General features: G+C 46.7%; 1 protein-coding gene across 2 annotated transcripts; it reads left to right on the plus strand.

Annotated features, from left to right (window-relative positions):
* The first annotated feature begins 6552 nt into the window (after positions 1-6552).
* On the plus strand, positions 6553-53051 carry PSMF1 (proteasome inhibitor subunit 1). 2 transcript variants are annotated; one of them, XM_045445040.1, is made up of 8 exons: positions 6553-6681; positions 11103-11246; positions 17588-17740; positions 19139-19221; positions 30197-30382; positions 50751-50804; positions 51947-52105; positions 52624-53051. In XM_045445040.1, exons 1-8 carry the CDS (start codon positions 6676-6678, stop codon positions 52673-52675), a joined length of 837 nt encoding a protein of 278 aa, XP_045300996.1. In that variant the 5' UTR covers positions 6553-6675; the 3' UTR covers positions 52676-53051. The 2 variants fall into 2 exon arrangements, with proteins under 2 accessions (XP_045300996.1, XP_045300997.1); XM_045445041.1 differs by lacking the exon at positions 6553-6681 and adding an exon at positions 10913-10995.
* Positions 53052-61196: the final 8145 nt, after the last annotated feature.

Below are 61196 nucleotides of genomic sequence, written 5' to 3' on the forward strand. Positions count from 1 at the left end.
CAAGTGAGGTATTCCAGGGAACCACCCGACAGGCCAAATAATGACAGTTCTCTGGGAATGAGATTTTGAAGGAGCTACAACCCTATTCGTCACCTCTGGTGGCAAATCCAGGCTGCTGGATTCTAAGTCTGCCATGGAGTTGGTGAGGGGCTGGGGGGTGGGAAGGGGATAACTCAAGTTAAAATGCCACAAAGGTCACTATTCTGAACAAGGTTAAGCCCTGTTCCTTAAATAAATGCTCCCTCAATTGATGCAAGCTTTTGATTAATTCCAAGAATTCTGAAAACATTGATTCTGACCATTTTTGCCCATTTTGTCATTGCTTTTCTAGAAGAAAGAATTTTCCGGGCGCCTGAGTGGCTCAGTTGGTTAAGCATCCAACTTCAGCTCGGGTCATGACCTCACGGTTCATGGGTTCGAGCCCCACATTGGGCTTTCTGCTGACAGCTCAGAGCCTGGAACCCGCTTCCAGTTCTGGGTCTCCCTCTCTCTCTGCCCCTCCCCAGCTCACACTCTGTCTCTCTCCATCCCTTAAAAATAAATAAGCATTAACAAAAAAAAATTTTTTTTAATGAAAACATTTTTTCAAAAGAAAAGAATTTTCAGAAGTCTGACACTACAATTTTTACTTTTCTAAACCTTTTGCAGATATCACCTAATATATTTTTGGCCACAACTACAAGGCAGGTATTGTTACTATCATTACTATTATCTGACAGATGAGGAATCTGAGGCGCAGAGGGGTGACGTGACTTGCTCAAGGTCACAGAGCCAAAAAACTGGAGAAGCCAGGATTCGTACTTAGAGATGAACTCCAGGGCTGGCATGCCCTCTAGGCTCTTTGGTCTCCCCAGGCTTGAAAAAGGAGCACTGGAATCAGAGAGTCTGAATCCAAGTCCCAGCTTTGCTGTTATCCCATTGTGTGACCCTGGGTGCACCAATGCCTTGCCCTCTGCCTCAGTTTCCCCATATATAAAATTGAGCAGTTGGCTGTTATCTCCTATTCCTACTCAAGATGTTGAATTTGTTCAGAACCTGGAGTGCCCACCAGACACTCCCCCATGAAGTTATGACCCTTGGATGGGGGCCAGGTCTGGGCACACCCCCCCCCCTCCCGCTATAGAGACTGTTCCTTGCACCAGAGCTCATCCTTGGTGGGTCAGCTATCACACACAGTTCTGGCCCAGCCCAGTTGCCCAGAGGCTTTAGGTGACTCCAGAGTAGGCTTTGTCTGCTGGGGCTGTCACTGATGATAGGACCCCTTATCAGCTGTATTGTGGAGCTAGGTCACTAATTCTCCTTCTGGCTCCTAGTCTGAGCCTCCCAAGGCCAAGGAGGGCCAGGCTTGGAAGGGGTGGCCCTTGCCTCACCCCACTATTCCCCTTCTTCTCCTCCCACCTCAACCACCATCCCCACCAAAGCCTGCAGGAACCAGACTCTGAGTTTCAGGCCACAGGATAAAGAGCTTTTTTTTAAAAAGATTTTTTTTTTTTTTGTCCAAGTCTTTTCCTAATATTTGGTTTCAGGTGACCCTTCTGACCTCAACTCTCAATTCTCCCTTCCCTTCCAAGACTCTGGACACACACATGTTAGGCACACCCCTACCTCAGGGCCTTTGCACCCGCTGTTCCACCTGTCTGGGACTTCCACCTGGCTCTCTCCCTCACCTCCTTCAGGTCTTGGCTCAAATGGCCCTTGTCAGTGAGACCTTCCATGTCCTCCCTAGGTAAAATATGCCTGCCTCACTCCTACAACCCCTTTCTCCTCCTCATTTCACTTGTTTCCTTAGGACAGACAATTTTGTTACATAAGCCAATAAATTGCTTTCTTTGCCCAAACCGGTTTGAGTTGGGTTTTCCTTCCTTTGCATACCAAGCATCCTAAGCATTGCATCCCCTAGGGAGACTTAAAGGCAAAACCCTCTGAAGCCAGGGGCCCCTCCCTTAGCTCCCCCAAAGGACTTAACACAGAGCTGGGTGCATGGGAGGCCCTGACCCAAAGAAGGACAACCTGCCTTGAACTGCAGTGCCGCAGGGATTCTCCAAGATGACGGCTGTGTGCAAGACGACAGCTAGGCCGTGGGCAAAGGGAAAATATTGATTCAGATGAGCTGGCCTGGGCCTCATCCTTCCCATTCTCGCCAACCTGGGTTTGACCCAGCAATTGGGAAACATCTTTTTTTCTTTTTCTTTTTTTTTTCCCCTTTGTTCAAGTCCGGCCAGGGCCGGCCCTTTCTACCAGGCTTGTGAGCAAGGTTGAAACCATGGTGGTTCTGGACAGGCTGAGGTTTGCATGCTGGAGGCTGGCCTTCAGCCCTGCCGCGTCCCTGGCAGTCAGTCTCCCCGACTGCCATACCCGCGACACCTGCTCACCAGGCCACTCACCACAGAGTTGTTCTGGCCTGGCCGGCTGGGCAGCCACGGAGCGCCCCACAGAGCAGAGGGACCAGGAGACGGCATTCAGAAGTCGGCTGACCCAACCCACCTGGGGAGATGGGCTGATGAGGCCAGAGAGGGAAGGAGACCTGCCTAAGGTCACACAGGCATTCGACAGAATCACTGGGCTTGTGAAACCAGACCGACCTGGGTCTTAACCCAGTTTAGGCTCCCTGGGCAAGCGCCACCACCTTTGTGAGCCTTGGTCTCTCATCGGAGGTTATAATGGTCTCTCCCTCTCCTGTATCGAGTTGTGGGGCAGATGATAGGAAGAGACACACAACATGGGGCCTGGTCCACACCGGGTGGGGGGCCCTCATCTACACACTTGACACCACCAGCTTGTGTCGTCTTCGCAACAACCCTGGGAGGCCAGACAGTTAGTGACCCCATTTTACAGATGAGGACACTGATCCCAGGAGAGTTGAGAAGCCCTGGACTTGCCAGGATGAGAATCTGGGCTTGGAATCTCTGGGCCAACATGGGCCGTAGAGAAAAGAACACCCTTCCGCTGTCTGATTCTGGCCCTGTTCATTGTCTTTGAGCTATTCTGTACCTCTTTGGTAAGTAACTGATAAGTATGCAAACTCCATCTTTTAGAATTCCCCCCCACCCCCCCACCCCCGCTTTTGTGGAGAAACTAGCTTTGTCTCCGTTTTTTCCAGATGAATTTGTGCTTTTTTCACTTTTTCTTCGAACCGGTCATAACATCTGTCTGATTCCCCATTTAACAAGGCAAATACAATCTTTAACACGTGTTCGCGTCTAGATTTGTAAGAGAATCATGATTTTACCTTTTTGTATGAGAATCATGATTTTGCCTTGCTCTGAAAAATGACCCTTTAACAGGGTCGTAGAAATCGATGCCAGATCCTTCTGGCAGTGGTCCTGTAACTCAGCCTCCCCATCGCCCCTTGCTTACCTCCAGTGCTCAGGACTCAGCAATTCTATGTGTATTTTCTAGATGGTCCTCATACGGGATGCCACGTATCACCGTTCAGTTTACACATGAGGAAACGAGGGTTTAGAGGCTGAGCAACTTAGCCCAGGTGACACAGCTAAAGCCAGCACTCTCTTCCTCTGAAGCTGTGCGTGGATGTGTGTGTCCTGCCTCCTTGACTAGGTTGTGAATCTGGCTGTAGGTGGCGTCCAAAGAATGCATTTGGAAATGGCCTAGTGGGGGAGGGGTGTCCAGGTGGTGCTGTGGTTAACGAGCAGGTTCCAGAGGCCCTGGTAGGTTGCTCAACCTCAACGGAGTGAAGCTACATTGTTAACAGTTGGTGGTGTCTTTGACCCCTCCAAATCCTGAAGAATGATCCAGGCCTATGGAGTGACCCGCCCATTTCCACCCCTTCTCATATCTCCCCACCGAGAAACGTGCCCAAAGTCAAACCACTTGTAAGTGATAGAAAGGCCTTGAACTTCAGAAGGCTGACGTTGCAATGCTGCAGTCTTCAACACCTGGACATACACCCAAGTTTGTGCTTCTCAGCCGTGTGACCCTGGGCCACATTTAACCCCTGTGAGCTCCTCAACCTCTCACGAAGTTGTTCAGAAAATGGAACCCTGAGGGGCGCCTGGGTGGCGCAGTCGGTTAAGCGTCCGACTTCAGCCAGGTCACGATCTCGCAGTCCGTGAGTTCGAGCCCCGCGTCGGGCTCTGGGCTGATGGCTCGGAGCCTGGAGCCTGTTTCCGATTCTGTGTCTCCCTCTCTCTCTGCCCCTCCCCCGTTCATGCTCTGTCTCTCTCTGTCCCAAAAATAAATAAACGTTGAAAAAAAAAAAATTAGAAAATGGAACCCTGAGAACGTAAGCCCAGTGCCAGACACATGGTAAATCCTCCGTAAATAGAAGCTGCTTTCCAAGGCCCCATTAGCTCAAATAAGGAGCCACTGCTTGGGAGCCCCTTCCATGTGCCAAGCGCTGTGGGAGGCACTTAAGCGACATCATCTCCAGGAATCTTCTTGACAACCCTGCCGGACACACCATTATAATCCTTATTTAACAATTTGATAAGTCACCTGCCCCAAGTTGCACAGAGACTAAGCGCTGGATGGAGACGTAAACCCAGGTTGCCTGCCTCCAAGCCCTAGACGCTTTTCCACTCTAGGCATGTGTTCGTTTTTGAAATGTTTATTCGTTTTTGTAGAGAGCGCGCGATGCGCGACTGAGTCCAAGCATGGGAGAGGCAGGGAGAGAGAGGGGGAGACCCCGAATCCAAAGCAGGCTCCAGGCTCTGAGCTGTCAGCACGGGGCCTGATGCGCGGCTCGAACTCACGAACCATGTGATCATGACCTGAGCTGAAGTCAGATGCTTAACTGACTGAGCCACCCAGGCACCCCTTGTTCATTCATTCAATAATTCAACAAGTATTTATCGGGAACCTACAATATATACCAGGCACTGTTGTAGTAGCTAGAGGGGCAGCAATGAACCGAACAGACACAACCCCAGTGCTCACGAAGCTGATGTCCTAGTTAGGGGAGCAACAGGCAAAACGTTTGGCTTTTCAAGGTGAGGCTGGTCACCCATGCCACCTGCCAGGCCAGGTGGGGCAAGTGTCTGATGCAATTTTGGGGCCAGGGCTAGACTTGGCTGAGGTGGGGGGCAGGGGAAAGGATCAGGACTAAGTCATTGAAAAGATGGGTATATGAAGATGTCTGCTGAGGGAAGCGGAGGATTCTGGAAGGAGAATGGTCTCAGAAGGGGTAGAGCAGACCCTCTGGGACCACTGGGACTGGAGTTTCCTGAGGACTGTCTCCCCTTGGGGTCAACAACACACAGAGTTACAAGCAGGTATTTCCATGAGTGATGATTCTGACTGCACTGAGGACACAGCCTGCTGTGGGGTCCCCAGTCTAGGGCTTCCCCGAACCTTCCAGTACAGGACAAGGGAGATCTGCACCTCACCCTGCACGGCTGCCCTGGGTGGGCACTTGGGTGGGCCCGGGCGCCCTCTTGTGGCTTCTCCTGTCTCTGCAGGGACCCCTTGCGTCCCTGCGTTTGGAGGGGCTTCCCATGCTTAGACCATTTCTCTGTCCCCAGCTTATACCTTTTTCCCTATTCCCAGCCTTACCAGCCTCCAGCCAAACTCTGAAAAACTCAGTCACGGCTCTCTCACCTTTTCCTGCATAGATATCAGAACCTAGAGTTTGGGTGCCTGCAAGCTCCTTCGATCCTATCCTGGGACACAGCCACGTGGTGATGTATAGACATACCATCTGGTTCAAATCCTGACCGCATCACTTAGGAGCAGTTGTACAACCTGTGTGTGCCATAGCTTTCTCACTTTAAAAATGAGATTAATGGGGCGCCTGGGTGGCTCAGTCAGTTGGGCGTCCGACTTTGGCTCAGGGCATGATCTCGCGGTTCGTGAGTTCGAGCCCCGCATCGAGTTCTGCGCTGACAGCTTGGACCCTGGAGCCTGCTTCGGATTCGTGTCTCCCTCTCCCTCTGCCCCTTCCCCGCTCATGCTCTGTCTCTCAAAAATGAATAAACGTTAAAAATTTTTTTTAAATGAGATTAAATAAGACAATACTGGACAATTTGTCTGTTAAAGCCTCACTCCTGTCCCCATCCTGCCTGCCATTTTTCAGAATGACTTGCCAGCAGGATTCTGGGTCAGATTCAGCCAACGGGAGGCAGCAGAAGCACCTTTTTGCTTCTCCAGTAGCAGCGGATTCAGTTTCAGTTCAGTTTTGCAGCCACCTTTGCAGATTTTTCTCTGAATACTGCCTCAGGACAAGAGGCAGCTGTGATCATTGCTGGTGCTCTCCTGCACTTCCTGCAACTTCCAGACTCTCTGAAAGCTGGAGGCAACTTTCCCTAATCTTTATATTCCAACCCATCCAGCGGGTTCCAATACTGAATATTATTAATCTGGGAGGGCTTCTGGGAGGAGGTGAGGGTGTTGGAATGATGCTAGGCCACAAAAGCAGGCTTCCAGTGTTGAATAATTCCACCTCAGTGCCCATTTGGGCCCTGCCCTTCAGCTCACCTCTTCACAGTTTCCAGGGAGACAGTTTCCAGGGAGCTTGGAATCCTCATATTGATGTCACTTGGTAACCAGGAGCTGGTGGCTGCAGCCACCTCTCACGTTCTTTCCATCATCCTGGGCCCTCATCTCTGGCATGGGCTCTGCACGGCCCAGGTAGCGGGGGCCCAGCTGGGGAAGCACCTTCTCCCTGCTTCCCTTCTCAGCCAATCACAGGCCTCACAGGGACCACCGAGACTCTTGTTGATGGCGGTAAGTCCACAGAAAGTGCCAGATGGACCAGGGGCGGGGCACCCTCAACCTCCAGACCCAGAGGATCCTCCCGTTTGTTCTCATCCATGGAGTACCCTGGGGTTCAGCGTGGATGGAACATAGTCCTGGCCCGAAGGGCTCCCAGCCTAGTGCAAGAGAGAGAGCGTACCTCATTGTTGCAACACGCAGATATTAGCATCTGTTACATGCTGCCGGCCGGGCCGCAGGCTAGCAAAGGTGTGGCTCATCCTTGCGTGGGGAGGATAGCAGATGCCGTGGTATCCAACTCACTCCTTAGCAGTCACCTCTAAGCACCAAAGGCTACTTCCTCTAAACTCTGCAGTTCTCTACCTGAAGGCTTTTCATGCCCCCAGAAGCAGCCCTCAACCGCAGGGAGTGAGTGAAAAAAAATCAACCTAATTCTCTCACCCTCCGTTGGGACAAGTCTAGGATGTGTGTCTCCCAGAGAGGCTGGACGGGACGGAGCTCAGGTGCCCAGAGATAAAGGGCTCCAACACCTAACACCTCCTGGCCACTTCCCAGCCTCTTATCCCCACCCTTTCGCTGCTATTTCCTGGAAGCAGCTCCCAAATAAGCCATTCAAATCCCTGTCTCAGGTTGGCTTCTGAGGGAACCCAGACTGGCACAGGGAGGATGATTTATTACAGGGAAACAAAGTTCTGCGAAACTCGCGTTATACCTAATCGTATGCAAAGCAGTGGCTGACCCAAGGGATGGGTAGGGGAGCTGTCTGCCCGGGTACAAGCAATGAGGGGGGCTGTTGTCTGTAAAAAAGTTAAAAGCAGTAATTTAGCTGACCAAAGGCCCGTCTGCCTTTTATTATCACTATACCGGCCATTATAATAAGCTTCAATGATAAAATTCTCCTTCCCCATGAGACTGATGGCTCTTGCTGTCCCATGTCCCCTCCTTGGCACCCCACTGATGCCAACTGCACTGAGGACAGAGAAACTGATTGTGGGCAGAGGAGATGGGGGAAGGCCTCATGCAGGAGGCAGCATCGATGCCCTAAGCACACAGCACTACCTGCATTTCACACCTCCACGCTTTGCATATGCCATTCCCTTTTACTGGGACGCCTTTTGTGCCTCAGTTCTCTCCCAATCGTCCTTTATGATGCAGTGTAGTTGGGTATCTCCTCCTCCAAGAAGCCCTCCCTGATCCCCAGCCTGAATTAGATTGCCTCCTCTGGGCTTGCACAGACCTCCAAGTGCCCCTATGTCATGGCAGTCTTCACACTGGGTTACCTTTGTGAGTTTTTTGGTTTTTTTTTTTTTTTTTTTTTTTTAATCACCAGACCGTGGGCTCCAAAGTGTGAGGAACTACAGCCTGTTCGTCTGGGGCCTGGCTCACAGTTGACACTTAGGAATGGGTCTGCCCCTGGGGCACCTCTGTGCAGTCCGCGGTCTGCATCCCCATCCATGGCAACACAGCCTATGGAGGTTTAGTGAACGAATGAATGGGTGCATGGGTGGAATTTTCAATAACCGGGGAAGACATTTATTTTTTTTTTATTTAAAAAAAAATTTTTTTTTTAACATTTATTTATTTTTGAGACAGAGAGAGACACAGCATGAACGGGGGAGGGGCAGAGAGAGAGGGAGACACAGAATCGGAGGCAGGCTCCAGGCTCTGAGCCATCAGCCTGGAGCCCGACGCGGGGCTCGAACTCACGGACCGCAAGATCGTGACCTGAGCTGAAGTCGGATGCTTAACCGACTGAGCCACCCAGGCATCCCCTGGGGAAGACATTTAAAGCAGAAGAGACAGAGCAAGTAAAAGCAGGGAGACTTGAAAAGTGCCGAGCTTCTCAGTGGAAGGGGTAAATGGTCTTAGGCCGCAGGCAGCATAGCTCAGGAGTCCACCAGCTTTAGCATCACCCACGGTGCGGTCAACATACCTGCAATCTACCTCAGACACTTGGCTGGAATCTCTGCCGATGGGGTTCGAGAATCTGGGTGTCCCAGAGAAATCCTGGGAACAAAAAAATGTGGAGTGGCATGGGGCCAGCTAACAAAGTGAGGGGTGAACTGCAAAAAGGTGAGACCGGCCCCATTAAGTTGAGCCCACAACCAATAATTCATTCACGTAGCATTCATTCATCCATTCATTCATTAAATTAGTGTGTATTGAGCCAGGAAGGCACTCAGATATACCTGTGCACAAGACAGATATGATCTCTGCTCCCTTTTCATGGTCTAGTGGGAAGAGAGTCATGAAATTAACAAGCAAGCAAATAAATACCTGATATAAGGTCAGGTTATGATTAATGCTTTGAAGGAAAGAAAGCAGGGTAAGGAAGGGATTAAAGAATAGAAGACATGGGGTGCCTGGGTGGTTCAGTCTGTGAAGTGTCTGACTCTAGATTTTGGCTCAGGTCATGATCTCATGGTTCGTGGGATTGAGCCCTGCGTGGGGCTCGGCACGGACAATGCGCAGCCTGCTTGGGGTTCTCTGTCTCCCTCTCTCTCTGCCCCTCCCTCACTCGCATGCACACGTGCACCCTCCTGCTGTCTCTCTCAAAATAAACAAAGGTAAAAAAAAAAAAAATAGAAGAGGTTATCTTGGATGTAGCGTCAGGGAAGCCAGGGAAGTGAGAGAAAGAGTCATTTAAAATGAAGGAGCAAACCACGCAGATGTTTGAGGAAAGAACATTCCGGGCAGAGAGAGCAGCACATGCAAAGACCTGGAGAACAGAACGTGTGGGAGAGGAAACCTGGTTAGGTAGCTACTGCAGTAGTCCAAGTATGGGATGCTAGAAGATCAGATCAGGGTGGAGACCGTGGAGGCGGTAGGAAGTGGTCAGATTCAGAATACATTTTGAGGGTAAAGTTGACTAGCTTTGCTTTTGAATCAGATGTGGGTGTGAGAGGATGGAAGTCAATGTTATTGCAGCCAAGAGTGCAGGGGATGAGAAGAGAGTTGGAGGGGATGATGTCAGAGAGAGGTAAGGGGTGTGTGTGTGTGGGGGGGGGGGCGCAGACCATATGCAGGTTTCCAGAGACCATAAGGAGGACATGACTCTCCCTGAGTGTGTTAGGAGCCCTGGGAGAGGTTTAAGCAGAGGAGGAATGTGACTTGGCGTGTGTCCTAACAGAATCTCCAGTTGCAGAGTGTAGAACAGACTTTGGGAGACAAGAGATGAACTCGGGCAGTTCAGAGGTTGGTGCAGACATCCAAGTCAGAGGTGATGGTGGCTTGCTATAGGGTGCTGACTGGAATGGGAAAACTGAATTTACTTGAGCAAAAACAGTAAGCGGATTTCGAGAATCTTGTTGAAGAAATAGCAGGTGGCAAAAATCATAGAGGCGCAACTGCATCTTCTTGGAGGAAGCGACTTCAATTCTCTGGGCTGGTTTTGTCATCTGCAAAACGGGGACAATAATGGAACACACCTCGCAGAGTTGTCGATAGGGTGATGTAGAGGTTTGGGCACAGGATCCAGCACACCATAAACATTTAATAAACTTTATCCTGGGAGCCAGACTGCTGGGTTCCGGTACCATCTCTGCCCCTCATTGTCTGGCTGAGGCATCTCAGGTCAAAATCACCCTTCTGTAAAACGGGGCTACCGTTAACGCTAACTGTATAGGGTTGGGTCGTGACGCTTAAATTAATGAATACACGTAAGGCATTTAGAATAATGGGGCACGTAGCAAGCATTGCATAAGTGCCAACTATTATTATTAATATATTATAGTCATATTTCATAAACTCTTCCTCCACCAGCACATGCCCACCCTATTCTGAGGATGGGAAGTCTGTGGCTCAGAACAAGGTAGCCTCGGGGCGCCTGGGTGGCGCAGTCGGTTAAGCGTCCGACTTCAGCCAGGTCACGATCTCGCGGTCCGTGAGTTCGAGCCCCGCGTCGGGCTCTGGGCTGATGGCTCAGAGCCTGGAGCCTGTTTCCGATTCTGTGTCTCCCTCTCTCTCTGCCCCTCCCCCGTTCATGCTCTGTCTCTCTCTGTCCCAAAAATAAAAAAATAAAAAAACGTTGAAAAAAAAAAAAAAAAAAAAAAAAAAAAAGAACAAGGTAGCCTCTCCTCGAGGACCTAACCTAGGATCCTGCGTGTGTGGCGATCTCTCCAACTCCCTGGAAAAAGGAGATTCCTGTTTTAAAGGACCCCGCCCCGCCCCGCCCCGCCCCGCCCCGCCCCGCCTGCGAGCTGCGTGGCGGAACGTTTAAGCGCTGCGCTCGGGTTTCCAGTCGGCGCGCTGGCGCAACGGGTCAGGCGCTTGGAGTTACTTCCGGCGGCCGTGTTCGGCCCTCGGGCGTCTCCATTTTGGCCGCAGGTGGGGCTAGGCCTGGGCGGGCGGAGCAGTGGAGCCGAGCCCTCCGCGCTCTCAGGGCCGAGTCGGCTCACGGCACTCCCTCCCTTCCTTCCTCCCTCCGCCTGCAGAAGCCGGGGGAGCGCATGGCGGGCTTGGAGGTACTGTTCGCGTCGGCGGCGCCGGCCATCACTTGCGCGCAGGACGCCATCGTCTGTTTCCTGCACTGGGAGGTGGTGACGCACGGCTACTACGGCTTGGGAGTCGGCGACCAGGTACTCCAGAGAGGCAGCCCGGGGTCAGGGTGGTGGTGGTATGGTGGTGGATCCAAGGTCCGGAGTTCTGGTCCAGAGCGCCTGGCCCTCCCCCCGCCGGAGTCCGGGCCTTGGGGCTCCTGGAACCTTCGGTATAGACAGCGGGTCGAGGAGCTCCTCTGCTATCCCAGCCCAGCGCCCCTCAACACAGCTGGGACAACATGATTTTGGAACCCAAGGACCAGAAGCTCGCTTCAGCATAGCCTGGCAGTCTCCCAGGCCAGGATCGTGTGGACCTGACGCCGAGACAGGGGCGTAGCTCCCCTGAGCACTCCTCACCTGCCTGAACTCCGCCAAGCTCCTTCCCGCATAGCGGCGGGGGTGGGGGGGGGGTGCTGTTCCCAATATTGCACTCGAACCTCCACCAGATATCTGAGTCCGAACACGTTTATGGGGGCCCAGAGAACATACACACCCTTATCGTTTTACTGAAGGGTCCCGTGCTGTCTGCTCACCGCTGTCATCCCCAGCTCAGGTTCTGGGAAACAGCCCCCCCACACAGGTACACACCTGCACCCTGCATGTGAGGGCCAGGTAAGGTTACCTCCTCAACAGCTGCCCTACAGGGTCAGCCCCTCCTGCTCGCAGGTCCTCTGACTGCCTCTCCGAGCTGGGGGCCTTGCCCTCACACCCAAAGAGCCCCGGGATTGCTGGGCCCAAGCTCCTGCATAATTCTTTGCTGGAGCCTTTGTTCATCTTCTCTGCCCCTGCTTTGTGGCTTTCACCCTCCACATCAGCTTCCTGGTGAGAACTGGGCTTGGCCCCCTTCCTGCCCCTTCAGTTCTCTTCTACTTCGGCAGAGAAAATATCCTCCCAGCCTCACTCCCCACATACACGTAGGATTCCAAGCCTGCCCCTTCCTGTCACCGTTCTTCTCACCCTCGGAACCTGCATCAGCTCTGGGGAGCGGGACACCTCACCCCTTGCATCTCTTATGGTGAGGTTTTTAACCTTCTTCTCATTTTTCACTGCTTCAGTTCTCAAACGCCCTAATCCTGAGTGTCTCAGGTATACACTTAGCATCTCGGGTTTTCCTGTCCTGACACAGAGCTTCAGGGATCCCTCCTTAAATGCAGTTTGCACATCCTGAGCACCGAGAGGCAGGCACTCCCTTCCACTCCCTGCTGCCCCATTCTACCGTCCTGAGCAGTGAGCCAGACCGCTGCCCCATCTCACACTTCACACCCACCACCGGGAGTCAGATTAGAAGTACAAGAACTGTCATGGATGTCTGGCTTTTCTTATCCTCCTAGACTTCAAGTATCCCACGGGGACCCCAGATACACACTTAGCAGCTCCATCCCTACCCCCTTCCAGGCTCACACATACTTCGTCCCTCATGTGGCATCTAGGACAGGAGATACGGCTGGAAAAGAAGGGGCAGCCTCACACACACACACACACACACACACACACACACACACTTGGAAGCAGAAACCATGTTTTCCTCCCAGATAGCTCAGTTCTGGGCCTTTCGGTCCATCTTGTACTTCACTTCCCTTGCCTTTCAGCATTCAGGCCTTGGGACCGGGTAGAGATGGCTCCCCGAAGTGTCAGTCTCCCCCCTTCTGGTGCATAGCGGCCCCAAGAGAAGCTGTTGCCTCACTTGCCTCACGTCACCTTTCTGATCTTGAATGGCTCTTCCACTTGCCCAGTCATGTCACCTCAGCGTGGCCTGGGAAGTCCAGGCAGCTGCTGTACAGGATGGTGCCGAATGCAGTGGGATTGGAGAGCGGAGGGGGAGGAACACTTATTTGGTCTGGTCCTGTCCTTGGGGCTCCTCTGTGGGCCTTCTGTTTCCCTGACCCCTTGCCCTGTCCTTCAGCTCTAACAGGTCTGCCCTGCTCTCTGCCCCTCCTCATGGACCTCACCTGGTTTACTTCCAGCTAGCTACTTCTGGTCTGACAGTCAGAATCTGTCCCCCCAGAACAGGAACTTGTTACAGAGGGCCTGTGCGACTCCCTTCTCCCCATTTCACAGGGCCGTATCAACACAGCAGATCTGCTCCCAGCATCGTCCCTTCACACACCCGCCCACAGCTCTGAGTTGCTTTGACAGCTTAGGGACATCAGTTCCTATAGGTCATTGCCTCCTTCAGCATCCTCCCCTTGCCGAATTTTCAGGTGAAGTGTGCAGAAAGAATGTGATCTCATTCTAATACTGGTTTAAAGAACAGAAAAGGTCCTTCACTGATTCCTAAAGGTCCATCTAATTCCACTGTGTTCATGGTGCCACGTGTTGAGTTCATACAGGCCAGAAAAAGCTGCCAGCCCCAGATATCTTATGGAAGGCCAGGGAGGGTGGGGATGAAGGTTTGAAAGGCACTGCCCACTGTCCATGTGTCCCCCACCCCAGTGCTAAGTCCTGCGTGCCCTCTGGGGATGGGTGTTTGTATTGCACACTGCTGTGTCTGCTTCTGTGCCCTTTGTCACAAGTGCTGCTAAAGCTTCACTTCCCCTTCTCTAACTGCTGCTTGAGTCAGCGTCCCCTGGAGCAGAAGGCCTGTAGAGAGGCATCTTTCCTATCAGTTTATTTAAAAGAGGGTTTAACTGTCTGCCTTGAGACCAGCAGACTCAGCTGAGACCAACAGTGTTTGCCATGCCTGGAGGATGTTCATGTTGCCTCTCCAGCCACCTCCTGCTCCCCACCCTTCTAAGGGTGATAAGAGAGAGGAAGGTCCTGGAAGTATGTGCCTGATCGTTTAGCATATTGACAGTTAAATACAAAGTTGTCTGCTTTTCTCTTTGGTTTTATCTCTTCTTCAGGGAAATTGCACATGTAAAACTTGGTTAGAGGAGCAGTGAGGCCATTGGCTTCAATAAAAATTGACTGCTTGAATTTGGAGCACTTCCTCAAAGTGAGTGCCGCTCCTCCTAAGAGCTTTACAGAGGTGTCAGGTGGGTCAGGTAGCAAGGGGTTAGAGATGGCCATAGGTAGAAGTCAGAGAATCTTGTTTCCTGTTGGAGGAATCTAAAGATTTTGACCATAGAGAGAAAATGCCCAAGATGATGTTTGTGTTTCTTTGGGTGGATTTTAGCCCAGAGACCCTGGGATGAACTCATGGTCACTGAAGAATGCTTAGGATTCTGCCTAAGTGGACAACTATCTTTACTTTCTAGGGGCCAGTCTGATGGACCTGGCTGGGAAAAATCTCCAGCCATAGACCAAGCAACCAGGAGCACTGAAGCCCAAACCCAGCTGTGCACCTGACTTACTGTGACCTTGGGCCCTTCCCAGCCCCTCTCAGCCCTTAAATTTTTCACCTGAGGGTGTTAAACTGTATAACCATATACTTTGGCTACTTTCCAGCTGCAGCTTTCTGGGGGGCCCGATACTGATGTCAGTGCCTAGAAGACAGTTGAATGCCATGTTTGGCCTGATTATCACCAGGGCCAGTCCCTCTTGGTCCCACCTGTTTTTCCCATTATCAGGGCAGCCCTTGGGCTGGTACCATCAGTTCCCTGGCAGTGAGAGACATAGGAGAGTGAGCCTAATGAATTATCTATACTCCGAGGAAGAATTCTGGTGGGTTAAACGCCGTATGTGGTGGATATAAACATAAATTCAGAGGCCTCTGACAGAACAAAAACGAGGCATGTTGTCAAATTCTTGGCTTCCAAAGTAAACCTTAAATCCACAGCACTAAACCTATTAACAGGAAATCTACCCGGTTGGATGTGGGGGATTGTTTCTCTTCATCACTTAGTGGACTGTTTTGATTCGTTTCACTTGCGGTTTTTGTCACTCTCGTTTCTTTGCTTCAGGCCTGTGAGTTTCCTTGTCATCCAGCCAGCTTTTAAACCATGCTAGTTGCAACATCTTAAATTGTATTGGGGACCACTTCCCCCTTTGGATTCCTGAGCACTAAGGGTGACCAAAGAGGAGAGGCCCACAATTCTCTGCCTTTGACCTCCCATTGTCCTTGGTGTGTATAAGGGCTGCGGTGCCCATTTTTGTGTTTTGCTGTTGTTTTTCATCTTTGGTCCAGCTTCTCCCAACGTACTCTCCTGAGTACAGAGCTTCCCAGTCAGTCCACTTGCTTGTGTTTAGCCACATAAATAGGTATCCATGAAAAAAGTATATAGAGTGTTTTTGTGTGTTTTAAAAATTTTTTACATGAGTGATACCTAGCTGTAAATCACATTTTTTTCTTAATTTTTAAGAAAAGTTTAAGTTGTATTTTTGACTAATATCTGTATGATGCTACAATTTGATCTAGTTTGTTTTTTGTAACTCCTATATAGTATTCCACTGTGAGCATATCTTTTCATTTCACCTCCACTTTGGTGCTCATGACAAGGTTGTGACGAAGATCCCTTGTCATGACCCCTGTGCTTTTGTGCACAGGGTTTCTTCCAGGAAGAGAGGTTTGGGGTCATAGGGTGTCAGCTTACCTAATCGCACCACATACTGCCAGATTGCTTTCCAGAGGGGTTGTAGGAATGTAAAGGGCCACCAGCGGTGTCTGAAGGTTCACATTCTCCCCACACCCACGTGAACACCCGGCCAAAAAAAAAAAAAAGAAAAAAAGAAAAAGAAAAATGGATAATACCCGTCTGATGGTTGTAACCTGGAATCTCATTATTTCCACCTGTCCTTCTCTGGATGCTAGTCCAGTTTTTAACAGTCCTTTATGTACTGTTATCTGCCGTTATCTTTTGCTTGTTCATATCTTTGGCCAAGTTTTCAAGTGGGTTCCTAATTTTTATTGTTCATTTTCCAGGCATTCCCTTAACGTGCTAGTTACTAATCCTTTTTCATTTGTAGCCATGGCAGAGTGGCTGCCTGTTAGTGTTGCAGTGTCTGTTGTTGAGCAGAAGCTTTAAATTTGGAACAGTCTCAAAGACAGTACTTTTTCTCATTTATGGATCTCAAGAAATCTTTCCCCACCTGTAAATCACTCTATTACTGTAGAAATAGTTTAGGGGTGCCTGAGTGGCTCAGTTTGGTTAAGTGTCTGACTTTTGATTTTGGCTCAGGTCCTGATTTCACGGTTTCTGAGATCGAGCCCCGGGTCGGGCTCTGCACTGACAGTATGGAGCCTGCTTGGGATTCTCTCTCTCTCAGCCCCTTCCCGCTGCTCGCCATGTGCATATATATATGAGTGAGCACTCTCTTCCTCTCGAAATAAACATTTAAGGAAAAAGAAAGCTTGGGGACACCTGGGTGGTTCAGTAGGTTAGGCATCCAACTCTTGATTTCAGCTCAGGTCATGATCTCACAACTCATGAGTTCGAGCCCCATGTTGGGCTCTGTGCTGACAGTGCGGGGCCTGCTTAGGGTTCTCTGTCTCCCTCTCTCTGTCTGCCCCTCCCCTGCTTGTGCTGTCTTTGTCTCAAAAATAAGTAAACTTAAAAAAAAAGAAAAACTTATCTTTAAAAAAATAGTGTAGAAACTGCTTCTCAAACTTGAATGTGTAAAAGGAAAGTCCTAGAGTTATTTAAAAAGAAAAAGAAGACATCACAACTCACAGTGATGCATTTTTACACACACCAGCTTGGCAAAAATTTTTAAATTGGGCAGTGACGGGGTTGCTGACCACGTGGAATACAAGAACTCCTATGTTGTTGGTGGAAGTGTAAAATCAGTACCTCTTTATGTCATGAATTAGAAGTTCTTTCCTCGTACACACTCTGTGGAAGTTCACTACGTGCGTGCTAGGACGTGTGTACACAGATGTTCACAGCAGCCTCATTTATAACAGCCAGCCTGTACACAGTCCAAATATGCATCCCCACCGAATGCGTACCTTGTGGCGTGTTCACGCAGCGCCACACTGTATGTAGCTGTGAACTTCACGGCAGCAGGGTGCTGTATAATGGATCGTATGTGGTTAAACACTCTGAAACAGATGAACCTCAGCAGTATCAAACGACCACCACAGTAGCCTGGACGAGAGTGCACTAGAATCTTTATTTTTAGGTAACGTTTTGGTGCTCCTGTTACAGATGGTCCAGGTTCTGAGCTTTGAAAACTGCTGCCTTAGAATTTCATAGTATCCCTTCAGGAGATTGGCCCGATTCTTGGGGAGGGAGGTGGAGAGGACATTATTAGTAAACCCGAGGCGACGGATTCTGGACAGGTTCCAGTACTGTGTCACAAAGGCAGGCAGCTACAGGGCAGAAAGCACTAGAGCAGGAGCCCAGAGATAGATCCCAGACCTCTGACTTGGGCCTTTTGTTTCTGTTGACCTCCATGTCCTTAACCTGTGAAATGAGGGAGTGGGATTAGATTATCTGTGAAGTCCTTCCTCCTCTGTGCTCTGAGGTCGTCATCTCCTCTCAACCCTGGTGTCTTCTCAGCCGGGTCCCAATGATAAGAAATCAGAACTGCTCCCAGCCGAATGGAACAGCAATAAAGACCTGTATGTCCTCCGGTATGAGTCGAAGGATGGGTCCAGAAAGCTCCTTGTGAAGGCCGTCACCGTGGAGAACAGCGTGATCATCAATGTGCTGGTGAGTCTCGGGGACATGTTGGTATCTGCTGGTGGGAGCACACGTTGTGATCACCTTTGTGTAGCTCATTTAACAGTACAGATCAAAGGCCTTAAATGTTTGTGAGGCCTTTATCCAAGGGATCCTACTTTTGGAACTGAGGCAAGAATCCTCAATATAAAAAAGCTTTCTGTTCAAAGATACTCACCTTCCGGTTTTATCAAGGGAGGGACTTTTCCATCACTGGGGAATGATTATGTAAATTAGGATAAATCCTTTCACTGACAACAGAGGAGGAAAAATGCTTATTGTAGGCCCAGAGGACTACTTTTCTTTGGTTAAGCCTAGCTCTCTGCTATCCTGGAGCCCTTACGTTTCTTATTTCCAGGAATGGAAAAAACTTCCCCTCCACTGTGGGCCACCTCACCTGCACCCTCCTCTCTGCCTTTAGCCCCTGCTAACTCCCTCCCGTTTTTCACTTCCTCAAAAAGTGCAGTCCTGACTACCTACTCTCACCTGCCAGAAAAATCTAAATTATGCCTCTCTACTTCATCATTTTATTTCCTTGCCTGGTACCTACCACAGTTTGTAATTAGGTATTTAGTGTTTGTATTCTGCCACTGGACTGTGCACCACAGGGGCAGTGAACTCTTGTTAAGTTTGTCCTGGTTGTCTCTGCGTGCTCATAGAAAAGTACCATGCAGTCTACATACATTCCCATGTAAAGATATACTTTGTTTTAACTACGAGGTAGTCTCTAATAACCATAATGTATTTATCCCTTTCTGTTTTGATGAACATTTAGATCTTGTATCAGACAGAGTTCTTAGTAAAAAAATAACAAAATTGCCTTAGGTTAGTTTAAACAGATTGGGTTTATTAAAAGAGGTGGAATAGTTCACTGAATGAATTATTGGAAAGGCTAGAGAAACAGGTTCAAGGCTGGGCTTTCAAGACAGTCCTTCAAAACCAGGCTGTAGAAACCACTGCTGCTGCTGCCGCCCCAGGCATTAGGTGCCGGCTGATGCTACAGGCCCTCGGCACCTTCTCGTGAGCCACTGGTGTGTCTGCGCCTCCCCTCTTTAGCAAGATGTCTGCCCCTGGCTTTTCCGTGTTGCTGCCTCCAAGTCAGAGACGTGCATCCATTTGGCACCTCAATTACATGCCTGTGCCCAAGCTACAAAAGAGCCTGGGAAGTAGGTTTATTGGGCTCTGCCTAGAAAGGCAATATTCCTAAATCAGAGAAGCCCCCTCTGCATTGGAAGTATTTCGCGTATTACAGACATTCCTGGTATGTTTCTTTGCTCATGTATATTTCCTTAAACTGAGTATTTAATTGTTGTTCTCCACCCACCCACCCACTCACCCATTAGCCCAGAAATCTCCCCAGTCTTTCGTTTTCTGTTTTCATTTTTCTAGGAATGTGGCTCACAGCAGGTATCAGATTTGACACTGAACTTGGATGATTATGTCGATTCAGAACACCTGGGTGACTTCCACAGGTACTTCTAAGTGATGGCTTTTCCCTGGGAAAAAGACGAGAGAAACAATGGAATAGGGCAGAGAAGTCGAGAGAGTCAAGAAAGGTTAATAGAATGGTCTTTGTCTCTTGGGCACAGTCACTTCTCAGTTCTCTTTTCTGTTTTTAATTTATTTTAAGAGAAGATTCACATGGGAAGTGCCACGTGAAGTAAAGTGATGTAATCAAGCGTCCACAAGTGCTATAGTGGCCACAGGGGAGCGGTGGGGTCAGTCAGAAGAGGCTCCTGGAGAAAAGGTGTACCTAATTGGATCTCCGCTTCCAACTTTGTTTTCTTTTGAATGGACTTTATTTTTTAGCACAGTTTTAGGCTCACAGTGAACGAGTGCAAAGAGTTGCCATGAACACCTCCCCCTCCAACCACCCCCACACGGCCTCCTTCACCGTCAGCATCCTGCACCAGAGTGCTCCATTTGTTATAGTGGAAGAACCTCCATCGATACACATCCTCACCCGGACTCCCTAGTTGACCTGCAGGTTCACTACGGGGAATGTCGGAGTATGTTTGCTTCTCTAAGAAACTGCCGTGCTGTCTTCCATGGTGGCAGTACCGTTTTGTATTCCCACCAGCAACGTATGAGAATCCCTGTTGCTCCACAGCCTTGTAAGCGTTTGGTGGTGTCGGTTTTGCAGATTTGGCCATTCTGATAAGTGTACGGTGGTATCTTGTTGTAATTTACAGTTCCCAAGTGACACGTGATGCCGAGCATCTTTCCATATGCTTTCTTGCCATCTGCACATCTTCTTTGGTGAGGTGTTCATTTGGGTCTTTGGCCCATTTTTTCATTGGTCTGTTCTCTTACTGTTGAGTTGTAAGAGTGCTTTGTATATTTGGGGTACAGTCTTTTATCATATGTGAGCTTTGCAAATATCTTCTCCCGGTCTGGCTCATTTTCTCATCCTCCTAACGTTTTATTTTGAAATTTGCTACCCCACAGAAAGGATGGTTTGTAAAAATATTACAGTGAACGCTCGCATACCTGTCATCTCTGTTGACCAGTTTTTAACGTGTCGCCACATTTGCTTAGTTTTTCTGTGTGCCGTTCTGTCCTTGAACCACCTGAGAATTATTTCCACACTTTGTGAACCTTCACCCCTAAGCTCAAGCAGTATCTCCGTATTCATCAAGGGCACCTCCTATATAACCTTAACACAGTTATCACGCTCAGGAAATGAAACGTAGATAATATGACTGTCCTTTAATGCACAGTCTGTTGATATTTCTCCGGTCATCCTGGCGGTATCCTTTTTAACTAGTCTTTTGGCTCTTTGGGGTTTTTTTCTTACCCAACCAAACATCACATATTGCATTTATTTTCCTGGCTCTTTAATTACTTTTAATCCAGAACAGTTTCCTAGATGTTTATTTTCCATGGTTTTGGTATTTTTGAAGACTTGAGGTCAGTTGTTGTGTAGGAGGTTCAGATTGTTTCCTCGTGATCAGGTTTATTAGGTTATTTCCTCCTCATTTGATTCCGGTTGAACATTTTTGACAAGAGCACCGCATAGGTGAGGCTGTGCTCTCAGGGTGTTTGCATCAGGCATAGACGTCTGTCTTGTTGACTTGGTTCATTTTGATGACTTGGTTAGGACAGCGTCTGCCAGCTCTTTCTATAGTGAAGGCATCTGTTTTCCTTTGTGTTTCATAAGCAATCTGCAGGATTATGCTAGCAGACCATACTGTCCTGCCTTCTAACGGTCTTTTACCCGGTAATTTTGGCATCTGTGGATGATTCTCGCCTGAGTCAGTTACTACAGTGATGTTTGGAAGGCAGTAATTTTCTACTCTAATCATTCTAACTACATTTATCAGCATTTTTTATAAAAAAGAGTTTTCTATTCTCCCTGTCCCCTTTATTTTTATTTCTTTTAAATACCAGTGTAGACAATGGATTCTTTTTTATTCTAAGTTATGGTCCATTTCTATCATTCTTTGGATGCTTCAGTTGTTCCAGAGTTGACCAGTGGGAACCCTTTCAAGCTGCCTCTTTGTCCTTTTGACATGTCCCCATCATTCTTAGAGCGTTTCACACTTTCTGGCACAATAAAGTATTCCCGCCTTCCCTTGTAATTTCCTTGCCCCTGCCTTGTAATCAGCCGGTTTTCTAGGGAGCCATGATTTCTGTTAGTGGGGAATCATATTTAACAACCAAAATCTGGGCCCTGAATGTGCTCATTAATACAAGGATACTATTGCTTCCAGGCCCTGTAGATGAATAGAGCTTGAAAGCTTTTTCCTTAAAGTCTTTTCTTAAATTTTAAACTGATGCTTTCATTTTTAATCTAACACCAAGGGATTCTTAACTCTCTATTCCGTATTTGTATCTCCTTCTGTGGCGTGGACCCTGATTTCCAACAGCATCAGCATATTTACTCATTTGTTTGATCCTGAAGTACACACATAGTTTCTGAACTGCGACGTCAGTGCCAACGAAGAACAAATCAACCAAGTGAAGTTCCAAGTATAATTTCTTTCCAATTCTTTTGTCCTTCAACTGTGTCCCACTGAGGATGTTATAGTCAGAGTATTATGTTCAAAATGTACTTAGATTAATGCTGCTTTCTCCATAAGTGTAATGACATTGTCTGTTACATAGGCCCAATTATTTCCACTTTATTCCATTTTAGGGACTTTGTTGCCATCCTCATCAGCCTCCTTGGTTAGAGGAAGCCCGGCATCACCGTAAATTCACAGTCACCAGAACTGCCTAGAAACCCTGTTGTGTTTTTTTTTAGTGTTTATTTATTTTTGAGACACACACACACACACACACACACACACACACACACACTGACCAGGGGAGGGGCAGAGAGACAGAGGGAGACACAGAATCAGAAGCAGGCTCCAGGCCCTGAGCTGTCAGCACAGAGCCCAACACGAGCTGTCATGAACTGTGAGATCATGACCTGAGCCGAAGTCGGACGCTTAACCAAGCCACCCAGGCATTCCTGTGTTGTATTTTATTATATCTAACCCCCTCCACTCCTCTCAGACTTCCACATCACCTGCCTCCATCATTGTCTCTGCCCCCTTCCATGTGGCCTTTACGTGAGGAGATGCCTACTTCTGTTCCTGCTTACCACCTTTCAGTTGATTTCCCACCCAGTAGTCGGACCAGCCTTTTAAAACAGATAATAAGATTATGGCTAAAACACTTGCTTGAAATCCTTCAGTGGTACCATTTCACTCATGTTAGGATGGCTACTGTCAAAAAAAAAAACAAAAACAACAGAACACAAGTGTTGGCCAGGATGTGGAGCAATTGGAATGCTTGTGCACCATTGGTGGAAACATAAAATGGTGCAGCCACTATGGAAAACACTATTGTGGTTCCTCACAAAATAAAGTTACCATCGGGTCCAGCAATTCTTCTGGGTATAACCAGTAACATTGAAGGCAGGGTCCAGAATAGATATTTGCACACACATGTTCATAGAAGCATTTATCGTACCAGCAGAAGTTGGAAGCCATGTAGGTATCCGTGAATACCTAGAACAGATGCATGGATAAATAAAATGTAGTGTATACATACAATGTGGTCGGTGACTACATTTGTTCAGCTTTAAGAAGGAAGGAGAAGCTGGACACATGTTGCAACGTGGAATAACCTCGAGGGCCTTATGCTGAGCAAAATAAGCCACCCACAAGCAGACAGACACTTAGTATGATTCCGCTTAGATGAGGTGCCTATAGTAGTCAAATTCATAGAGACAGAAAGTCAAATCGTGGCTGCCAGGGGCTGGGAACGTGGAGAATGGGGAGTTACTGTTTAATGGGGACAGAGTTTCAGTTTTGCAAGATTTCTGAAGACGGACAGTGGAGGCGATTGCACAATAACGTGAATACACCACTGAACTGTATGCTTAAAGATGGTTACGAGGGTAAATTTTGTATGTATTTTCTCGCAGTTAAAAATTCTTGTTAATCTGAAAGATACCTGAAACCCTTCAGCGAATGTCGGTTGCTCTTAGAATAAAGAACGAACTCCTTGAGGAGGCCTAAAGCGTAACCCCGTCCTGGACCACTTCGCCCCTAGTTCCTGTGTCTCAGCCTCCATGCCCTGCTTCCTCTCCCTTCTGCAGAGCTCTTCCCTGTGCCTAGAATACTCTCCCCAGCTCCCCATGCAGCCAACTCCTGTTCTCCCTTCAGTTCCCGTTGAAGAGTTCTTCAGAGAAGCCTGTCCTGCCCCCCACCACGTTTGAGCTTTCGAAACACCCTTTTCAGCATTTACTAAGTGGGTGTTCTATGATCAGGGTCGCTCTCCCCCGCCGGCTGTGATCCCCTTGAGGGCAGGGCCCGGGTCTGTTTCGCGTATAGTGGACTGTGGCATGGAAGAGAGAGGCGAGGCCAGCCCAGAGCTGCTGTTGTGGGCGCTGCCCGCTCCGTGACCCCCACGCCCCTAACGTGGGTAAGGGAAGGACTGGGAGTCTTCCTCTTGATTCTTCAATCTGGAATTCTATCGTAGGAGAAGGTGGAAGAACCCAGGTACCGTATGAGGCTGCGCATGCTCATTGCAGCTTTTACCCTGAGCGGTGCTGAGAGAAAAAGTGACCGTGTCTCCATTTCTTTTTTGTGAATACGTTTTTGTTGTTGGGGCTTTGTGTTGGGGGAGTATTTTGTTTTTTGTTTACTGTGAAATGAGGGACCAACAGTACTACCTCACGGCATTGTGAGAACAAAACAAGATGTCGGCACAGAGTGTTAGGTGCTGGGTGCAGCAGCTCTTAGACATGCAAAGGGGAAAAATCTGATCACTGGGAATCATCTCCATGGAAACTGAGGCTCTGTGAGCTGGCGTGTGGATCTGCCTCTTAATCATAAGGCTCTCTCCCTCTCTGCTCTGTCTTATTGCCGGCGACACTGAAGTGCCTGCTTCTAGTCACCTTCCCCCACCAGGCCCTCCTCTTTCGGTCTTCATGACATGTCTTGTCCACTCTGGGTGGGGACTTGTGCCCCTTGGTGAGCGATCTCTGATTTGCTAAGGGGTCCGAACTTGTTCCTTACTGCCAAGCCTCTTCTCTTTCCACTCCTTCAGGATGACAGGCCACAGGCTGTCTTTTGCTGCTACCAAAATGGCAGTGCTACTAAGGCTTAGAAATTGTGCAGAACTTCTTCAGTACTTGGCAGTTTTTAAATCAGACCTGAGCTCTACAGGTAAACACACACCCTCCAGAGGGAGATCGTAGGCCTTCCGGCCGGCCGTATCACGCACAACCTCATCTGATTGAAAGGAAAGGGGACTTAGATTTATCCCTTCCACCCAGCTTGCTCAGGGAAGCAGCAAGGTCCCCATAATTCTAGGTTTTGAGCAAAACCCTGATCTTTATAGGGATGTAGAGACCACAGGCCCACAGATCTCCCAAGGCCTTGTAGGTGTTAAGACTTGTGAGCCACGGAACTCTTCTTCAAGCACAGTGTTCTTTAGGATTGACATATTAAACTAGTTAAAGTAAAATTACTCCGATGGAAAGGGTAGGGGCAGGAAATGAAGATCCCTGGGTCCCATCCACTTGGCTTTCTCTCTTGCTCTCCTTGGGCCCCCTTCTGTGCGAGAGAAAACTCGAAATTGCTGGTCTAGTTTAATATTCTCTGTTCTTCTTATGGTTATAAATATTAATTAAACCTTTTATTTTGAGATAATTATAGTCTTGTTGTAAGAAATAATACGTTTTTTCATATCCTTTATACGTTTTACCTCAGTGATAACATTGTATAAAACCTTACTGGATACTACAGCCAGGATGTTGACATTGATATAATGATACAAAGCCTTTCTATCACCGTAATGATCCCTTTTGATGCCCTTATGTGGCCACCCCACTCCCTCCCCATCCCTAACTCCCTGGCAACCGCCATTTATTCTCCGTTTCTAAAATTTTCTCATTTTCAAAAATGTCCTATACATGGAATCATACAGTATGTAAGCTTATGGGATTGGCTGTTCTCAGCGTAGTGCTCTTGTCATCCCTCTGAATTGTTGCATGCATTGATAGCGTGTTCCTGTGTAAAGCTGAGTGGCACTTCACCGCATGGGCGTGCAACAGTTTGTGTAACTATTCACTCCTTGAAGGATATCTCATTGTTTCCATTGTTGCACTATTACAAATGAAGGTACTAAGGATGTTCCCGTGCAGGCTTCTGTGTGGACGTGATTCTCCCTTCTCTGTGATAAATGCTCAAGAGCACGATAGTAGTTGCATGTTTAGTTTTTTAAGAAACTGCCGAATGATTTTCTACGGTATCTGTACCATTTTATGTGTCCACTGCCGGTGTGTGAGTAATATGGTTTCTCTGCACCTTCACCAGCATCTGGTGTGGTCACTCTTTCATTTTAGTTATTCTGACACGTAGTGATATCTCATCGTGGTTTTACTTTATATTTCCCTAATGGTTAACAATGAGCATCTTTCCGTGTGTATCTGCCATCTGTGTGTCTTCTTTGGCAAAATGTCTGTTCGTGTCTTTTGCCCATTTTGTTTGGATTGGTTGGGTGGGGTTTTTTTGTTTTGGTTTTTTTAACTGTTGCTCATTTGAGAGTTTTTGTATTTTTTAGATGCAAGTCCTTTCCGAGATGGTAGCTTATAAATGTTTTCTACCAGCCTGTAGTTTGTTTCTTCATTCTTTTAACAGGGCCTTTCACAAAGCGGACCTTTTTAATTTTGATAATATTTATTTTATCAATTTTATGGGTCGTGTTTTTGGTGTCGAGAACACTTTGCAAACTACCTCTAGCTCCCCAAGATATTCTATGGTTTTTTTTTTTAATGATTTTATAACAACATCTTTGATTTGTTTTTTTAATTTTTTTTTCATGTTTTATTTATTTATTTTTTTTGAGAGACAGAGGGAGGCAGATCGTGAGTCAGGGAGAAGCAGAGAGAGAGAGGGAGACGCAGAATCCGAAGCAGGCTCCAGGCTCCGAGCTGTCAGCACAGAGCCCGACGCAGGGCTCAAACTCACGGACCGTGAGATCATGACCTGAGCCGAAGTCGGACGCTCAACCGACTGAGCCACCCAGGCATCCCTCCTATGTTTTTTTCTAAACATTTTATAGTTTCATGTTTTAGAATTAAGTCTGCGGTCGGTTTTAAGTTAATTTTTGTATAAGGTATGAAGTTCAGACAGGGGCTCATTTTCTTGCCTGTGGATGTCCAGTTACTCCAGCACCATTTGTTCTTCCTTCACTGGATTTGCTTTTACAGCTTTTTCGAGAAGCGATTGTCTCTGTTTATGTGGGTCTATTTTGGGGTTTTCTATTTTTTCCCATTGATCTTTGTGTGTGTCCCTCTGCCAGTATCAAACAGTTTGGATTAATGTAGCTACATAGTAGACCTTAACATTGAGTAGAACTGATTTCTCTCACCGACTTTTTCTTGTCAAGACAGTCTTAGCTATTCTGGGGTCTGTGCCTTTCTGTACAGACTTTAGAATAAGCTTGTTTATGTCTATAGAAACCTTGCTGGGATTTGGATAGGGGTGGCATTAAACCTATAATGAGGAAAATCGACATTTTTACCATGAACATGGTGTATCTCCATTATTTAGGTCCTACTTGATTTCTTTCATCATCATTTTGTAATTTTCAGCAGATAGATCTTATTAAACATGCTTTTGCTATTTCTTCTCTGCAGGAGAGGAGTGATTGTAAATGATGTTCTGCTCTTAGTTTGATTTTCAAATATTTATTATTGGTGTATAGAAATGCAGTTTATTTTTGTAGATCATTTATATGCAGTCACCTTGGTGAACTCAGTGTTCTTGGAGTTTTTTTTGAGGATTTCTTGGTAACGTCAAGATAGACTATCATGTCATGTGCAAATAGGGGCAGTTTTATTCTTTGCTTTATTCTGTGCTTTTTCTTTCCTTTTTCTTATTTATTTATTGCCTTGTTGCAATATGTTATTTAAGAGTGGTGAGAGAGAACATCCTTGCCATATTCCCAGTCTCGGAGGCAAAGTGTTCAGTCTTTCATTATTATTATTATTATTTTTAATTCTACCTTTATTTACTAGATCTGTAATAAATACTTCTGAAAACTCATGTAGTTAATGTATATAAAGGACTTAGAACAGTACCTACCACATAGTAAATGATCGGTAAATATTAGTTGTTACATCATTATTACTCCACTCATATGACCAGCCTTCTTCCAAAACTCAGTATTTAAGGTCCAGAGAACATACTGCCTAGGGATATATACCTATAGGTGTATATCCATATAGGAATGGAATCCATATCTGCCTATTCAGTGGCTTCCCAGTAAAAAAGAAACTTAATTTGTAAGACTTTTTTTTTTTTTTTTTTTTTTTTTTACCTCTATTCCCATTCCAGTAAGCCAAAAGGGGATAGAAAGCCATAGTGTAGCTTTTCTTCCCTCCTTCCCTAAGTCTCTCCCTCCCACTTAGCTTCAGAAATACCCTCCAATCAACTCAAGTCTAGTATGTTGTTAACTGTAGGTTTTCGTAGGTATTTAAAAAAAATTTTTTTTAATGTTTATTTATTTTTGAGAGAGAGAGAGCGTGAGCAGGGAAGATGCAGAGAGAGAGACAAAATGTGAGGGTGGGGGGGCAGAGAGAGAGAGGGAGACACAGAAACCAATGCAGGCTTCCTGCTCTGAGCTGTCAGCACAGTGCCCAGCGTGGGGCTTGAACTCACGAACCATGACATCAAGACCTGAGCCAAAGTCGGATGCTTAACCGACTGAGCCACCCAGGCGCCCCGTAGGTATTTTTTATGAAGCTCAAGAGGTTCCTCTCTTTTCCTAGTTTGTTGAAAGTTTTTCTCATGAGTGGATTTACATGTTGGATTTTGTCCAATGCATTTTCTGCTTCAATTGATAGGATCGTGCGATTTGTCTTAGCTTACTGATATGGTAGGGATTCGTGAATACTGAACCATCCTTGCATACCAACAGTAAATCCTTGGCATATGATTCTTTTTATATATTTTTAATTCAACTTGTTAGTGTTTTCTTGAGCATTTGTGCATCCCAGTTCATGGGAAATACAGGTCTGTAGTTTCTGTTTTTTGTACTCTCTTTGGTTTTGACATGAGGCAATACTGGCCTCATAAAATGAGTTGGGAAATATTTCTTCATCTTATGTTTTCTGGAAATAACTGTAAATTGGTGTTAATTCTTCTTTAAACGTTTGGTGGCGTTCTCCACTGAAATCATCTGGGTCTGGAGATTTGTTTTGGGTGCTTAAGTATGAATTTTGTTACTAGAATAGAACTATTTAGATTATCTATTTTATTTTGGCGGAGTGGTTAGATGGTGGTTTTTGAAGACTTGGTCTGCTCTGAGTTGTTGAAGTAAGTTGTTTTTAGTTCTCTTATGATCCTTTCAGTGGCAACAGATGTGTTTTAATAGCCCATGTCGCTCTCGATATTGGTGATTTGTGTCTTCTCTCTTTTTGTGTTTGCCAATTTTGCTAGAAGTTTGTCAATTTTATTCATTCTTTGGATGAACTAGTTTTTTTTATTGATTTTTCTCTATCATTTTCCTGTTTTCTCTTTCATTGATTTTTATTCTTTATTATTTCCTTACTTCGGCTTGCTTCAGGCTTAATTTGCCCTTTTTCTGTGTTCTTGAGGTCAGAATTCTGATTATCAATTTCTTTCCTCTTTTCCAGTGTTAAGTTTTTAGTGCTAAGAAGTTTTTTTTTTTTTTAATTTTTTGTTAATGTTTATTTACTTTTTGAGAGAGAGACACACACACACACACACACACACACACACACACAGAGCGTGAGCAGGGGAGGGGCAGAGAGAGAGGGAGACACAGAATCTGAAGCAGGCTCCAGGCTCCAAGCTGGGGCTCAAATTCACAAACCGCAAACTCGTGACCTGAGCTCAAGTTGGATGCTTAACTGACTGAGCCACCCAGGCGCCCCCCTTTTTTTTTTAAGTTTATTTTTTTATTTTGAGAGAGAGCAAGAACACACGTGAGCAGAAGAGGGTCAGAGAGAGGGGGGAAGAGAAAATCCCTAGCAGCCTCTACGCTGTCAGTGTGGAGCCCAACATGAGGGGCTCGATCTCACGAACCCTGAGTTCATGACCAGAGCAAAATCAAGAGTAGGACACTTAACCAACTGAGCCACCCAACTGCCCCTAATAGGTTGTATTTTTATTTTTATTAAGTGCTTTATATTTTTTTTTCATGTCTTCCTCTTTGATCTGTGGATTATCTAGAATCATATTGCTTAATTTCCATGTATTACAGGTTTCTTTCCGTTTTGATGTTTAGTGTGAATCTGTATGGTCAGAGAACATACTCTTTATGCCTTTAGTTTTTTAAAGTTTATAAGATTTTTTTTTTTGATCCAGGATATGGCTCATTTTAAAACATCAAATTTTTAGAAACTCTGGAGCACTGCCCACTCGTCACTACCTCTGTCTGCCTCAGCACCTCAGCTACAACTTACAATTCTTGTCTATCACAGGCAGAGAAAAGAGACCCAGAGCAGTCTTCCAAGAACCCCTGAGTTAATGACAGGACTGGACCTTGAGCCCTCAGAGCCCTCCCTACCTAGACCAGGAGCCTGGTTCATACTCCCCGAGGAGGCTTGGTCGTCCGTGACCCTTCCCATGACACATGATGAACACACAATGAGGCTGAGGGTGGGGTTGGGCAGGTAAAGAGGAGTAGCCAGTCCAGGCCCTGCGCCCTTACACCCTCACCTTTCTAATGGGGTGGTAAACGAGGAGGGGCAACTCAGATGCCTGAGAAGCTTAGGCCGAAACCTCGGAAACAACACCGGGCTGTTGCCCCCCTCACACAGGTCCGCCGGGCGGCCCATTCCCACCCTTATAAACAGCCCAAGCGCAAAGCTAAGAGCCGTCGGGGCCGCCATTGCCGCCGTCGCCGCTGCCAGAATAGTGTGTGTGGGGTTGCCGGCCAGGTGCAAGCAGCTGATAGCTCGTCTCCTTCCTGCAGGACCTACAAGAACAGCGAGGAACTTCGGTCTCGCATCGTGTCTGGGATCATCACACCTATCCATGAGCACTGGGACAAGGCTAGTGTGAGCAGTCCCCACCGGGAGTTTCCCCCTGCCACTGCCAGAGAGGTGGACCCCCTTCGGATTCACCCACAGCACCCACACACGAGCCGGCAGCCTCCCTGGTAAGTACAGAGCCCCCATCGGGCAGCCCATGCTTCTGCAGGGCTTTGGCCATTAACCCTCCTGCCACCTGAATCCCTCTCTGACCTCCATGCATCTTCAACAAATTGTCAGAGTCTTGGCAGATGGAGAAAGAAAGTGGAGACGTCAATGGAGCGGTGACTTCTTGTACTGCTCCTAGTCACCCTAACTCCTCAGGTTCTCCAGGCTGCAGTGACCTGGGCCAGGTGTTTCAGGGAATGTAGGGATGCAGAAGTACTTGCCCAGAGGGGATGTAAGCCCAGTGTCTTGCTTGTTTCATTTCATCCATTGTAGTTGCCTAAACCTCTTTGACAACTTCAGAAGTTTTCCAAAATGGCATGGGGTATGAGCATGTCATATCCAAGATCTTAGCAGGTTAGGGTGGCAGCATTTAGGACAGGAGACTTGTTGGGCACCTGGGTGACTCGGTTAAGTGTCCAACTTCAGCTCAGGTCATGATCTCGCGGTTCATGGGTTTGGGCCCCTTGTCAGGCTCTGTGCTGACAGCTCGAAGCCTGGAGCCTGCTTTGGATTCTGTGTCTCCCTCTCTCTCTGCCCCTCCCCTGCTCACAGTCTGCCTCAAGATACCTCTCTCTCTCTCTCTCTCTCAAAAAAAAAAAAAAAAAAAAAAAGACAGGAGACTTGTGCTCTGAGGTAGGAGACAGGAACCAGGGGGAGACCTTAGTCTCTGGCTGAGACAGCACTTGCCAATTTAGGCTCCACAGTGTGGTAGTAATGGGGGGTTGGGGAGTTCACTGTGGAGCCAATAGTAAGCACTCAGTAAGTGTTAACTGCCATTGATATTTTATCCTATTTTGCAGTTCTGTGTCTTTCATTAATTAAAAAATGGGAAAGTGAATCGTTAGGATAAGTAATAATTGGTACATCCCTTAGGCACTCTTCAGAAATCCTGGGGAAGGGTGAATAATAAAAAGTAGTTGAAGGGTTTGGCAGCTTGTCTGATCTAACCTCCTTATTTTATAGATAGGAACAGAGATAAGATGGCCTGCCTAAGGTCACCAGCCACTAATAAAGAGGCAGGGCCAGGACTACGGCTCAGATATCATCCCAGTGCAGTGCTCTGTCTGTGATGCTCCCAGAAAACAGTGACAAGATTTCAGAACAAGCCCTGGACAACAATCAAGGGCAGAGAGGGCAGGAATTTTTACAACTTAAGTAGGTAGTAATTCTCAGGTCTCTCAGACTCACTGCCCATTTCAAACAAATATTCTGTGAAATCTCCTTTACTTCTCTTGAACTGAAATTCATAGGTAAAAATGGCGCCTGGGCAGCTCAGTCGGTTAAGCATCTGACTCTTACTCTCGGCTCAGGTCGTGATCTCACGGTTTGTGGGTTTGAGCTCCATGTTGAGCTCTGCCCTGACATCGTGGAGCCTGCTTGGGATTCTGTTTCTCCTCTCTGCCACTCCCCTGCTCGCTCGCTCTCTCCCTCTCTCTCAAAGTAAATAAACTTTAAAAAAAAAAAAAAAAAAAAAAGATTCTTGGGGCACGTGGTTAAGCATCCGACTCTTGCTTTCAGTTCAGGTCATGATCTCTTAGTTCGTGAGTTCAAGCCCTGCATTGGGCTCTGTGCTGACAGTGCAGAGCCTACTTGGGGTTCTCTCTCCCTCTCTGCCCCTTCCCTGCTCATGAGTGCACGCCCTCTCTCTCTCCCTCTCTCTCTCTCTCTCTCTTTCAAAAGTAAATAAACTTAAAAAAAAAGATTCTAAAATAAAAAAATTCATAGCTAATCTAACTGAATGCATACTTCAAAAGGAATCAGTATAAAGTTCTAACTGTAATATAAATGAGAAGCAAAAAGAAAGTAATTAATAATAAGGTAATGTATATTTGATCATGTAGATGCCTGAACACCATTACAGTGGAAAATGTAGTCAGACATTTGCACTTGTGTGTGGAGTTATCTTGAATTTGACAGTAACAGAAGCTGACATATACAGATGCATTGTAGCAAAACTCAGACTGTATTGCTGTATTGCTATTACAGACTATTGCTGTTACATGATTTTTCTGAAATGCTGCACAGCTCTTAGGAGAATGGCAAACAGAATAGTAGATGGACAGTGTCTCCTATATAAAATGGTCTCAGACTCCGGTGATTTGTAACAAGACTTTCAAAAGTTGTGTGGGATGCAGGTGATTCTTACAATGTAGAATTCGTTATGTAGAATGCGCAGTCTGCCTTAAGTACCATAAGGCCCCTCCAACCACTACAGCAAACAGAAATTCTCCCAAGGCTTCTGCAACAGCACCTGGAGGCTCCCCCACCCTAACTGGGAGTCAGACCTCGAATTTATAATTGTGAAGATAAAATTTCCTAGCCTTGGAAGAACCGAAGGAATCCAAAATCACCATGTTGCAACTTCTCCTGAAATAATGTACGTAGGCCCAAATGGTCAATGTTTGCTAAAACCCTCAGTAAAAGGTTGATAGGGAACTTTACAATGAATAGATCAGGCTGGGGGCACCTGAGCCCGTAGATGAGTCTTAGCACTAAAAGTGGGATAGCCAGACATGAAGTGTCTTCTAATATGATGCAGTAGTAAGTGCATCGCAGCCTGTACCCGGATCTAACTCCCAGTTTAATTGAAGCCTGTTGGATAGAAGAACAAGTTAAACAGGCCAGACACATGAGGATACGTGTGTTGCAGCCCAAACTGGAACATGAAAATTTTTTACAAGATAAAAAATTGTCAAATAAATGAATAGCATGGAAAAGGGAGAGTGAGGCTGTTACTAAAAGAGTTATATCAACTAAATACAGTGTTGGACCTTGTTTGGATCTTGATTCAGACAAACTAATTCTGTGAGGCCCTGATACCAAAACCAAAGACCACAAGAAAACTACAAACCAGTATCCCTTTTGAATATAGATTTTAAAATCCTCCACAAAATACTAGCAAAACAAATCTAGCAACATAAAAAAGGAGGATTATATACCGTGACCAAATGAAATTTATCCCAGAAATGGTTGGTTTAACATATGAAAATAAGTTTGTGTAATATACCATATTAATAGAACAAAGGCTAAAAACCACACGTTCATCTCAATAGACAGAAAAAAGCATTTGACAAAATCCAACACCCTTTCTTGATAAAAGCATTGAGCAGTTGAAGGAGTTTCTTAACTCAATAAATGGCATCTGCAAAAAGCCCACGGCTAACATATTACTTAATGGAGAAAGATTGTATGCTTTCCCCCTAAGATTAGGAACAAGACAAGAATGTCTACTCTTGTTACTTTTATACCCTTGTTACTTTTATATAACATCATATTTGAGATTCTAGCCAGGACAGTCACTCAATAAAAAGAAAAAGTATCTAGATTAGAAAGGAAGAGGTGAAGCAAACTTTGTTTGCCAATGATATGAGATCTCATATATAGAAAATTCTAAGGAATTGTCTAAAAAAACTTTTTTGAGAGAGAGAAAGTGTGTACAAGTGAGTGGGGGAGGGGCAGAGGGGGAGAGAGAATCCTAAGCAGTCTCCATGCCTAGCACAGAGCTTGCTCTCAGGACTGTGAGATCGTGACCTGAGCTGAAATCAAGAGTTGGATGCTTAACCGACTGAGCCACCCAGGCACCCCTAAAAACACTTTTTTTTTCAACGTTTTTTAATTTATTTTTGGGACAGAGAGAGACAGAGCATGAACGGGGGAGGGGCAGAGAGAGAGGGAGACACAGAATTGGAAACAGGCTCCAGGCTCTGAGCCATCGGCCCAGAGCCTGACGCGGGGTTCGAACTCACGGACCGCGAGATCGTGACCTGGCTGAAGTCGGACGCTTAACCGACTGCGCCACCCAGGCGCCCCAAAACACTTTTAAAATAAGCAAGTTCAGCAGTGTGACAGGATACACAGTCAAAAAACAAAATCAGTTGTATTTCTGTATATTAGCAATGAACAATCTGAAAATTAAGGAAATCCCATTTATAATAGCCCCCAAAAGAAAAAATACTTAATAAATTTAACGGGGCGCTTGGATGGCTCCATCAGTTAAGCGTCCAACTTTGGCTCAGGTCATGATCTCATGGTCTGTGGGTTGGAGCCCCGCGTTGGGCTCTGTGCTGACAGCTCAGAGCCTGGAGCCTGCTTCAGATTCTGTGTCTCCCTCTCTCTCTGCTCCTCCCCTGCTCGTGCTCTGTCTCTCTCTGTCTCAAAAACAAATAAATGAATGAATGAATGAATGAATGAATGAATGAATGAACAAATAAATAAAATAAGATAAAATATAAAATAAAATAAAAAATAAAATTAGCTGCCAAGTGCTTTCCCCCTTAGAAACAAGACAAAGAGACCCTGTCTCACCACTCTTACTCAGCATAGTACTGAAAGTTTTGCCACCACATTAAGAATTAAAAGGATGCAGATAAGACAGGAAGAAATAAAACAGTTTATATTTGCAGGTGACATAATAGTCTACATGGAAAAATCGTACAGAATCTACCTAATCATAATCATAATGATAGTGTTCAGCAAGGATACCAGCTCAGGGCTCAGAATGAATGTGTGCTGGTAATTCTAATTGGATCACAGATTTAAATGTGAAGCTTAATACTACAACACTTTTAGAAGAACTCACAGGAGAAAATCTTTAGGATCTGGGGCTTGTTGATGAGTTCTTAGGGCACTAAAAGCATAGTCTGTAACAGAAAAAAATTGACAAATTGGACTTCATTAACATTAAAAACTTTTGCTCTGGGAAAGACCCTGTTAAGAGAATGAGAACGTAAACTACAGGCTGGGGGAAAATGTTTGCAAACCACACATGTGACAGAGCAGTCCTATCTCTAAGGATCCAGAACACTCAAGACTCGACAGAGTAAAAAACCATCCAATTAGAAAATGGGACGAGGATATGAAAACATACCACACTGAGAAGGATAAACAGATAGATGGCAGATAGCACATGAAGAGGTGTTCGCCATCATTAGCCATTAGGGAAATGCAAATTAAACAACATGATCCTTCACACCTAGAATAGCTAAAATTAGAAATAGCAGTGATACCAAATGCTGGAGAGGGTGCAGAGAAACTGAATCTCTTCTGCATTGCTGGTGGGAATGTAAAATGGTACGGCCACTCGAGAACATTGTTTGGCCGTTTCTTTAAGAACTAAACAAACACTAGTAAGATCTAGGAATTGCATTCCTGGGTGTTTATCTTAGAGGACCGAAAATTATGCCCACGCAAAAGCCTGTACGCAGATGTTCATAGCAGCTTTGTTTGTAATAGCCAAAAACAGAAACAGCCCAAACGTCCCTCAGTTGGTGAGTGGTTAAGCACCCTGTGGCACTGCTCGTGGAATACTATCTGCAATATAAAGGAGCGAACTGTTGATGCACATAATATTTAGGGTGGAGCTCAGGGTCATTGTGCTGGGTGGAAAAAAAAATTCCAAAAGGTCACACACTGTATGATTTCATTTATAGAACATTTTCGAAACGATAGTATTCTAGACATTCTAAACAGATTAGTGGTTGCCAGAGATTAGGAATGGGGGCTGAGGCAGGCTGTTGGGTATGATTAGAAAGGCAGGGGAGGTAGCATGAGGGAGCTTTGTGGTGGTATAACTTGGAGAAAACTGGGTGAAGGTACCCAGGATTCCTCCGCACTATTTTTCCAACTTCCTGTGACTCTTTAATTATTTAAAGATAAAAAATATTTAAAAATTTACAGCGTGCCTAGGTGGCTCAGTCAGTTAAGCACCTGATTTTGGCTCAGGTCATGATTTCATGGTTCATGGGTTCAAGCCCTGCGTCGGACTCTGTGCTGACAGCTCAGAGCCTAGAGCTTGCTCCAGATTCTGTGTCTCCCTCTCTCTGCCCCTCCCCTGCTCATGCTCTGTCTCAAATAAATAAATGTTTAAAAAAATGTTTTTAATTAAGAAGTATTTAAAACTTTAGATGCTGAGGGGCCACTTAGGTTCTTAAATCCCGGTATTTCTTGAGCTCACTAGGTGGGGAGCTCTAGATCTAGCCCCAGGTGCTTCATGAAGACCAGTGATGCCATCTGTGCCTGCTGTCATCACAGGGAGGGACAGGGTGCTAGGGAGCACATAGGTAGAGGAGCCGGAACCACTCTTGGTGTTCAGGGAAGGCTTCCCCTAAGGCAGGTTCCTAAAGAATGAGGAGGGTAGGAAGGTGTTCCAGCAAGAAGGCTTGTCCTGTGCAGAGCCCTGGAAGGATCGGAAGTGATTAGAGACAGGTGCGATGGGGGTGGAGGTGACAGGGCAGAAGGCTGACCCTCATTGTTCCTGCATACCACTCTTAGCGCCTGCCACTGGGTTCCCTCTTTTCCACCCTTCCCCCCCCCCCCCCCCCCCCCATATCAAGGAGAGAGTATTAAATGGCAGGCAGGAGCAGAGGCCTTGGAGGTGGGTCTAACTCTGCTTCTGCTTTCCCCACTACACCCTTCGGTTTCAGTGCATGTAATCAGTTTGTACCAATTCAGTGTAGTCAGCGCACCCTGAGTATGGAGGAAAACCCATTCCCTTTCCCTCCCTCCATTAGGTCTTTCTCAAGCAAACCTGTCTCCCAGGACTAGCACACTGAACTGGATGAGATGGTTGGAGAGGAGGTGGAGTGTTTAGGGAGGCTTTTTGCCGGTCACGCACCCCCCTCTACCCCCGATCCTCACCAGCCCCCTTCCTCTATCAGCACAGATGTCTGTAATGACACCGATTCCTTCGTTGAGCCCCCATTGAGCCCCTGTCGACTCCAGGTTGCCGGGCAACCAGCACTCACACTTTCACCTTTTTGTTTTTCCCTCAGATGCTGGATTTGGGGGTGGGGCCTTAGGGCAGGAAGGCCTGAAAGAGCCCCGGAGCCTCCCATCTGGCTGCTGCGGGGTGTTAATTAGCCCATCAGTGAACAGCGCGGCTCCTGCTCTGAGCAGGAAATGGCAGCCTCTGCCCCCTTCCCACAGGACACAGTCCTGTGTCTCACTGCTTGCCTTCCACACCCCCATCTAAGTCTGTCCCATCCCTGGAAACTTCTAGGCCAAACCAAAATAGGGTGTCTGTCCTAGCGTGGAAGGAGATTTGAGTGTGTGGGGACGTGTAGCTAGCGCTTGTCAAAGGATGCTGAGTCTGCCAGTTTGGTGCTGGCTGCTTCTAGGCCAGGGATGTACGTGGCAGGGACATTCCCTTGTGATGGAGACTCAATAGCAGAAAGTAGGTCTGTCCTACTCCTGACATCTCTAGGGAAGAGTTACTGAAAACAGCCCATCTGTAAGGGAAGGGTTTTGTGTGTGTGTGTGTGTGTGTGTGTGTGTGTGTGTGTGTGTGTGTTTATCTAAGCCTAACTTTTGTTGTTGTTGTCTTACAATTCTAACCCATTTCCCTTTGCCCCATCTGTCCTCAGTCAGACCGTATGCCCCAAATCCTACTCGCTGTTTTGAAAAACCAGTTTTCCCTATGCTTATCTGGCTTCACTAAAAATAAATCCTCAGATCTAAAGCTCTTGTCTTCCAAAATTCATTTTCAGTCCCAGTCTGTGTCTTTGCATATTTTTAATGTTTCTGATATTTTGTGTCGTGCATTTCCTTTTTAAAGTTTCATAATCTGTTTACTAAAGTGCCAAACATCTCTTTTTTAGTATCTGATATTATATTTTGCAGATATGCTGTAGTCTTGCCTAACCTCCATGGAGTATTTTAAGCATGTTCAGTTTTTCATCTTAAATAGTAAAGTTCTGTGCATCTGCATAGAGTTTTTTCCTTTTACTTCGTTGAGTTATATTTTCCATGCTGGCAGAGCTCAACATTTTTTAGTCTCAGAAACCCTCTTGAACTCTGAATTATTGAGAAAGAATTATTAAATTCTGAATTATTAAAGAGTTCTTATTTATCAATCAATATTTACCATATTAGAAATTAAAACTGAAATTTTACAAATACATATTTATTCATTCACTTAAAAAATAACAGTGGACACCTAGGTGGCTCAGTCAGTTAAGCATCCAACTTCGACTTGGGTCATGATCTCGTGGGTTCGAGCCCCACGTCGGGCTCTGTGCTGACTGACATCTCAGAGCCTGGAGCCTGCTTTGGATTCTGTCTCTCTCTCTCTCTCTCTTAAATATAAAAAAATTAAAAGTTTTTAAAAAACAATAATAAACCCATTATATATTAACACAAATAACACATTTTTACAAAAATACTATTTTCCCCCAAACACAGAAATTGCATGAGAAGAATGATTTGTTTCACTTTGCTGCAGACCTATTTATCGTTAGGTATGGAAGATAACTAGGTTCTCACTTCTGCTTCTGCATTTAGTCTGCAGGCAGTAATGTTTTTGTTGAGCCTTACCCTAATAGTTATAAGAAAAGAGAAGACTGGCTTAATAATGTTTTCAAATAATTGTGGATATTCTTATTTGCATTACACCAAAACTTGACAAGTGATAGTTTCTTGAAGGGTTAATTGTAGTGTGGAATCTGAATACCTAACAGCGAAGGTACGTTCTTGTACATTATTACGTTAAAATCCACTGGTCTGTCATGTCCTTTGGGTGGATCTTTTACCCATGTATGATATTGGAAGATCATGTATCGATCATTTGGAAAATATTGGTTCACTGAGTTAATGCAGATCTGCTAAATGCTGACTCATTATCCAGTATCAAAAAAGTCACATTCATCAATATTACTATTCTCATCACCATCAGGACTAGGAAGCCATCAAGCTACTGATGAATACAAATTTTCAAATCGTTAATTTTCACCCAAAAGCTTCAATTTTATCATTGGCAACAGTGTCAGTTGTTTGTCTTGTAGTAACAGGCCCACATTGTTTTGAGAAAATGTCTACTAGGTAGCCCAAGTCTGAATAATCATGGTTTGTCTGTCAGTCATTCTTTCAAGTTAAAATGGTTTTCCATGAAAAAATGGCTAGTTGAGCTAGCAACTTAACTGTGAAAGTATTGGTAAGTGCCATTGTACTTCTTTATGCAGAAGTGCTCTATGCCTGTTTTCCCATTTCATCACAGAGAATACCAAGAAGAGGTATATTCAAAGATGGGAATTTTAGAACACTGGGTAATTTTTTACTGCTTCATCAAGGACATTCTAAAGTGACACGAGAGTTATGCAGCAGGTGACTGGTGAGGGAGGGTACACCCGACTGCTAGTTTAGTGTCCCTGCTTTGATTCATACTAAGGAATCAGTGATTTCTCTCACCGCTGCTTTTGTACCGTCAGTGCAAATGTCAACATGGTGAAGAAAGCAAATAGCTTCTAAGATGAAATAGCTTTGATCTCATGGACCCCCTGAAATGAAAGAGTTTCAGGGACCCCTAGAGTTCTGTGGAGAACATTTTGAATCCTTTCTTTTTCTTTTTTTAAAATGTTTACAAGCCCTTTTAGATATTCCCTTTTGTTGAAGAGTCTTTCAGATCTCTTACCCATTTTTATATTCGGTTGTCTTACCTTTTTATGATTTGTAGGCATTGTTTGTGTATTCTGGATTTAAGTCCTTGGTCAGATACATGTATTGCAAATATTTTCCCTCTGTGGTTTGTCTTTGCACTCTATCAGCGGTGTTTTTTAAATTAAAGTATTCTTAATTTTTATGTAATCTAGCTTATCAATGCTGTCCCTTTATGTTTGATGTTCTTTTTGATGTTTGAGAAATCTTTGCCCTACCCCACAGTCGTGGAAGATTTCTCATATATTTTTTCTAGGAGCTCTGTTGTTTTACCTTTTATATTTAGATCTATAACCCATTTGAAATTAATTTTATGCGTGGTACAAGATAGATTGATGTCTTACTATATTGAATCCAGTTGGTACAGCACCATATTCCAAAAAGATTTATCCTCTACCTATGTCACCTTAATAATTAAATTTTCAATTTTTATTAGTCATGAAACTATTTCCTTTTTTTTTTTTTTTTTAGTGTACATATTTAGTTTGAGAGAGAGCAGAAGCAGGAGAGGGGCAGAGAAAGAGGGAGAGAGAATCCCCATGCAGGGCTCAAACTCACCAACTATGAGATCATGACCTGAGCTGAAATCAAGAGTCAGATGCTTAATCGACTGAGCCACCCAGGCAGCGCCCGTTATTCCGTATTCTTAAAATTTGCCCTCATTGTCTTTCTTCTTAGAGGCAAATGATCTTGATCTCTTTGGTTTTTCTCATGTATGGCAAAGCTAGTTCAATAATAATTATTCAGTCACTGCTTGTTGAGTGCCAATTATTGTAAGTCACAAGCTAGGCATTTCATCCATATGCGCGTATTTTATTCTCTCAACCCCATGAGATGGGCAAGGGCTCTCCTCATTTTACAAGTAAGGAAACTGAGGTTCATGTATAAGTAATTTGATCACAACCAGTAAAAAGCAGTTGTGATATAATAATAGAATATTGGCTACCACTTCTTGAACTTTTTATTATGTACCAGGTGTTACACTCTTGTAAACATCCTCGTGTGATACCTACAACAACCTCGAGAAATACTGTTGTCGTACTTTACAGGAGAGAAAGCTAAGGTGTAGGGATTTCATGACCTACCCCAAGTCACACAGCCATTAGATGGTGAAGCCAGAATTTGAACGTGGGTCTAACTCTAAAGCCTTTGCTTTTGCCTTCTTACAATTTCTCGTTCCCAAGTAAGTCTGTTTAAGTGTTGCTTATGTGTCAAGCACTGTACTGGGCACTAGGAATACATGATGGGGTGTGGACCCAGCCTTGAAGGAGTTCGCAGTTGATCCCCCACTGATTGCCCTGTTCATTCCAGATCATAAGTCCTTTAAAAACAATGACAACTATTTTCTGAGGTCTGCTAAAGCACAGAGAAGGGTGATTATTCTGAATAATATTCTGAAGGATTGAGTGGCACAAGATAGAAGGAAAGGCTTCACAGAGATAATGCCTGATGAGCTAAATTCTTTAGGACTAATAAAAATTCTGTGAGATTGAAAGTAATTGGCATGTATGGCTGAGGGGACAGTGGGTTTAAATGAGGCTCTGAAATCATCTCATGCGTGTGTATGTTGGGTCAAGGGAGAGAGTGAGGGCATTATATTTGTACTGGCATGTGAAAGGAGAGTAGGTGAATGTGAGGACCACATCACAAGGGGCCCCATGTGCTAAGGAGCTAGATTTGATCCTGGGTAATGGGAACCATCAAAACATTTGGGACAGAAAGCAGTCTGGTTGGGACCCCATGAACCACTGACTTTTTTCTGTGGAGGAATCCCGGTTAGGTTCTGACAACTAATGTGGTTAATATTTAGCAAGTCTTTACTGTGTGCCAAGCAGTTACATTAAGTGTAAAATATAATCTCTTAATCCTAACGAAAATGAGATAGATGCTTCTATTCCCATTTTATAGAAAAGAAAACTGATGCACAGAGAGGTTAATTAACTTAGCCAAACCAACATAGCTCATAAACATTGGAGCAAGATTCAGCCCTTAGTATTTCCTTCTTTTTTTTTTTTTTTTAATGTTTTTTAATGTTTATTCGTTATTGAGAGATAGAGACTGAGCATGAGCAGGGGAGGGGCAGAGAGAGGGGGAGACACAGAATCCGAAGCAGGCCGAGCCGTCAGCACAGAGCCCGACGCGGGGTTCAAACTCACAGACCATGAGATCATGAGCCGAGCCGAAGTTGGATGCCCGACTGACTGAGCCACCCAGGCGCCCCTAGTATTGCCTCCTTGTAACACATGTATCAGCAGTCGTTTCAAAAGAAATGATCGTTTTGGATTGTTCCGAGAATAAAGAGAAAGTGGTATGGTTGGAACTCAGTAAACTTGGGGGTGGAGAATAGAGAGATCGGTGATGACACTGGGGGTGAGCAAAGGCCAGGGCATGCGGAGTCTTGGGGGCAAGATCAAAAGCAGTAGGGATCCCTGGGAGGGACTTCATACTGTTTATGGTTTATTTTTGAATCACTCTGGCTCCTTTGTGGAGAATGGAGTATAAAGGTCCAAGAGCAGAAACAGGAAGGTGGCGCCAGGCGCTGACCCGGGCACCCAGGGAACAAACAACGGTGGTGGGGGGGTGAATGGTGGCAGAGACGAGGCAGATGATCTGGGGTATGTTTGGAAGTATACCTGATAGGACTTGCTGATGGGTTGGTTTAATGAAGGAGAGACAGATCCAGGATGATGCAACGCTTTTGTGTTTCTTAGCCTAAGTCATCCCTAACTTGGGGCTACCATAGCTAACACCTCAGTGAACATACTTTGAAACTTAGAGCACATCTCTGAATGTTTCCTTAGCATCTGTCGCTGGAAGTAGAACCAAACAATTGTATTCGTTGGCATTCCCACCGTGTTTTGATGCTGTTTCCCTATCCTTGCCATGTTGCTGGAGTTGGTCTCCTTTTTCTTTTAAATTGTTTAGAAAAGCATCACCCCCGTAACATTTGTGAGCTAACTGAACCCAAAATTAGTTCCTTGTTTTTGTAGGACTTGAGCTCCCCATTCCTCATTGGCTGTTGGCTGAGGGCCTCTCAGCTCCTTAAGATTCCCTACGTCTCTTCTCACACGGCCCCCTCCGTCTTCAAAGCCAGCGATAGTATGTCAAGTCCTTCGCATGTTTTGACTCTCCCCTTCCACCTTCTCTTCTGCTGCCAGCTAGAGAAAGTTTTCTGCTTTTTAGGGCCCATGTAAGTAGATTAGCCCATTCATATAATCTCCCCTTTTTGAAGTCAACTGTGCAGTATTACCTAAAACAATCGCAGGAGTGATTTGTCATCACATCACAGGTTCTGGGGAGTAGACAGTGTGGAATATTGAGAGGGGGCCATTTCTAGAAATGTTACCTACCATAGTCTACCGTCTGGCCTCCCAAATGCAAAATACATTTCCCCTCCCCTCCCCATCACCTTCGGGGTAACGTGTACCCATTACTACATCAGCTGAGTGTAAAATCTTACCTGAATTTCATCAGCTTGCAGAACTCCAATCTCACCTTCTGAATCCTCCAAGTCAGGTGCAGTTGAGGCTTCTGAGCACAACTCCTGTCTGTTGATCAGAGAAGCAGGTTGTCCCCATCATACAGTGGTAGGACAAGCAGAGGATAACATTTTCCGATTTCTTTCTTTTTTTTAAGTTTATTATTTTTTGAGAGAGCGCATGCAGGAGTGGGGGAGGGGCAGAGAGAGAGAGAAAGAGAGAATCCCAAGCAGGCTCCGCGCTGTTAGTGAACTGTGAGCTCATGACCTGAATGGAAATCAAGAGTAGAATGCTTAACCAAGTGAGCCCCCGGGCGCCCCCCCAGTTAACTGATTTCTGACAGAAAAAAAACATGTGCACAAAAGTCACCAATTACACCATCATTTATAGTTACACCTACCAGAAGCAATACCAATACATACAGTAGAAGGTCAAGTAAATTTTAAAAATTTGCTTCACTTGAGTGATTACTTGGTCATTAAAAATGTCAATAGCAAAGACAGACAACTTGGGAAATACAGGACATAAGTGGAGGAAAACAGTGGGATCTAAATTGATAGCATTGTAATTTTATAAAAGCATGCTTATGAAAATAGACAAGAAAAGAATAGCAAAAAGAATCATGTTAGATTATGGTGACATCTTTCTTACGATTTTTAAATTTATGCATATCTGTTTCTTTTTTTCTTCTAAAAATATTTGTTTTCCTAGCCCAAATGCGATACTTCCCACCCACCCTCCATTCCCAGTTCACCTTTGAACTCACAGGGTATCCTCAGCAGGGGGAAAAGAGAAGGTTCAGGGCTCTGCTTGCTCAGAGCACTGTAACTGCTGCCATACGTGTATATGCACACACACTCTTGTCTACTGTCCTCAGCATCTCCACGTTCCCAGTCCTAAATTTCTACGCTTAGCAGAACAGAGTAAATAATCCTAGGCTACCAGAATTTCCCAGCGGAACTTGTACCCTGGCAGTCTTAGTCATTGGTGTTCTCCAGACTAGCAGAGTCCAGTCACGTTTCACTCAGCTTGTGAAATATACCGAATCTCAAGTCCCACTCGTGATCTTCTGGATTAAAACCTGCCCTTTTCTTGCACTGCTGGTGGGAATGCAAGCTGGTGCAGCCACTCCAGAAAACAGTGTGGAGGTTCCTCAAAAAATTAAAAGTAGAACTGCTCTACGACCCAGTAATAGCACTACTAGGAATTCATCCAAAAGGTACAGGAGTGCTGATTCATAGGGGCACATGTACCCCAGTGTTTATTGCAGCACTTTCAACAATAGCCAAATTTTGGAAAGAGCCTAAATGCCCACCCACTGATGAATGATAAAGATGTGTTTATATATACAATGGAATACTACTTGACAATGAGAAAGAATGAAATCTTGCCATTTGCAACAACGTGGATGGAACTGGAGAGTATTATGCTGAGTGAAATAAGTCAGAGAAAGACAGATATCATATGTTTTCACTCATATGTGGAATTTGAGAAAGTTAACAGAAGATCATGGGGGAAGGGAAAGGAAAAGAATAGTTTCAAACAGAGATGGAGGCAAACCATAAGATGCTCTTAAATACAGAGAACAAACTGAGGGTTGATGGGGGGGCACGAGAGAGGGGAAAATGGGTGATGGGCATTGAGGAGGGCACTTGCTGGGATGAACATTGGGTGTTGTATGTCAGTGAGAATCACGGGAATCTACTCCCGAAACCAAGAGTATACTGTATATGCTGTATGTTAGCTAACTTGACAATAAAGTATATTTAAAAAAAAGAAAAGAAAAGAAAAGAAACCTGCCCTTAGCCAGATCCCCCACTGATGCATCTGCACATCACAGTTTGAGTAGAACTGGGTGGTCCAAACAATGCTTGGCAGCACATACGTGGTACAGCACTGGACAGCACTGCAAAGGCTTTGAAAACAACTGACATTGAAACCAGAACTTGGATCCTGAAGCCAGCTATGTTGATTGCCTGCTAAAACAGAAATATCAGGATTCTTCAGAGCCTCCAGGATACAATTCTAAATTACTGGGCATACAAAGAACCAAGAAAACTTCAACTCACACAACTCACAAAAAGGTAACAGGTGCCAGCACCGAGATGACACAGATGTTGGGATTATCTTGACAAAGACAGAAAGCAGCTATTATAAAAATGCTGCAAGAAGTGAGGGCAGACTGTCTTGAACTGAACAGAGCAGCAGGTCTCAGCAAAGAAATAGCAGGTACGAAGAAGAACCAAATGGAAATTTTAGAATTGAAAAGTAAAATAATCAAAACAAGCTCACTGGATGAAGGCATATCAGAATGGAAATAACAGAAGAAAGAGTAAACTTGAAGACCAAGCAATAGAAATTATCTTGTCTGAACACAGATTGAAAAATAAAGTTTCAGGGATTTGTGGGACAATTATAAAAGGTCTAACATAGGGGCAATCAGAGTCTTAGGAGAAAGAAGACAGTACAGAAAAATTATTCGAAGAAAATAAGGCTGAAAACTCCCCAGATTTGGCAAAAGACATTTTGGGCAAAAAACCCACAAATTCAAAAAGCTCAGCAAACCCTAAATGGATAAACCCAAGAAAGTCCATGTGCAAACTTATAATCAAACTGCCAAGAACTAAAAATGAAGAAAAAAAAAATCATGAAAGCAGCTAGGGAAAAACAATGACTTGCCTATAGAAGAATAAGAACGTGAACAATTGTGGATTTCTCATTAGAAATCATGGAGACCAGGAAGAGGTGGACAGATGTTCTCAAAGTATGGAGAAAAAAGAATTGTCAACCCAGAATTCTGTATCCAGCAAATATTTCACTTTATTTCTGAAGGATATTAAGAGTTCTTAGTGAAAGGAAACTAAGAATTCATAGTCAACAGCTTTTCTCAAAAGGAATTGCTAAAGGAAGTTCTTCAGACCGAAGGGAAATGATACCAGATGGAAACTTGGAACATCAGGAATGAAGGAAGAGCAATAGAAATGGTAAATGTCTAGGTAAATAGAACTGTTCTCTTGAATTCTCTAAAATGTGTTTTACAGTTGAAAGCAAAAATTACACATTTCACTTTATGTCAGTATAATAGGGAGCAACTGTAACATAGAGGAGAATGAATGGACCTGTATATGCCTTCTATGGTCTCTGCCTTCTACTTGAAATGGTAAAATACTGTTTCAAAGTAGACTGAAGAGGTTCAGTCTGTATATTTGATCCCTCAAGCAACCACTTGGAAAAAACTCTTAAGAAGAGATCGAGTAAAAAATACTAAAATTGAATAAAAAGAAAGGAAACAGAGGAATGAAAAACAGAGGGAACATTTGGAAAATGAATAATAAATGGTAGTAGCTATAAATCTAAACCTATCACATAAAATCACATTAAATGTAAATGGTCTCAACACATCAATTTGAGCATGGATGGGTTTTGATGTTGGGCAGACCCAGGATGAATACTGTATTGGCCACTTACTACCTATGTGGCTTTGTTTAAGAAACCTTGCTTCTGAGCCTGTTTCCTCACCTGTAAAATAAGAATAAAAATCATATGTACTCAGAGGGCTGCTGCAAAGGTGAAATATGATAATGTATATAAGGCGCTCAGTGCATTCAGCTGTTAAAAAAGGAGAGACACATATTTGCTCTCTATGCATAGTATTTTTGGAAGGACATACAAGAAGCTGGTATCTTAGTTGTCTGTAGGAAGACCTGGTAGGCTGGGGAACTAGGGTGAAAGGGAGAATTTTTGCTTTTGTGGGCCCACAGTCTTTTATGTACAATTCTGGTATCAAAGGAGCTCTGAGGGGCACCTGGGTGGCTCAGTCCGTTGAGCGTCCAGCTCTTGATTTCGGCTCAGATCATGATCCCAGGGATCGAGTGGGATTGAGTCCCGTGTTGGACTCTGTGCTGAGCATGGACCTTGAGATATATTCTCTCTCTCTCTGTCTCTCTCTGTCTCTCTCTCTCTCTCTCTCTCTCTCTCTCTCTCTCTGTCTCTCTCTCTCTCCCTCCCTCCCTCTCTCCTCTCTCTCCCTCTCTCTCCGTCCTTCCCTCCCTCCCTTCCCCTCCCTCCCCCTCCCTCCCTCTCCCTCCCTCTCCCTTCCTCTCCCCCTTCTTCTCCCCCTTCCTCTCCCTTCCTCTCCCCCCGCTCCCCCTTCCTCTCCCATAAGATTGGTGCCAAACCCTGTCCTGAAGTGGCATGAAGCTCCTCATACATTCATTTATCCCACTTACATATGAATAGGCATTCGTTTTGCAGAAACATTAGGGTATTTGTTACAGCCCGGGTGCTGCTTGGGAGTGTTACACAATGTAAGTTAGGTACACCCATCTGACCTTTCTAAATCTGAAGAATTCTGAGTTCCAGGACACATCTAGCCTAAGATGATGGACCTGTGGGTCTTTTATCAGTCTTTTGAAACGGGTAGATGCATTACCTGTTGAGGAGATTACATTTTCAAAATTAGTTTTTTTAAAACTAAATTAGTACAGGGCAGGCTCTTGGTAAATAGCGGCGGTGGCTGTTACCCACTTCTTCCAGGCCTTGCCTGGCAGCATGTCTGTCTGTGCCCGCTGCGGCTGTGTCATCGTCAACAGCAGGCCCTGTGAGTGTTACTTCTTAGATTCCAGTCTTCTTAAAAGACTGAGGTGCAGAGGTTTGTGACAGACCCCTGCCAACCACCTAGATCATCCTCCACCCAGAGCACAGGGCCCGTCTTCTGCTCTCCAGTCCCGAGGCCTTTCCACATCGCCAGACCGTGTAGCTGTTAGAGTGGTGTCAGCGGGATTTGTGTGCCCAAGAGAGGAGTGGGTGTCGTTTTTATCCAAGAGGAGAGGGAAGCACAGAAGGAGGAAATCGTGTGTGTTCGGGATCACCTTCAAATCCTTTCGGGGGGCCCTGTTGGAGCCGGGATCATATGGTCATGTGGGCCCAGGCAGGCACTTTGGCCTACAGCGTTAGTGTATAACACTCTACTTCAGCTGATTATCAGTTGAAGGAGGGGCTTGATTTCAGAGACCTTATACAAAAATCAGCTTTATTTTAATCCCTGTAGCCTCATTCAACATATTCTGGACTGAGACTTTTTTTTTTTTTTTTTTTTTTTTTTTTTGAGACATTCCCCTCAAAAGAACGGTCAAGAAGAAATTACAGCCAGGGGGACTTGCTGGACTGAGACTAAATTTTTTTTTTTTTTTTTTTTTTTTAATGTTTAAGAGAGAGAAAGAGTGCAAGCAGAGGAGGGGCAGAGAAAGGGGGAGAGAACATCTTAAGCAGGCTCCACGCCTAGCATGGAGCCCAACATACGGCTTGATCCCACAACCCTGGGATCATGACCTCAGCTGAAATCAAGAGTCAGTCACTTAACCAACTGAGCCACCCAGGGGACCCAGGACTGAGACTATTTTAAAATGGGTTCTGAGCATGTGCATAATAAATTCGCAGAAGTGTGCGTGCAGGTGTTGCAGCGAGATTGTGGTAAGTGTTGAGTCAAGGGATAGGCTGTGACAATTTCAAGTACACAAATGGTTGCCACGGGCCTGGCAGCTGCCTTTTCCAGTTTCTCTTCTCTGTTCCTTCTCCCTGCCCTGTCCCGTGCTCTGTGGCCCAGGAGAGAAAAGGTGAAAAGGCTATGTGTTTCAGGAGCTATAAGGTGCTGTTCTCCTAGGCATTTTTATGGCCATTAGAAGCCCCTTCTGTTTGCTGACCTATAGTGGACCATTTCATGGAGATACACTCGGTGCTCTTCAGCATCCCTGTCCATCCACAGTGTGGCATGATGTTAACAGAGGCCACCAGCAAATTTGAACTAGGACTTGGGAACAGTCATCTACATCAGGAAAAATTCCTTCCCTTGGAAACCTAGCCACATCCACCTAAAACACAGTATCCTTTCCAGCATAATAGGTAGAACTGACTGAAGAAGCATCTCCTTTTGGATTTTTTCCCAGTTCTTTAATTAATGGCTTCTTACCTGTAAGTGTATATTAGCTGCTATTTACAAGGCTCTCCTGAGGTCTGGCAGGAACCCCCACCCCCTCCAGAACTGCAAGGTTTGTATTGCTTGCCAGGTCTCCAAGCAGGTTCCAAAGCACACTTTTGCAAATTTTAAGTATTTTTTGTTTTGTAGGAAAAAACCAGAAAAGCATAAAGAAAATCATCCCAGGAGTAACTGTCACTCTGTGCTCCTTTCAATTTTTATTTATACATACACGCCCCTGCACACATTTTTCACAGTTGATTCCCTGGGCTATTCCTAGGCTATCTCTTCCCCCCCCCTCCCCCCCCCACAGTTAGCACTAGAGCATAAGCATTTTTTCACATCATTTTATTTATTTTATTTTATTTTATTTTTAAACGTTTGTTTATTTTTGAGGGAGAGAGAGCAGAGAGAGGGGGGGACAGAGGATCCAAAGCAGGCTCTGCGCTGACAGCTGCAAGCCTGATGAGGGGCTCAAACCCATAAACCGTGAGATATGACCTGAGCTGAAGTCAGACACTTAACCGACTGAGCCACCCAAGGCTCCCCTTTCCATATCATTTTGAAACCTCTGAGAACATTGTCTCCACAATTGCATTTAGGGATCCACCATAAAGTGCCTAACTGGTCCCTACTTAGGCCAATTCCAGTTCCCTTGATTAAAGTCTTTATGGTGATATTTTAATTTGAATTATGTATTGTTTAAGATAAATGCCTAGATAAGGAACTATTGGACCAAAGAGTATAAAGATATGTTAAGACTTTTCTTGAAAGACACAGGTGGTTTGTATATATTAGACAGTACAGAATTGCTTTCCAGAAAGGATGCTCTCATTTATGCTCCTAGCTCATGCATTCCCAGTGAGAACAAAAGTGGATTCTTGGTGTAGAGGTGAAAAAAATCTTACAGGTTACAGTGGTTTGTGGCCCTCCAGTGGGCAGCGCATAAACAGATACACGGTGTCTGTGGGATCGAAATGTCGTGGAGAGGCCATACTGTTCTGGCTGTGTGTAGACACCCATCTTATTCCATCCCCGGAAGCTTTTAAGTCTTAGTCTTGGAGTTTGGGTTTTGTTTTTAGGATATTTTCTAATCTGAAAGTTCTTGGTTCGTGATACAAAGTTTAGAAACTTGAGAAAAGTGTAAATAAAATAAAATTTATCTTGAGGTTACTAACCACTGTCAGTACGTTTATTTTCTACAGTATTGAGGTCTTCTTGTTTTTAGCTTTGTGTTCAACTCTTTTCAATATTGCCCTTGTAATATATTAGTCTGTGCCAAAGACCACTTTGAAATATCCCTCGTGTTATGGTCTCGTGCAGGGATTTCCCCTGTCCTCCATACCTGGGAGTGCATTTGTGACCCCACGGGCATTGGGTTCAAGCCCTCGGGAGCCCAGGTACCTGGCTGCTATGGGACTTGTGGTAATTGTCCCTTGTTTGTTTCAGGTGTGATCCCCTGGGCCCGTTTGCTGTCGGGGGAGAGGATCTGGACCCCTTTGGGTGAGTCCTGCCAGGGAGGGGGCAGCAACACAACTTACTCTTGTGACTTTTCAGCCTCAGCTCACCTTCTAATCTTAGAGCTTTTCGTCAGCCTTGTTTTGGGGTGAAGGAGGCTGCTGGGGCTGAGCGGCTGAGAAGTCACCGCCGCTGTTTCACTCTGCCGTGCCTGCAGCAGTGAGGGAGAGCTCTGCTGGCGGGGTGGGGGAGGCGCCGAGCAAGCCAGCAGACAACTCCCCTGTCATTAGCTGACCCCGCTGGCCCTGGCGGAGGACAGCAGCCTTCCTTGGATGGAAGGGTTTCTCAGGTGCAGGCTGAGGAGCACGTGGTGGGCGACAGACTGAAGGGCAGTTCAGGGCTCCTCAGCAGTCACCTCACTTGCTCAGGGGAGTCTCTGATCCCCAGTAGACTGTGTGTGTGGTTTCTGTCGTGCACCCAACAAAGTCACTACAGCCTAGCCAGGCCCTGTCTTCTCTGAGTGCTTCCGGGTAGATTTCAACCTGTGCTGCAAAGCGACCCCAACATGAACACCTCATTTTTAGACAGTGGGAAATCGCATGAGCCTGCAGTTAAGCTTGCACAGTGGCCGCAAAGTTTGGGGAACATCAGCTCACACATCCTGCTTTGAGCACAGGAGGTCAGGTGCATGGAACTCCATGAGGGACAGATGCTGTCAGGAGCCAGATTTGGGCAGTCCACATGCAGTCCTAGATCACCCTGAGGCGCTCTCAGGAAACTGCAAGAAAGCCATCATCCGGAATTGTCCCAATGCCATTACTAGTCCTTAGACCTAAAATAGTGCCCTCCAGAACCTTATGATGGTTCTCCGTTGACCTTGGCAAGTCCTGGCACCTGTTCTTGATCAAGTTGTCCCCCTTGGATGTAGAACATGGCAGGGATCTCAGTTTTGTGGGTTCGGGCAGCCTGGAAAGCTGAAAGGGCAGGCCGTACATGCCGGGAAAGGTGTGCTCTTGGGGTTCCTGTTCTTGCCCACTTCCTGCTGACTCTCAGGCAGCCGTCCATCAGTGTCTGCTTGAGCTCTCCAGAGTACATATCCCAGGCATTTTTAGTCCACTCACCTCCTTCGCCTCTCCTCCAGCAGCTCCTTGCCCCACCTGCTTACCCACCTTTTCTTCTTGCCTCAGGTGTCGGAGAGGTGGCATGATCGTGGATCCCCTGAGATCTGGCTTCCCGAGAGCACTCATTGACCCATCCTCGGGCCTCCCAAACCGTCTTCCTCCAGGCGCTGTGCCCCCAGGAGCACGCTTTGACCCCTTTGGACCCATTGGGACCAGCCCGTCTGGGTAGGTACTCACTCAGGCCCGCTGAGAAATAGGGCCTGATGGCAGCTCAGCTCAGCTCAGCGTTGCAGGAGCAAGCAGTCTGACTCTAGGTGCGGAGTCACCACTGGCTCCATCATCCCCCACTGCCGAGGGAGTGGAGCCTCCTCCGGGCCCCATGCTTGATGCCTCCCCAGAGCTCCCCAGCCCTCGGTGCCTCCCTTCCTCCAGCCCCCTCAGGGAGCACTCAGAGGAGGAGCTGAAGTTTTAAGTCCGTGTCAGGATGCTGGATTCTAATAGCAACACTTAGGGGTACATATTACTGTCCATATTGCATAGATGCAGAAATCAAGACCCTGGAAGATGAATTAACTTACCCAGGGTGGGAGAGTCAGGATCATGGCTGTAGAGCGTGTGCGTTTCAACCCCACAGAGCACCACGTCGTTCTGGAGGGCAGGCTCCCTCTGCTGAGGCCCCATCTGCCTGTGCGCCCCTGGCCTCGCCATCACTCCCAACTCACCAGCTCCTCTTTCCATTCCAGACCTAACCCAGACCATCTCCCCCCGCCGGGCTACGATGATATGTACCTGTGAAGGCCTCAAGAATGTAACATCCCAGCCTTCCCTCCACTCTCCTGGAGCTGCTGCCGCTGGCCCCGTCAGCAGCCGTGTTCTTGCGGTCTGGGGGCGAGGGACTCTGCCCATGTGTTTGCAGGCTGGCTGGGATTGCCTCCCCACCCCCTGTCAGAGCCAAGGCACCTGCTGCAGCTCTCCACCCGGCTGCGTATAGGTCCCAAAGAGCAGTCTATGTGTCTCTCTCACCACCAGCTCCCGCACACTTCTCAAGGGACACTCCGGCAACATATACCCTCGGCCCGATGCAGTCGCAGCTGCAGCGCTATAAGAACAGAACGCATTTTGGATGTTATTATAAGAACCAAATGTCAATACAAAAATCATGTTGCCAGGCTCCCACTCTTCTTTTCTGCGCAGCTCCTTCCATTTCTGAGACTTTAGAGTTGAAATCTTTCTGGGGCCAAATGACTCTTTTCCTACCCAGGGCCTGTTCTTGCTTCTCAGACACCTTCTCTTCATAAATTGCTTTTGCAGTGTGGCTACACAGACAAAAATGAGAGACTAGAAAGCCCCATAGGCCACAAGGAAGACTTTCACAGGGGCAGGCACATTGCAGAGAGACTGCATCATGCGGAGAAGAGCAGAATCCTCCAGTTCTGCGTGCCCGCACAGACCTGAAGGCTGATCTCATTTTTGCCACTAACTTACCGAGTTGACCCTAAGCAGGGCTCTCCCTTCCCAGGGCTTTCCTGCTGCCCTGGGAGGTGCCCTTCCTACTCTACAACATTCTGATGCCTGCCTCTGTGTGTGGCCACCTCTCAGAACTGGGCAAAGGAAAAGAATGAATTTTTGACGCTTTGTGTGGTGCTTACCTACAGGGTAACTCCGTGCCCCTTGGGGCCCACACAAGAAAAGCACAGGAGCACGGGCTCCATGAGTGTGGTATTGAACCCCCGTGGGAGCAGGGAGCCCAGCCTCTGGAAGCCAGTGGCTGGGGTGGATGGAGGAGCTAGTGAAGCAGGAAACAAGCCAGGAGGGCCTTTCACCCCCAGGGAGCCTCAGCCTCCAGAAGCCTGTGTCCTCTGTCCAGGCCCACCTGACCTCTGGTGTTCTCCGGATTCTTTTCAGCCCGAGGCCTGACAGACACAGTCAGTGATGAGCCCCCCCTGTGCTGGAGTGGAGAGAGCACCATAGAGCACCAGGCCCAGAGGCAAGAGATCAAGGCACTAGGCACTTTCCCTCCACAGCTAGCATTGCATCCATGGATGGGCCTTTCTGCTTCTCAGATCCTTGGGTTCTTTCTCCTAAATGAGGACACATTATTTATCTGTGGGCACAGGGTAGGCTACCAGAGCCTTCCTGAGGTGTCTGCTAATATGCTGTAGCCTGGAACTGCCTGAGAGGGGGTTAAGGGTACCCTCAGCTGGGGCTTGGGTGGGGAGGCCAGCATGAGCAGGCGCCCTGGCCATTTCTGGGAGACCCCATCTCAAGCACTGATTTAGTGAAGACCACCTTGAAGCCTTTAGCCTTCTTCCTTAAGGGCCTACAAATGGGTGGAGTGTTTTTGTTTTCGAATTGGGTCATGCTGGCTACGGAAAGGACTTGGGGCGGTTTGGTCACATAAGCATCCTTCATTATAAAAGGAAGCATTAAAGGAACATCACACTAGAAACCATCAGACGAGCAGGGAAGCAGATCACTTTTAGATCTGTGATTTAAGGAAAAGAGGATTCAAACAATAAATTTGGCACTTGGTTTTTCTAGTAGCACAGGTTGAAAGGATAGTCCTATACATAATTGTTTTCTGAAAACAGAAACTTCAGTGATTCTCATCTGCAGAATCAGTCATTTTTTGCGTGGGTCTCCTTGTATCAAGGACACTGAGGAACATCGTGTCTTAGTTCTGTGGGGGGAAGTGAATGGGGCCTTCAGGAACTTCCACGTCACGCTGTCAGTGTTTGTTGTAGTCTAGGCCACTTCCTCCTTCCAGCCAGGAGTAATCACCAGGCCGAGCGGGAACGGTTCCAGGGTATGCCTTGTGGAAAGGTGGGATCCTTAACAATAAATATCAGCACTTAATAACCTGTTCCTTTTTTTTAAATTAAAAAAAAAAACAGCTTTATTGAGATATACCCACATGTACCCATGAATTTTACCTTTTTCTTTTTTTTAATCTTTATTTTTGAGAGAGAGAGAGAGAGCATGAGCAGGGGAGGGGCAGGGAGAGAGGGAGACACAGAATCCGAAGCGGGCTCCAGGCTCTGAGCTGTCAGTACAGAAACGTGGGGCTCGAACCCACGAACCGTGAGATCATGACCTGAGCCGAAGTCGGCTGCTTAACCGACGGAGCCACCCGGGCGCCCCACAGTTTACCTTTTAAAAGTGTGCAATTCAGTGGTTTTTACTATATTCACAGTGTTGTGCATCCATCACCACATCTAACTCCTGAACATTTTCGCCACCTCAAAAAAAAAAAAAAAAAGGAACCCTGTACCTATTAACAGTCCCTCCCATTGCCCCGCTCCTGGCCTCAGGCAACCACTAGTCTGTTTTCTCTCTAAAGATTTGCCTGTTCTGGACACTTCTCATAGGGACAGTCACACGGCACGTGGCCTTTTGTGTCTGGCTTCTTTTCACTGACATCTTCAAGGTTCCTCCACGTTGTAGCGTGTGTCACTGCTGCATTCCTTTTTCTGGCTGAAGATTACCGCTGTGTGGACAGAAACCCCCATTCTCTTTTTTTCTTTCTTTTTTTTTAAATATAGTTTATTGTCAAGTTCACGCACATACAGTGCGCGAAGTGTGCTCTGGTTTTGGGGGTAGATTCCCGTGGTTCATCGCTCCCATACAACACCCAGTGCATATCCCAACAAGTGCCCTCCTCACTGCCCATCACCCGTTTTCCCCCCTCCCCCCATCAACCCTCGGTTTGTGCTATATTGAAGAGTCTCTTATGTATATCCCTCTTTCCGTATCCACTTCTCAGTTAACGGACAGGTGTTGGGTTGTTGGCACTTTTTGTGCTGCCGTGGACGTTTGTGTACAGGTCTTTGCGTAGACCTAGGGTTTCATTCCTCCTGGGTATATGCCTAGGAGTGGGATTGCTGGATCGCATCATACTCGTGTAACTTTTTGAAGAACTGCTAGACTTTTCCAAACTGGCCGCACCACTTTACGTTCCCACCAGCAGGGTGCGAAGCTTCTCGTTTTTTCCACATCCTCGCCAGTGCCTGTCAGTCTTCCTGCATGTAGCCATCCTAGTAGGTGTGAGATGTTTTTGGCTTAGCTTTAAGAAAAAGAACTTGACCTGGGCTGAGCGAGAGAGACCAGAACCAGTCACCTCAGGGGAGCAGACGACGGCTTTGGTCATCGCCACCTTGGGGTGACCATGGCTGGTGAGCCACAAAGGGATTGGGTTTGAGTTGGGAAGTTCTGGTCAGGATGCGGTACAGGATGGGTCCGGCCTAGAGGGGAGTTTCCAAGTCTGGTGCAGTTCATGGCACCACTCTTGCTTGGTTTGAAATTTCTGTGTTTGCCCGATGGCTTACAAGGAGAATAAAAGTTGGATTCCAAATCCTCATCTTCTGGTGGCAGGCCATAGACCACTTGTACTGTCTTTCGCAACCCCCACAGCCCCATCTTCTCTTCCTTGCCTTGTTTCCTTCCCAGTTCCTGGAGCTGGCTGTGATTCTCTTTGCTTCTGTCTACTCCATGTCCTGTGTCTGCGTTGTTGGCCAGGGTACAGAGGAGTACCACAGCCACCCTTCCCCAGCTTGCTCGAGCCTCACGGTCTCCTGAGGCTCAAAGTACCTCCTTGCTCAAAGTACACAGTATGTCCTGGCCCCAACCCATACCTTTATCCAGATCTCCAGGGTCGGGCTTTTAAATCTGTTGGTCATGGGTTCCTCAGATTCATATGATCACGTAAGTTTGAGAACTCTCCAGGAGGGAAGACTAGATCCTTGCTACTCAAACCAGCTGCACCAGCAGCATCACGTGGGAACTTGTGAGAAATGCAGAGTCCTGGGCCCTACCCCAGACTTGGTAAATGAGGGTAAATGCATTTTAACAAATTCACCGGGTGATTCACGTGCACATTAAACGTTTGAGACGCTCTTTGTATGCTCTTTGTGTCTTTTCCTTTTACCTGGCCGTCAGGTGCAAAGAATTCAGCCAGTCTTCTTGGTTCGTGACACACTATGACTAAGGCACGCAAGAATTCCCTCGTTTTGTTTGTCAGGTTTTACCCCCGATACCCACTCCGTTCCCTTGCTCCCTTGGGTCACTCACATGTGTTTCACATATGTTTCTAAAACTGCATGTACCCTTGTAAAATGGCATATGTCTTCAAGCCATACTAACCACAGTAAGGTAGTATCCTCATTGTCTAGGCCAGAAAAAGAGGGTTTGGAAAGGTCCAGTAAGCTTGGCTTCCTCAAAGCCAAGCAGGAGTCTAAGAATCAGGCTGGCATGGATGTGAGTCACAGACTTCCCTCTGCCGGTGCGTGGCTTTATCTGCAAAATGCACATTACCTGCACCTCCAGGACTGTTACAAGGTCCGACCAAATAGTGTGTCTTAACAAACACACAGTTGGAGCTCAGGAGGCCATGTGGATAGATAAGGCCTCATGAGGGCTCAAGGATGAGGCGGTCCTCCAGTGCACGCAATAAGCACTTATCTGGTGCCCATGGCGTGCTTGGCTTTTCCTAGCCACCACTCTAGCCACCCCCAAGGTAAACACTGTTGGCACTGGTTGAGGTGCTAGGCTTGCCCCTCTAGGGATGGCAGAACCATGATGGGAACCTGGGTCCGCCTGGTTCTAAAGCCAGTGCTCTTCTCGTAGAACTGCCTTCCCCATGCCTCCATGCCCTCTCTAGGGAAAGAGCATGGGTCTTTGTGCAAAACCCATTCCTGAAGCTGGAAAATCAAGTCAGGACTTGTATGAGAAAGGAATAATGCAGCACAATCCTGGGGATGTTCTAAGACTCCCAAGTCTGCGATGTGTATCTCGTGTTCCTGAGCACGTCCACCTACAGGCCACAGGGCCCAGAGCGCCCAGGTTAGGAGCGTCAGAATTCTGTTACCCAACCCGACCCCCATTTCAGAGGAAGAAACAAGCCTGTGAAGCCCCTCTGTGAGCGTGAGCTCCTGAGATGGGCTTGGAATCTGCACAGGGCTGTCACCTGGCCCCAAGTGATGCTCACCTCTACCTTCCAAGTTGAGTAGGATAGAAGCTACTCTCCTCATTAAGCAGTTGAAAAAGCAGGTCTGGAGCAGTTGAGTGACTTTCCCAAGGCCTCACAGTCCACAGAAATCGTAGCGCCACTAAAAACTGCCCAAAACAGTCATGTTGGTCCCCGAGACAAAAGATGAATCTCCTTCCCTTTCACCCTCTCCCCTCAGCTGGTCTGAGCGATGGAGGAAGGTACGGTCCAGGTTCAGCACCCTGGTCAGCACCGACCTTCTCTGCCGCTGCCTTTGGGCCAGGGTAGCCCGCATCGTGTCTGCTACTCTCCAATCCAGGATGGCCCACTCTTGGGGCAGGCAGGCAGGCATCCCTAAGAGAAAAGGACCTGGACTTGGGTGTCCTGCCTCCAAGACACAGCCCCGCCCTGCCCCTCTTCTTCAGTTAGAATCACAGGACCGCAGTTTCATCCTGTAGGCTGCTTGGTTCCCAGGACATCAATTCAAGTGAGAAGCCTGTGCCTATGACGAAGAGAAAGACAAGCAGGGGCCCTGAGCCATGATGATCCTGGGCAAGTCCTACCCCCCTGTGGCTTTCCCCACCTGTAAAATGGGGCTAAAGGTGGAGCTATCTCCAAGATCTTGTCCAGCTGTGAGATTCCATGATTCTAAGTGGGCCATGGGCCTGGCCGAGTTCAGTACTCCCCCACCTGCCCTCTGCCTCCTCCCCACAGAGCTCCCCAACACATTTAAACCACAGGCCTCGAAGTGGCAGCCCACGGCCCAGATCTGCCCCCACAGAAGCTCTGGCCTGCATGTTATTAAACTTAATACGAGGCATGATGGCATACTACTAAATCTGAGTCTTGACTCTGCTGTGTACCAGCCTGTGTGGCAGCGGACAAGTCACTTAACCTCAGCTTCCCCATCTGTAAAACGGAAGTAATGATAGCACCTACTCTGCAAGGTGTCGTGAGGTTTAAATGAGCTACTAGTTGTAAATGCTTAGAAGAGCACCTGGCAGAGAGACCATCATGAGATGTCACTTACAAACGGAATGACCCGTGTGTGTAATGCGTAACTGGTTCATTGACACGTACAGACACAAAGAGTTTTCTCTCATTCAGCTGACCTCTGTCAGTGCCCCCTTTCTCATCTGTGCGTCATGGCCCAAGCAAGAACTCATCCCTTTGATTCTCCAGCTTGGTCCAGTCCCAGCTAGAACTTTCCAACTCACATCCAGTTCCAGGAGGTCTCCGCTGACCTCTTTTGGACCTTTTGCTGCTCCTCTGTGGCAGGGCAAAGGAGAAGGAAAACAGCAAAGTATCTCTTCGCTGGCAGTGATGGGGATGGGGATGGGGTGGGGGGAGGTACTCTTGCTCTGATTCACACTGGCTGGCTTGGGCGGGCTTTTTGATGCCGGGGTCCCCAGTAGACAGCAGGTGTAATTTTGTGGGGTGCCAGGAGTTTTGTCCTGGACCCTCAGAGAGAGTGGGGCCTTATCTAGTCCACCAGAGGCTCACAGCCCAGTTGCTTCTTGAGTTACCATTCGGGCCGCACAGCCACCTGTGCCCCAGCAGCTTCAGCCTCCTCTCACTTCCGTGCACCAACACTTGGGGCCCCTCGAGCCACGGGGTCCTCCATGTGCCTAGAGTTCAGGGCCTCGGAACACCAGGAGGGAAGGCAGCACTGCCCTTCATCCTCCCTGATCCCCAGCACCGCTGTCCCTTCAAGCCAGCACAGGCCACGTCTGTGGCCTCCCACATCAGAAATTCTCCAGTCAGAAACAGACCTCATCCCCTTGTTCACAAATACCCCAGAGTTCCAGGGGACGCATTTCGAGCCCTCTCAAGAGTACTCTCCTTAGGTTTTTCATCTATTCGGTGCCGTATCTCCAAACCCTAGCAGAGAATTGGGGCGCAAATCTGTTGAAAGACTGAACGAAGGATCCTCGGATGGCCAGCACTCAGGTGGTCTGCAGGCCTTGCCCTTCAAACCTCCAGCCAAGAGGCAGAGGTCTGTCCACTTCTGGAGGACGCAGCCATCTGAGTGACTGGGCAGGGGCGAGGGGCGGATATCTGGGCCCCGCAGTCGGCATCTTACCAGACACTTCCATGGCCTCAGTTTTGGCCTGTGACAGAAATGTGACATTTCCCAGGCCGTGGGATAATCCCCATCGGCATCCTTTTACCCACAATGTCCAGATGTCCAGCTGCTCGTGGAAAATCAGGAGCTCTGGCGAGCGTGAGCCCCTCCACCACAGGGCACTGGGCAGCCAGAGCTGAAGCAAGTACCCCTTTAATCCTGCCCTGGCTGTCCACAGCCACCTGCTTCCCTCGTGAATGTGACCTGCTGAGCTCTGCAGGCATGTGCACTGGGCCCTGCGTTCATTTTTGATGGGAGAGGGTGGGGACTCTCAGGAGGAAGATCAGATGGCTAACAGGTGAGTTTGGAATAGTGACAACTCGCCTGTGGGCCCCTAACCCCCAGGAGTGGCTTCACTGAAAGGAGATATGGACACAGAGAAAGGAGTCAAAGAGAACAGGGAGGTTGGAGGAAGAGAAGAGCTGGGAGTGGGAAGGACATGGCCCTTTCTGAATGCCCTTGACACTGAGTCAGTATTGGCCTCCAGGGAAGAGGTTGGCATGGCAGCCCCTCCTTCCCCTACCCTCCCTGCTCCCCCCGGGGCCGGCTTTCCTGCCAGAAGATCCTTCTACTCCTGAACCTCCCCTTAGGCCCAGGAGAGCAGCAGCCTCCACCTCGAGGTCATGTCCTCTGGCTACAGCTGGAGACCACAGTCCCACGGACTGGCCTCCCCAGTGCCAGTGTCGTCCCTATAATACATCTGCCATCAGAAGAGTCTTCCTGCCACACACATCTGACGGTTGGCAGTGAGCTCTCACCATGTTCCGGACCCCGTGCTATGCCCTATACCAGTGTGAACCCAGAGTCCTCTTAACGACCTTGTGAGTGGAGGACTGCCGTCATCCTCACGAAGACACACATGCCCGCCAGCGTGCCTCGTCTCAACACCCCGGCGTAGACCCTACAGACCCTCCCCCCACACCCCCCTCCCCGCTAAACCCTGGGCTTTCTATGCCACTGAGCCTCTGATCATGCTGTTCCCCTGCCCAGTATACCTTTCCTGCTCCCCGCATCAGATAACTGTCCTCATATCAGACGCTGCCTCACTGTTTATGATTCCTACTAGTCATCATCAAAAGGCTTCCAGGAAGGCCTTTCCTGACCCCCAACTCAGTCAGATACTTTCTCTGCACACTCACACGCGTAGCCTGATGTGCACTGTCCTGTTGCCCCAGGCATTCTGTGACTAACTTAGGGGCAGGGGTTGT

Source organism: Leopardus geoffroyi, chromosome A3, assembly GCF_018350155.1.
Source record: "Leopardus geoffroyi isolate Oge1 chromosome A3, O.geoffroyi_Oge1_pat1.0, whole genome shotgun sequence".
In the NCBI taxonomy this organism is placed as follows: Eukaryota; Metazoa; Chordata; class Mammalia; order Carnivora; family Felidae; genus Leopardus; species Leopardus geoffroyi.

Coding starts and splice junctions, on each gene's coding strand:
- PSMF1 (XM_045445040.1), top strand. Junction 19,222..30,196: donor CACCTGGGTGACTTCCACAG/GTACTTCTAAGT, acceptor TCCTTCCTGCAG/GACCTACAAGAACAGCGAGG. Junction 50,805..51,946: donor GAGGATCTGGACCCCTTTGG/GTGAGTCCTGCC, acceptor TTCTTGCCTCAG/GTGTCGGAGAGGTGGCATGA.